The sequence below is a fragment of the Mobula hypostoma genome, chromosome 1 (genome assembly GCF_963921235.1).
Source record: "Mobula hypostoma chromosome 1, sMobHyp1.1, whole genome shotgun sequence".
In the NCBI taxonomy this organism is placed as follows: domain Eukaryota; kingdom Metazoa; phylum Chordata; class Chondrichthyes; order Myliobatiformes; family Myliobatidae; genus Mobula; species Mobula hypostoma.
The window spans coordinates 230,770,533-230,842,621 of record NC_086097.1 but is presented as its reverse complement, the minus strand read 5'-3'; the positions used below and the strand labels follow the sequence as shown (position 1 = coordinate 230,842,621).

At 41.3% G+C, this 72,089-nt stretch overlaps 1 protein-coding gene across 2 annotated transcripts; it reads left to right on the top strand.

The window, feature by feature from the left end:
• Nucleotides 1-12,538: 12,538 nt before the first annotated feature.
• On the top strand, nucleotides 12,539-44,212 carry tmem200ca (transmembrane protein 200C, genome duplicate a). 2 transcript variants are annotated; one of them, XM_063042176.1, is made up of 2 exons: nucleotides 12,539-13,033; nucleotides 41,988-44,212. In XM_063042176.1, exon 2 carries the CDS (start codon nucleotides 42,012-42,014, stop codon nucleotides 43,575-43,577), a length of 1,566 nt encoding a protein of 521 aa, XP_062898246.1. In that variant the 5' UTR covers nucleotides 12,539-13,033; nucleotides 41,988-42,011; the 3' UTR covers nucleotides 43,578-44,212. The 2 variants fall into 2 exon arrangements, with proteins under 2 accessions (XP_062898246.1, XP_062898255.1); XM_063042185.1 differs by having other exon boundaries at nucleotides 12,539-13,205.
• The last annotated feature ends 27,877 nt before the right edge of the window (nucleotides 44,213-72,089 follow it).

Here is a 72,089-nt window from a genome sequence, read left to right as displayed (position 1 = left end):
ACGGGTCCCCCTTGTTAAAGTCACAGTCGGTGACTTGTGAAGGATTTTGGAGGACGTCGAGAAGATCGACGGCAACAGCTCACCTGAAGACTCAACTCTCTCTCTCTCCATCGCTATTCAACTAAATTCCACGAACTGAACTGAACTGAACTTTATTCAACATCATAAGACTGTATCTTTTTACCCCTAGACTTAAAGAAACTCGGTTTTTCAGACATATTTTTCCACATTTACTGATTTACTTACAAACAGTACTTATATATATAATTCTTGCTAACCTGTTTGATTTATCTTCACTTAGTTTACTGTATTGCATAGTTATTAATAAATATTATTAATATATAGCATTACTAGACTCCAAAGTGTTTTCCATCTCTTCTGGTTCTTTATTCCCGTCACGGGGTACGTGACACTAGTCACACAGTCATGGGTGTAGAGAGAATAGAGCAGTGGGCTAAGCACACATCCACATGGTGTGCCAGTGCTGATTGTCAGCAGGATGCAGATGTCATTTCCAATCCGCACAGATTGTGGTCTTCTGGTTAGGAAGTCGAGGATCCAGTTGCAGAGGGAGGTACAGAGGCCTAGATTCTGTAGCTTTTCAATCAGGAATGATGGTGTTAAATGCTGAGCTATAGGCAATAATGAGCATCCTGACACGGGTATCTGTATTGTCCAGGTGAACCAAGGCTGCTTGGTGAGCCTCTGTGGTCGCATCTGCTGTAGACCTATTGTGGTGATAGGCAAATTGCAGTGGGTCCACATCCTTCCTGAGACAGGTCTTGACTCTAGCCATGACCAACCTCTCAAAGCATTTCATCACTGCACTATACTCACGGAGGCAGCTCACACTGCTCTTCTTGGGCACTTTTGAAGCAGGTAGGAATTTCCAACTGTAGCAGTGAGAGATTGAAAACGTATTTGAATACCCCTGCCAGTTGGTTGGCACAGGTTTTCAGAGAATTACCGGGTACTCCATTGGATTCTGTCGCCTTGCAAAGATTCACCCTCTTGAAAAGACAGCCTGACGTAACAAGTAAGGTGGATAAAAGAGAGGCAGTGGGTGTCATTTACTTGGATTTTCTGAAGACATTTAACAAAAGTGCCTCACATGAGGCTGCTTAACAAGATAAAATCCATTGGTGTTACAGGAAATATACTGACATGAATAAAGGAATAGCTGACAGGCAGGAGACAGCGAGTGGGAATAAAGGGGGCCTTTTCTGGTTGGTTGCCAGTGGTGTTCCACAGGGGGTCAGTACAGGGACCGCTGCTTTTCACATTGTCAATGTTTTAGATAGTGGAACTGATGGCTTTGTGGCGAAGTTTGCGGATGATACAAAGATAGGTGGAGGGGTAGGTGGTGCTGAGGAAGTAATGCAATTGCAGCAGGACTTGGACAAATTGGAAGAATGGGCAAAAAAGTGGCAGATGGAATACAGTGTTGGGAAATGTATGATAATGCATTGTGGTAAAAGGAACAATAGTGCAGACTATTATCTAAATGGGAAGAAAATTCAAACATCAGAGATGCAAAGGTAATTCGTCAGGGTCTTGGTCCGAAACGTCAACTGTACTTCTTCCTAGAGATGCTGCCTGGCCTGCTGCGTTCACCAGCAACTTTGATGTGTGTTGCTTGAATTTCCAGCATCTGCAGATTTCCTCCTGTTTGCGAGGTTAATTCACAGGTGAAGGAGGCAAATACTATGTTGCCATTTATTTCAAGGAGAATGGAATATAAAAACAAGGAGATAGTTCTGAAGCTTTATAAGCCACTAGTCAGGCTACACTTGGAGTATTCTCCACAGTTTTGGGTCCCTTATCTCAGAAAGAATGTATTGTCAGTGGAGAGAGTCCAGAGGAGGTTCACGGGATGATTCCAGGAATGAAGAGGTTAACATATGAGGAGCGTTTGGCAGCTTTGCCAAGAATATGTGGGAATCTCATTGAAACCTACCGAATGTTGAAAGGATTAAATAAGGTGGATGTGAAGAGGATGTTCCTTCTGGTGGGGGTATCCAGAACTAGAGGGCACAGCGTCAAAATTGAGGGGAAACCATTTAGAACAGAAGTAATGAGGGATTTTTTTAGCCAAAGAATTGAATTGAATTGACTTTATTTCTCACATTCTTCACACATGAGGAGTAAAAATCTTTACGTTACATCTCCATCTAAATGTGCAATGTGCAATCATAGTAATTTATAAAACTTTATAATAAATAGAACAGTCAATGTAATATAAAGTACACTCAAGTCAGTGTGAGTTCATCAGTCTGATGGCCTGGTGGAAGAAGCTGTCCCAGAGCCTTTGGTCCTGCCTTTTTTGCTGCGGTACTGCTTCCCGGATGGTAGCAGCTGAAATAGATTGTGGTTGGGATGACTTGGGTCCCTAATGATCTTACAGGCCCTTTTTACACACCTGTCCTTGTAGACGTCCTGAATCATGGGAAGTTCACAACCACAGATGCGCTGGGCTGTCCGCACCACTCTCTGCAGAGTCCTGTGATTAACGGAGGTACAGTTCCCATACCGTGGTAAACCATATATATGTTGTAACTGGGTTAACTGTCTGGACACGCCCCTCTGCTGACTGCCCCTGTGGCTCCTCCCACAGATTCCCGAATAAAGGTGATTCCGCCTTGCCTCTCCCCCTCAGTCTGGGGGCAGACATTCAGCATGGATGTCGTATTGTACAGCGAATAAAAGCCTTTCAGTATTTTACCTAATTTCAGTCTTTTGGAGTTATTGAAGGTGCTTCACATACCAGACATTGATGCAGCCAGTTAGGATGCTCTCAATTGTGCCCCTGTAGAAAGTTCTTAGGATTTGGGGGCCTATACCAAATTTCCTCAACAGTCTGAGGTGAAAGAGGCGCTGTTGTGCCTTTTTCCACCACACAGCTGGTCTGTACAGGCCACATGAGGTCCTTGGAGATGTGGATGCCGAGGAACTTGAAGCTGTTTACCCTTTCAACCCCAGATCCAGGGGTGAATCTGTGGAATGCTCTGTCACACACTGCAGTGGAGGCCAAGTCCATGGGTATATTTAAAGCGGAAGTTGATAGATTCCTGATTGGTCGACGCATCAAGAGATATGTTGAGAGGGCAAGTGTATGGGGTTGAATGGGATCCAGGATCAGCCATGATGAAATGGTGAAGCAGTCTTGATGGGATGAATGGCCTAATTTTGCTCCTAAGTCTTATGGTCTTATAGACTTCGGCTGCCAAAACAGAGATCACAGGGTCATCAAATGCTGCATGGATCGTCATAGCTGTGGTTTTATTCTTCCTTTCACAGCGAGCATAAAAGGCATTGAGTTTATCTGGTAGTGAAGCTTCGCTGCCATCCATGATGTTGGGTTTTGCTTTGTAGGAAGTAATGGCCTGCAAACCCTGACAGAGTTGACGTACATCCAATGTTGCCTCTAGCCTCTCCTGGAATTGTTCCTTGGCTCTTGAAATAGCACTCCGCAAGTCATACCTGGTTGTCTTATATAGATCTGGATCAGAAGGCTTAAATGCCATAGATCTAGCCCTTAGCAGACTACAAACTTCCTGCTTCATCCACAGCTTTTGGTTTGGGAATGCACAGTAAGTTTTCATAGGCACACACTCGTCCACACAGGTTTTCATGAAGTTGGTGACAGCTGTGGCATACTCATCCTGCCTCAAAGATGACTCCCTGAACCTAGTACAGTGCATCAACTCAAAGCAGTCCTGTAAGCACTCTTGTGCCTCCCTGTTCCATACCTTCTTGGTCCTAACTACTGGTCCTGCAGTCTTCAGTCTCTGCCTATACTGAGGGAGTAGAAGTACAGCCAGGTGATCAGTCTTACTAAAGTGTGGGTGTGCGATAGCACAGTAAGCACTCTTAAACTTGGTGTAACACTGTGTTACTTCCTCTGGTACTACAGATGATTTGTTGATAATAATTATTTAGAGATTTTAATCAAGCTGGCTTGGTTAAAATCCTCCAAAATGATGGGCGATATCAGGATGTGCTATTTCATGCCCGTTGATTACATTGCTCAGTTAAGCCTAGGGCTTGTTTGACATTAGCCTAAGGTGGAATGTACACCACTATCAAAATGATGGCTGAAATCTCCTGCGGCAGGTAAAAAGGCTGGCATTTAATTGCAAGGTATTCCAGTCTGGTGAGCAATGTATCAGCCGACACATTAGTGCACCACAAGGAGTTGATCATGAGGCATACACCTCTGCATTTGAGATACTCAGCCGACCTACCTTGACGATATAAACACAGAATGAGATGCAAAGAGGCTTCTATAGTAATATAGACTAGCTAGGTAGCTGGACAATAACAAGTCAAACTCAACAATGTTTCAAAACATTAAGTTATCCACTTAGATTGAATCAGAAATGATTAACATTTTTAAATACTGAGAGGTCACATTAAAAGGAATCCAAGTGTCATTGTATAAAGCCACTAAAAGCTAATATGCAGATACAGCAGGCAGTTTGGAAGACAAATGGTTATTACTTAATGCCTTATGATTTTTGAGTACAGCAATAAAGATTTTTCACCATAATTACTCACTCTTCCTTCAGTTAGTCCTGACGAAGGGTCTCGGCCTGAAACGTTGACTGCGCCTCTTCCTATAGATGCTGCCTGGCCTGCTGCGTTCACCAGCAACTTTGATGTGTGTTGCTTGAATTTCCAGCATCTGCAGAATTCCTGTTGTTCACCATAATTACATTGTGTCTTGGTTAGAGCACACCTTAAGTATTGCACACAGTTTTGATCAACTTACCTAAAAGAAGGATAAACTTGCTATCAAGGGAGTAGAGTGAATATTCACCAAACTGCTTTTACAAAGGCATGCATGTCATTTGGGGAGGAAAGGGCCCTCGTTTCTAGAAATTAGAATGAGAATTGACCTGATTGAAACAAATAGACTGGTTGAAGAGTCAAAAACGGGGTTGATAGTCTCAAAAAAAAAGGGATAAGCCATTTAAAGCTGAATTGAGTATTCCTTTCTTCACCCAAAGAGTGGTGAATCTATGGAATTTACCTCTCAGGATGGCTCAATCAATGATTCTGTTCAAAACAGAGATTGATAGGCTTCTAGGTATTAAATGAATCAAAGGATTAGGATAATGGTGGAAAAGGCAGGCAAATGGATTAGCTATGACCTTGTTGAATACTGCAGCAGCTTGAGGGGGCCACACGGCGTATGTAATTGTGACAAGGGTAAATTTCTTTAGTTCATTTTCCTCACCTATCCCATCCAATGTGGGTAAATTAGTAGAAAATAATCACAAATCTGAACTAAAATTTCCAGTATGGCAGTTGTGGAATTTTAAGTCAGCCAATAATCTGGAATTTAAAACAAACTAGTCTGGGTGTTTACAAAACTGCCTGACATTTGTTTATAATGAACATCTGGTTCATTGATTCTCCACAGAGAAAGAAAGCTGCTTTTTGTGGCTGAAGGGGCCAGCAAAATAAATTACAGTCTTCTGAAATGGCCCAAATCACTTCATTAAAAGAGAAAATAGCACAATCCACTAATACCATTCCAGGTTCACTAATTTCTCAGTTTCTTTAATTTCCGGTATGACACTTCCCTCTGTTACTCCCTCCCAATTTGTTTTCCATATTGATCTTGCCCCTTTATCCCTTCTCTTTCTTCTCCTCTTCCTCTTAACCTGCTCATCACCCACACCTTCCCCTCCACTCTTCCCCTTTCTTCCATGGTCTACTGTCCACTCCGATCAGATTCTACCTTCACCTATCGCCTCCCAGTTTCTCATATCATTCCCATCTCCCCTACCCCTCACCAACTATCTACCTTCTCCCTCCAACCTGGATTCACCTATCATCCAATTCCTCCCCCCACTTTTTTCTTCTGGCTTCTACCCTCTTTCTTTCCCGTCCTAATAAAGGTCTCAGCCTGAAATGCCAACTTTTCATTTCCTTCCATGGACTATGCCTACCTATTGGTTTTTCTATAGCATTTTGTGTGTTTTGCATGAGATTTCCAGCATCTGCAGTCTCCTTTATGCCAACATCAGCCTGGGCACTGAATTAGAATCGTAAAGTCAGCCAGCAAAATTAACCTCACCCAGTCCTCTTCATGAATATTTGGGATTGGTATCTAATTGGGAGACCATCTCAAAGACTACTAATCCTGTCGTACTCACAGTATTGGCTGCAGTGACTTCACCACTTTGGTGCCAGGCCCCAAGATGTCTCATGACATCAGCACCAACTTGATCCAGTGTTCCAGCTCCTGATTACCACCTATTATCTTCCTTCAGCTAGTAAAATGTCTGAAAGGAGCAAGGGCATAGATTCTGGGTTGAAGATTTTGATGTGTTACACCAAAGGTAGCTTAGAAGTAATGCTGCTGACCAGGCTGGCCAAGACCTGAAGGACATAATTATCATACTGGGTCTGTAACATGTAGTGAGCAAACCTACAACATTTATCAGTGACAGCAACAGTATTAATGACCACTGCACTGTCCTTATGGAGGCTGTGCTGTTTCATATTGAGGACACCTTTAAGTTATATAACACAGACCAAGAAAACAAATCTAGTAGGCTTAAAGGAGCATTCAGAGGTAATGTGAACCATTAGAAACAGTAGATATATACTTCACTGCAACATGTGTTGAATCGACAGGTTGCATTCAGCACCAGAAGTCAGTTGTTGGTGACGCAGAGCGAAGTTTAGAATGAGCTCTAGTGCTTTTCAGCTCTTTTTTGGCAGGCTGCAACCAATGTAGAAGGTCATTCGTTGGTGTTGCAGTGCAAGGTTTAAAAAAAATTCCCAGTGCTTTTGATTCTTTTTCCACAGGCTGCTGCCAGCACAGGGCCATAAGAGGAAAGGAAGTGTAAGCAGAGTTGCCCCTGTGTGAGTGGGGCAGCACTAGAGTGGCCTGGCTGTCTGGCTTTGGCTCAAGGCTGAAAAGGCTCAGACAAGCACAGGTGGAGATTCTAACTAATGTTAGTACATAGTCAGTGCACAAAGAATGGGTCAGAAGGTAGTGGTATGCTCTTTGTGTGACATGCAGATACTCTGGGAGACCACTGATACCTACATCTGCATGAAGTGCATCAAGCTGCAGAGAGACCATGTTAAGGAAATGGAGATGCACCTCGATGATTGCTGGTTCAAATGGGAAAATGAGGAGGTGATAGATAGGCGATACAGGGAGGTAATCACCCCTAAGTTGTAGAAGACAGGTAACTGGGTAAGTGTTGGTAGAGGGAAAAGGAAGGCAGCCAATGCAGAATACCGCTGTGGCTGGGGTGGACAACCTACAGGGGAAAGCTGCAGTGACCGGGTCTCTGGCACCGAGTTTGACTCTGTGGCTCAGAAGGGAAGGAGGGAGAAGAGCAGTGCTGTAATGCTAGGGAATTCCATAACTTGAGGAGTAGAAAACAGATTCTGTGGATGTAAAAGAGACACCCAGATAGTACATTGACTCACAGGTACAGAATGTCAGAATCAGGGATGTCAGAATCAGAACCAGAATCAGGTTTAATATCATTGATATACCTCATGAAATGTGTTGTCTTTGTGGCAGCAGTACAATGCAATACATAGTGATAGAGAAAAAAACTGAATTACAGTAAGTGTAAGGAGTAAAGGGAATTACAGAGGCCTGAGAAAGGATCTGGCCAAAGTTGACTAGAAGGGACACTAGCAGGGATGTCAGCAAACGGTAAGGGGATATTTGGAAGGCAAATGGAAAGAAAAATACCAAAGATGAAGTAGTATTCTAATGGGAGGTTGAGGCAACTGTGGCTGACAAGGGAAGTTAAAGCAGCATAAAAGCTAAAGAGAGGGCATATAATATAGCAAAAAATAGAGGGAAGGTAGGGGATTGGGAGGCTTTTAAAAAACCAACAGAAGGCAACGTAAAATGCCATAATGAGAAGAAATTAGATTAGATTAGATTATGAAGACACGCAGTCCTCTTTTATTGTCATTTAGTAATGCATGCATTAAGAAATGATACAGTATTTCCTCCGGTGAGATATCACAAAACACAGGACAGACCAAGACTGAAAAAAAACTAACAAAACCACATAATTATAACATATAGTTGCAACAGTGTGACAATACCATAACTTGATGAAGAAGTCCATGAGCACAGTAAAAGTTCAAAGTCTCTCAAATGTCCCACATCTCACGCAAACGGAGAGAAGGAAGAAAAACTTTCCCTGTCATACCCGACCACGGTCCGACTCTGAATCATCTGAAAACTTCAAGCTCTGATCAGCTCTCCAACACCGAGTACTGAGCGCCATCTCTATCTGAACGGTTCGACCTCCTTCTCGGTCGCCAACAGCAGGCAAAGCCGGGGATTTTGAGGCCTTCCCTCCGAAAGATTCCTGACCGCACAGTAACAACAGCAGCGAACGAGTGTTTCAGAAATTTTTCCAGATGTTCCTCTGTGCTTTCACGTCACTTCTCCATCAAATCAGAATTGTCCACAGCCCCTATTTAACAGATACGATATCATTTTTCATCAGAGGGCTGATGGTAAGATAGCCAATAATATAAAAGACGATACAAGAAGTTTTTTCAGATAAATAAAGAGTAAAAAAGAGATGAGAGTGGATCCGCTGGGAAATGGCACTGGACAGGTAGTAATAGGTTCAAATAAATGGCGAACAAACTGAATAAGTATTTTGCATCAGTCTTCACCTTGGAAGACGTTAGCAGAATGCCAGAAATGCAAGAGTGCAGGGCACAGAAGTGAATGTCGTTGCTATTACTAAGGAAAAGATGCAGAAAGGTCTGAAGGTAGATAAATCACCTGGACCAGATGGACTACAGGTTTCTGAAAGAAGTAGCTAAAGCGATTGTGTAGGCATTAGTAATGATCTTTGAAGAATCACTTGATTCTGGAATAGTTCCTGAGGACTGGAAAATTACAAATGGCATTCCACTCTTTAAGAAGGGAGGGAGGAAGGAGAAAGGAAATTGTGGACCTATTAGCCTGACTTCAATGGTTGGAAAGATGTTGCAGCCCATTATTAAGGATGAGGTTTTGGATTACTTGGAGGCACATGATAAAATAGGCTGAAGTCAGCATAGTTTTCTAAATGGGAAATATTGCCTGACAAATCTGTTGGAATTCTTTGAGGAACTAATAAGCAGGATAGACAAAGGAGAATCAGTTGATGTTGTGCACTTGGATTTTCAGAAGCCTTTGATAAGTGCTGCACATAAGGCTACTTTACAAGATAATAAGAGCCTATGATATAACAAATGTACGAGCATGGATAGAAGACTGGCTGACTAGCAAGAGGCAAAGAGTGGAAACAAGGGGGACCTTTTCTGGTTGGCTGCTAATGACTAGTGATGTGCCACAGGGCTCTGTGTTGGTACAGCTTCTTTGCATATTATATGTCAATGAACTTGATGAAGAAATTGATGGTTTTGTGACCAAGTTTGCAGCCAATACGAAGATAGGTGGAGGCGCAGGCGGTGTTAAGAAAGCAGGGTGTCTACAGAAGGACTTAGACAGATTGGGGGAATGGACAAAGAAGTGGCAGATGAAATACAGTGTACTGACACCAAGATGCTTAGCTCTATTCGGGACAAAGCGGTATGCTCTATTTTTGACCAACAACATCATTTGCTGTAGTGTGCAGCATGCCTAAGATATACTGCTAGATTCCCTGATTAGCAACTCCTACAAGATAGGACTTAAGAACTCCAAAAGGATTAAAGCAATTCAAGAAAGTAGTTCATCAAAACCTTCTCCAGGGGATTGATAATAGACAACAAAGCTGGACAGTCAGTGATGCCCATAATCTGAAAACTGAATAAACTAAAAAACCGGATTTCTGAAGAATTAGAGACAAATTAAGGCAAGAAGTTTGCTGTCATGAATTTACAACATATCTACTGATGATTTCTCCTTTTTCACTAAACTTCACAACCATGTATTAGTCTTGGCTCAGAGGTTTGTCAATGCAGAATGTACATTGTAGACAGTTGACACTATCAGGTGAGATATCAATCACAATCTCTACTAAAAGACCATACAAGGATTACCTGCTCCATGTTCATGGCCTGTTGTAATGAATTATTCTGACCCCAATACTGAAATTTCAACATTTCACCATTGTAGACCATCGACTAAAGTCAGCTATTCAAAAGAAAATAAATCCCAGCATTACTTTGTAAGGACAACAAAGGATGTACAAAATATGGTTCTGTCAAAGTCAACTGCAACTCAAATACAGATATGACACAGCTTGCAATATTTTCCTTGAAAAACCTGTGTCACATTTCTTCAATAGAAACATAGAAACATAGAAAATAGGTGCAGGAGTAGGCCATTCGGCCCTTTAAGCCTGCACCGCCATTTATTATGATCATGGCTGATCATCCAACTCAGAACCCCACCCCAGTCTTCCCTCCATACCCCCTGATCCCCGTAGCCACAAGGGCCATATCTAACTCCCTCTTAAATATAGCCAATGAACTGGCCTCAACTGTTTCCTGTGGCAGAGTATTCCACAGATTCACCACTCTCTGTGTGAAGAAGTTTTTCTTAATCTCGATCCTAAAAGGCTTCCCCTTTATCCTCAAACTGTGACCCCTTGTTCTGGACTTCCCCAACATCGGGAACAATCTTCCTGCATCTAGCCTGTCCAATCCCTTTAGGATTTTATACGTTTCAATCAGATCCCCCCTCAATCTTCTAAATTCCAACGAGTACAAGCCCAGTTCATCCAGTCTTTCTTCATATGAAAGTCCTGCCATCCCAGGAATCAATCTGGTGAACCTTCTTTGTACTCCCTCTATGGCAAGGATGTCTTTCCTCAGATTAGGGGACCAAAACTGCACACAATACTCCAGGTGTGGTCTCACCAAGGCCTTGTACAACTGCAGCAGTACCTCCCTGCTCCTGTACTCGAATCCTCTCGCTATAAATGCCAGCATACCATTCGCCTTTTTCACTGCCTGCTGTACCTGCATGCCCACTTTCAATGACTGGTGTATAATGACACCCAGGTCTCATTGCACCTCCCCTTTTCCTAATCGGCCACCATTCAGATAATAATCTGTTTTCCTATTTTTGCCACCAAAGTGGATAACCTCACATTTATCCACATTAAATTGCATCTGCCATGAATTTGCCCACTCACCCAACCTATCCAAGTCACTCTGCATCCTCTTAGCATCCTCCTCACAGCTAACACTGCCACCCAGCTTCGTGTCATCCGCAAACTTGGAGATGCTGCATTTAATTCCCTCATCCAAGTCATTAATATATATTGTAAACAACTGGGGTCCCAGCACTGAGCCTTGCGGTACCCCACTAGTCACCGCCTGCCATTCTGAAAAGGTCCCGTTTATTCCCACTCTTTGCTTCCTGTCTGCTAACCAGTGTGCTTTCAGTTGTTGTGATCAAGATGACTAACCAAAACCACATTTTCTCCCCACTGCATGTTATTGACGAGCTTTTTGAAGTACATTCTGAAATAAGCTTTGTATACAAAATAAATGCAAAAATTCTTGCCACTATCAATAAGTTTGTATGTTCTCCCCATGACTACCTGTGGGTGGGGGTCCCTCTTGGTGCTCCGATTTCCTCCTACAGTCCAAAGACATGACAATTGGTCGGTTAATTAATCGTTGTAAATTGTCTTGTTATTAGGTTAGGGTTAAATGGGGTGGGGGTTGCTGGGCTGCGAGGCTTGAAGGGCTTATTCCATACTGTATCTCTTTCTTTTTCTTTTTAAATCTTTTTATCCATACTGTATCTCAACAAACAAATAAATAGATTGGCAATAACAAAAATACTGGTATTTTTCAAATATTAGAGCAAAACAATAAAACACTAATAAACTCTTTCATATATTAAAAGATGCTTCAAAGCTTAGTTCCTAAATGACCTTGTTATTCAGTTTATATACACAAAGACACTTGAACACATTATGAAGATGACTCAATGATTTGACAGCACGACTTGGATAAAGAGACGATTCCGCTGGGAACCCTATATAATGGTTAAAGAGAAAAAAGTTTTAAAATTTGCCGATGTCATCAATGGAATAAACAGATAAGAAAATAATTTAATGCATTCGGGTGTCTTATACTTTTCTGAATGAGTGTTTTTTAAACGCAGTAAAAAGGTTATGAGCTGAGCACATTCCCGTATCCAGCATGGCGAAGAATCAAATACAAATCTCGTGGTAACAGCTATCCACGGAGTTGGTCTTCATAAAATCCAAGGGTGAGTATGTGACATATTACAAAAATAGATATTAGTCTAAACGTGGTTATATTTTGATGACAAAGTGGATTAGGTAGGCATGGAAATTCTTAACAAGTTTTCTCCCTTTTTACCAAGAAAAAAATGTAATTACGCCAAAGTAGTTTGTTATTTGAGAGTTTAAAACGCTGGGTGACAGCGTGGTGATAGGTACCAAACTCAGGTGTTTATGTTTTCTTCTTAAAATTACCGCAAAACGATGGGACCTTTTTCCTACAACTGTTATAACTCGTCGTCTTTATATGGTGTGTGGTGTATGCACCCATTGTAAAAGATAAAATACGAGACCGGCGGTGGGGACAGACAAACCCGAACGTCGGGGGGCGGGTGGAACTCGCTGTTGGAGGGGAGAGTTTCAGGCAGTGCCGCCATCCTGCAGCGGCTCGGAGGGAGCCTACTCCGTCTCCTAGCAACGGCGGAGTCTGGGCAGTCGCTGCCGGGAGGCCCTCCTGTCGAGGATAAACACCGGGCTTCATTCGGCGCTTCGGTCGGGATAACAAACGAGTTACATAAAACATGCTCGGATGCTATCATTGACCCGTCTTTCGACCGCAGCATGATGTGGAGGTGGTTGGTCTGGTCCGAGCCTCGCCTGAGTCGTAGCGGGTGGCTGGGTTTGGCCAAAGCCGGCGGAGGGAGCGCATGCGGCAGCGTGCTCCCCTAACGGGGCTCCACGGAAACCGGAGCCCGGAGACCCCCGAGCAAAGGCCAGCTTGCTGCGCCCTCCATTTTGAAGAGCCCCTTTGTCGGCAGCAACCTTGGGTAATGATGATGCTTTATTTCCCCTTATTCAAATCATTTATTCTCTTGATCTTAATGTAGTATTATCGTTACTGGGGAGGCAACCGGTGGACAATTTGCTTTGACGTTAAAAGTGATAATTGAAATTGGGCTTCTTAGTGTTCATCACCACGCCGGAATACTTCACTATAAAGTGAGTAACTTCAAGTCTTTCATCTTCAGAAATTACTTACTGCAGTAATACGCAGTAATTTGATTGTAAAAATCCACCCTTTTAAAGTTGTTTCTGTGTCCATGCGCTTTTAAATGAAAGACAAACAAGTTAAACAACACATTAAGGGCTGATGCCTCCAGTGATGCCTTTCAACTATAAAAAGACTTTAAATATAAAAGATATAAACATGCATAAAATCTACGTCCACAACTCTGATAAGTAATTTGTAGAAAATAAATACCAAAAGTTATCATTGCCCCTTAGATAATGTTATAGAAAAACATCTAAGTTGCGTTGACCTTGCGTAAATAAGACAGCTCCTTGCTATTAAACTAATAAGGAACAAATTGTTCATGTATCATAACAATTTTTATATCAGTGGTCTGAAACAATTCGTCTAGCATCACAGCATTGTGTAAAAGAAAGTTTAAAACACAAACGGATTATTTCAATTTAAGGTGTATATTTTTATATTCAAATAACTTGGGCCAATAAATTATTTCATTAACAAAACCATAAGCTGTAACGTTAATGACAAAATATTATTCTCAATGCAGTTCAAATATTGCTAATAAAAGAACATTATTTTTCTATCTGTAGTGTTCTTGTTCTCACAGTTATCCACACTGTGCATTGTATACCATATCTAACTATAATTGGTAGCTGTCCCTACCTAAAAATGCATAAATTGATATTCAAATAGAGGGGGAAAATGTCACTTCAATTTAGTTAGAAACAAATATTGATCCTTACAGATCATGATGGTGATTACTATCAAATTCCACCATCCATCTTGACTTCATAACTTTCTTTAAGGGGTAAAAAAAATCCTCAACTAATTTTCATTTTGCTGGCTGTGTACATATGGACAGCTTCTAAGGTAGATATACAGAAAGGTAGGCGAAGAACTATTACTACTTGTCCCTCGTAGAGAGAACATCTGGTTACCTAATTCAGTTTTTAATAAAATAAATGTCTTTTGAACTAGCCTTTTGATTTGATATAATTGCTGATGCTTGGGAGCATGAAAAACAAGGGAAACATTTAAAGTTATAACACATAATAGAAAAAAATCAATGCATTTCTTGCAAGTGTCTTTTGTTTACCCATTTTTGTTTACATCTGTGCTCCCATCATCTTTTGCAAATATTAACATAACAGCTAATTCTCCTTTTAAATATAGTTTACGTAAATGTTAATTATCCTCTTCATTAAAACAAATTTAGAAATAACGATAAAAGCAAACATGAAACTTCCATTTTCCTTAAATGCTAAGTTAAGTATTTAAGCCTTGTTTTCATACCATCTGAAAAGGTTTTTTCAACTGCTCTGTTTCAATCATAAATCAAACACTGTTTCCAGTCTACAGAGAGCAAGCCTTTACATTTTTAACTGATGTAATAATTAAAACTATATAAACAATGAAAGCAAACTTTTAACAAAGCATTCTAAAAATGTGAATGTATACATTATCCATTTTAAGATTGTATTAAGCTACATACATAGGCAATCAAATAGTACTTTGCAATTTTTTGTAATTATTTCAAATGATCTCTGAAATAGGTAATTTGGAACAAATTATCTTCAAATAATTTAGGGAGAAAATTGTTTATATAGTTTTAATAATTACTTCAACAATACATTTGTATGACTTAGATGAGGTATGTTGCATTTTGCATATCTGTCAACTACATTTTCATAAGTCAGATATGCACTATTATTTTGAGTCTGTTATACTGTGAGATGTGGCATTTTCATGACTAAAATCTTACTTTGCTAATAACACTAACAAAATAGTTTGCATATATATTAAAAAATAATTAGAGAAGGGTGAATCCATAGTTATTTAGTTTTGTTTTTCAGTCTTTTTTATACTAACGTACTAATTTACATTTTTTATAATTTATTGAGTAGTAATTAACACAGTAGACTAGTCCCATTGGGAGATTCTGCAATTTGCATTAAAATGTAGTATAGTCAATGATTTATGATAGAGTTAAAAGTTTTTGTTGTTTTCATAAAAGAAGAGTGAAGACATTTTTCTTGACAAAGAAAAAGTAATCTAAATGTAGAATATGTGAATTAAAAGTTGATGTTAGAAATACTCTACAGGTCAAGCAGTATCTATGAAGAAAGAAGCAGTTTATGTTTCCATGAAAATTATTTTTAAGAGTTTTTTTCCTTCTAAGGAAATGATAACATTAGATAATTTTTTTTTGTTGGGAGAAAGAGAAGAGTCCACCTAGATTCCAATTTTAATCTTGAGAGACACAGACGTCACTTTTGCAGTGGAGTTTTATCCAATGCTGGGGGATGTGAGCAGAAACTGGTTATTGCCTTCTTTTTCTCTGAAAAAGGATGTTCTCAGCTATTTTAGCCAGGGCATATTGTCATGTTGTAGATCACTTTGCGAAGGATGTAAACATACAGCCTCCTTTGTGTTGAGAATTGAACGGAGATCATTAGATTTGTTCCACTAATTTTAAGTGTCAAATGCTTCTGATTAGTCAAAAATGAGATACTGTACTGATTTTTTTTGTGTTTTTAAACACAATGGAGATTTCAGGATGTTTGTAAGATCCTGTATTTTGTGAGAATGCATTTCAAATAAAACTTGTGGCTTTCAAATGAAGTACATATATTTGACATTTTGTTTATAATTTCACAATCTTAATTCACATCATGTGGATTTTCTTAATTCTGACATTAAAATCAGGCTCATATATAACAGTTCAAGAGCTATCTATAAAAAGAAAATAACGCAAATGAGAAGATCGGAAAATGTATCTGTGCCATTCCTGATCTCTCCTATGCATTATCATTTCTGGTTCTTTAATGTATTTTTGTTGTAACAATAGCAGATTATTAACAATGCTAATAACAGAATTATGTGTAAATGGTATCTGAAAGTGCAGACACAAATTATTTTGCTATCAATGGGATTTTTTGGAATTGCTCTTTAATTGTTTAAAAAAATATCAAAATGTTAATTATAAATCTGCAGCTACAAATCTGCTCAAACCCTTTCATGTTAAAGCCTCAAATCCAAAGTTTAAATTTCAAGAAGGGGCTTCATTAACTGGGGTTGTGCTGCTTTGAATTTAGAAGACTGAGAATTATTTAATCAAAATTTGTGAGAGATTGGCAACCTGAAAAAGAGAGATGAAGAAACTGCTTTTGCCCATTGAGGAGACTATATCTAGACACGAAAAGAGGGAAGTTAGCAGAAATTTTAAAATGCCAAGGGGGTAGAAGTTTGGAACTCTCTTTACATTTGGCAACTGATGCCAGATAAGCTTTTAATTTAAAACGTTGAGACACATTAGCTAACTCAGGCTAAGGCAGCCATCTATCATTGGATCATACATAACCCATGATCTCATGTAATGGCTCATGGGATTAAGTGCTCTAATCTAGTTCCTATTTCATCTCATGTAGTTTGGTGTCAGATGCTGTTTGCTAACATTCTTGTGATGATTTAGTAGGTTAAAAGCACTACACAAATGCTGTTTGTTTTGCTGTGGACCACAAATATACTTGCCAAAATCAAGTAATGGATGTCGGTGCATAGAAACATAGAAAGTAGGTGCAGGAGTAGGCCATTCGGCCCTTTGAGCCTGCACCGCCATTCAGTATGATCATGGCTGATCATCCAACTCAGAACCCTGTACCTGCCTTCTCTCCATACCCCCGATCCCTTTAGCCACAAGGGCCATATCTAACTCCCTCTTAAATATCGCCAATGAACTGGCCTCAACTGTTTCCTGTGGCAGAGAATTCCACAGATTCACCACTCTCTGTGTGAAGAAGCTTTTCCTAATCTCGGTCCTAAAAGGCTTTCCCGTTATCTGTTCCCCTTTAACTGTGACCCCTTGTTCTGGACTTCCCCAACATCGGGAACAATTTTCCTGCATCTAGCCTGTCCAATCCCTTTAGAATTTTATACGTTTCAATAAGATCCCCCCTCAATCTTCTAAATTCCAGTGAGTATAAGCCTAGTCAATCCAGTCTTTCATCATATGAAAGTCCTGCCATCCCAGGAATCAATCTGGTGAACCTTCTTTGTACTCCCTCTATGGCAAGAATGTCTTTCCTCAGATTAGGGGACCAAAACTGCACACGATACTCCAGGTGTGGTCTCACCAAGGCCTTGTACAACTGCAGTAGTACCTCCCTGCTCCTGTACTCGAATCCTCTTGTTATGAATGCCAGCATACCATTCGCCTTTTTCACTGCCTGCTGTACCTGCATGCCCACTTTCAATGACTGGTGTACAATGACACCCAGGTCTCGTTGCACCTCCCCTTTTCCTAATCGGCCACTATTCAAATAATAATCTGTTTCCTGTTCTTGCCGCCAAAGTGGATAACCTCACATTTATCCACATTAAATTGCATCTGCCATGAATTTGCCCACTCACCTAACCTATCCAAGTCACCCTGCATCCTCTTAGCATCCTCCTCACAGCTAACACTGCCGCCTAGCTTTGTGTCATCCGCAAACTTGGAGATGCTGCATTTAATTCCCTCGTGTAAGTCATTAATATATATTGTAAACAACATGATTGTAGTGATTCCCTAAATAGCAAGTTCATGTAGTTTGCACCTTAGTTTGAAAAGTTTCAATTTTCCTTTGTTAATTTGTTTCTAGCTTTTATCAATATTGAAACTTAACAATTCTAAAAACTATGCTACAAGACATAAATAATCTTCCAGAAATAGTAAGGGACAGAGGGTCCAGTGAGATGGAGGAACTGAGCGAAATACATGTTAGTAGGGAAGTGGTGTTAGGTAAATTGAAGGGATTGAAGGCAGATAAATCCCCAGGGCCAGATGGTCTGCATCCCAGAGTGCTTAAGGAAGTGGCCCAAGAAATAGTGGATGCATTAGTGATAATTTTTTAAAACTCGTTAGATTCTGGACTAGTTCCTGAGGATTGGAGGGTGGCTAATGTAACCCCACTTTTTAAAAAAGGAGGGAGAGAGAAACCGGGGAATTATAGGCCGGTTAGCCTAACGTCGGTGGTGGGGAAACTGCTGGAGTCAGTTATCAAGGATGTGATAACAGCACATTTGGAAAGCGGTGAAATGATCGGACAAAGTCAGCATGGATTTGTGAAAGGAAAATCATGTCTGACGAATCTCATAGAATTTTTTGAGGATGTAACCAGTAGAGTGGATAGGGGAGAACCAGTGGATGTGGTATATTTGGATTTTCAAAAGGCTTTTGACAAGGTCCCACATAGGAGATTAGTGTGCAAACTTAAAGCACACGGTATTGGGGGTAAGGTATTGGTGTGGGTGGAGAATTGGTTAGCAGACAGGAAGCAAAGAGTGGGAATAAACGGGGGAATTAAATGGAGGATGCTCAAAAATAGGTAAAGGGATTGAAGATTGTTCCCGATGTTGGGGAGGTCTAGAACGAGGGGTCACAGTTTGAGGATAGAGGGGAAGCCTTTTAGGACCGAGGTTAGGAAAAACTTCTTCACACAGAGAGTGGTGAATCTGTGGAATTCTCTGCCACAGCAAACTGTTGAGGCCAGTTCATTAGCTATGTTTAAAAGGAAGTTAGATATGGCCCTTGTGGCTACAGGGGTCAGGGGGTATGGAGGGAAGGCTGGGTTCTGAGTTGGATGATCAGCCATGATCATAATAAATGGCGGTGCAGGCTCGAAGGGCCGAATGGCCTACTCCTGCACCTATTTTCTATGTTTCTATGTTTCTAAGACAATCCTAAGGACAGAATTTTGTTGAAATCAGGACTTCACATCACACTAAGGTAACAACTACAACCCCATTTCCAGAAAAGTTGGGATATTTTCCAAAATGCAATAAAAACAAAAATCTGTGATATGTTGATTCATGTGAACCTTTATTTAACTGACAAAAGTACAAAGAAAAGATTTTCAATAGTTTTACTGACCAACTTAATTGTATTTTGTAAACATACGCAAATTTAGAATTTGATGGCTGCAACACACTCAACAATAGTTGGGACGGAGTTAAAATAATATTGAAAAGTGCACAGAATATTCATGTAACACCGGTTTGGAAGACTTCACATTAAGCAGGCTAATTGGTAGCAGGTGAGGTATCATGACTGGGTATAAAAGTAGCGTCCATCAAAGGCTCAGTCTTTGCAAGCAAGGATGGGTCATGGCTCACCCCTTTGTGCCAAACTTCACGAGAGAATTGTTAGTCAGTTCAACAGCAACATTTCTCAACCCAAGATTGCAGAGAATTTAGGTCTTTCAACATCTACAGTACATAATATTGTGAAAAGATTCAGAGAATTCAGAGACATCTCAGTGCGTAAAGGGCAAGGTCAGAAACCACTGTTGAATGCGTGTGATCTTCGAGCCCTCAGGTGGCACTGCCTAAGAAACCGTCATGCTACTGTGACAATTATAGCCACCTGAGCTCGGGAGTACTTCGGAAAACCATTGTCACTCAACACAGTCCGTCGCTGCATCCAGAAATGCAACTTGAAACTGTATTACACAAGGAGGAAGCCATACATCAATTCTATGCAGAAACGCCGGCGAGTTCTCTGGGCCCGAGCTCATCTCAGATGGACTGAAAGACTGTGGAACCATGTGCTGTGGTCAGATTTCAGCTAGTTTTCGGAAAAAAACGGGCGTCGAGTTCTCTGTGCCAAAGATGAAAACGCATCCAGATTGTTATCAACGAAAGGTGCAAAAGCCAGCATCTGTGATGGTATGGGGGTGCATCAGTGCCCACGGCATGGGTGAGTTGCATGTATGTGAAGGTACCATTGGCTCTGAGGTGTATATTAGGATTTTAGAGAGACATATGTTGCTATCAAGGTGACATCTCTTCCCGGGACATCCATGCTTATTTCAGCAGGACAATGCCAGTCCACATTCTGCACGGGCTACGACAGCGTGGCTTTGTAGACACAGAGTGTGTGTGTGCTTGACTGGCCAGCTGCCAGTCCAGATCTATCTCCTACTGAAAATGTATGGCGCATCATGAAGAGGAGAATCAGACAATGGAGACCACGGACTGTTGAGCAGCTGAAGTTTTATATCAAGCAAGAATGAACAAAATTTCCAATTGCAAATCTACTACAATAAGTATCCTCGTTCCAAAATGATTAAAAAGTGTTATTAAAAGGAAAGGTGATGTAACACAATGGTAAACATGTCTCTGTCCCAACTTTTGTTGAGTGTGTTGCAGCCATCAAATTCTAAATTTGTGTATGTTTACAAAATACTATTAAGTTGGTCAGTAAAACTATTGAAAATCTTTTCTTTGTACTTTTGTCAGTTAAATAAAGGTTTACGTGAATTAACATATCACAGATTTTTGTTTTTTTTGCATTTTGGAAAATATCCCAACTTTTCTGGAAATGGGGTTTGTACTTTATGTGTGGCACATACACTTCTATTGATTCCTCTGCTTAGTAGCTCTTGCTCTTGTGCTCATTGACAATGTTACACTTCATGCTATTTTGTATGCTATCTTTTTGATATTACTTGTACAAGAAGATTTGTTCTTAAATCTATAACTAGATCAATTTTGAAAGAGCATACTGTACAGAACAGGCATAATCTAAATGATATGTAAGGTCCTGAATTGATCCACTGAATCATTAATGAATTGTGTTCATACTATTCAATGTAATAAAGCAGAATCTTTAATAAATGGCAAATATTTAACTGCAATATTTTAATGGCTCTGTTAACAAATGATAGGTCTAGCACAACAGATGGATCTTCTAAGTTCAGGAAGTCCGATACGATACAGAACCTGTTTGGAGGGAGATAATAAGATATAGTGAAGCTACTCTTAGGATTGCTGTGCAGCCCCCTTTGATCTCTATGCCTCTCCTCCCTTTAGTTTCTCCTTCTCTCTTACCACATACCCAAGGCATCCTTGGATGGGAATCTCCATGGATGAGAGGGAGAGGGAGACCACTGAATGGTGCACTTTGAAGAACTTAGCTGAAACTTTGGCCTTGATGCATGCCATTTCATTTCATTCACAAGGCAACAAAAGGATGGAAAACACATTTACCTGCCAAATAACAAAACTCTGTCTGCTTCCTCAAGCACCCTCTTCCCAGGAATGGAGGTTTACTAAATCCCATAGGGACTGCCTAAAAGTCAGAAACTGGTGTATTGTCATTGACGTAAGTTGTAAAATTTGTTGTTTTAGGGTGCAGTGCATTTCAGGCATAACAAATTGCTATAAGTTACAATAAACATACATAAATAGTTCAGAAAGAGGACTCGCGAGGTAGTGTTCAGAAATCAGTGGCACATGGGAAAAAGATGTTCCTATAACATTGAGTATGGGTCTTCAGGCTCCTTACCATCTCGCTGATGTCCTTACCATCTCGCTGATGATCATAATGAAAAGGGGGCATGTCCCAGATGGTGAAAGTCCTTAATGATGAATGCCACCTTTGGAAGATGACCTCGATGGTGGGGAGACTTGTGCTCATAATAGAATTGGCTGGGTCTACAACCCTCAGAAGCCTTGATCTTATACATTATTGCCTCCATACCAGACGGTGAGGCAGCTAGTCAGAAGGCTCTGCACGGTACATCTGCATAAATTTGTTAGTCTTGGGTGACATACCAGTTGTAAAACTCCTAATGAGAGATAGTCATGACAGAGCTAGTAAAAGACCATATTTGGTGTTTGAAGCTTAATGGAGGTGCCAGATTGTACACCATCATGATAAATTTTAGTGTGCACACCAAAATAAAATCAGCAAGATTTGGAACCAAAACCTCTTCCTCTATAGGCACATATGCAGTGAAGGACACAAGACTACATCCCACCATTGAGTGGCATAGGATGTTAGACAATAGGTGCAGGAGTAGGCCATTCAGTCCTTCGAGCCAGCACCACTACTCACTGTGATCATGGCTGATCATCTACAATCAGTACCCTTTTCCTGCCTTCTCCCCATATCCCTTCACTCTGCTATCTTTAAGAAGCTCTATCTAACTCTTTTGTGAAAGAATCCAGAGAATTGGCCTCCACTGCCTTCTGAGGCAGAGCATTCCACAGAACCACAACCCTCTGTGTGAAAAAGTTTTTCCTCAACTCCATTCTAAATTGTCTACCCCTTATTCTTAAACTGTTAAAGCTTTAAAATGCTTGTACCTACTTGCTACAATATAACTCAGTGGTTTGAAAGGAACAATGAAAACAAAAATGTCTTATACAATCATAATATACAAGGAAATTTTCATTCTTGCATCATGAAACTATAATTAGAACATTTTTCTGTTCATTTGACATTATGTCATGAATTTTATATATTTCAATAGGTACTGAAAATCTTGGATCCTTGTATTTTATGCATTGTAGATGACAAATTTGTTGTGGATGTTCATTCAATGTGCACATTCACGTGTTTATAGTTCAGTCTTACTGGTGGTTGTTTTGGTAAACATGTTAGCATGTGCACTGCTTTTGCCTACCAGATGCATTTCATGAGACAATCCAATGGCAACTTTCACCAATAGAGTCAATTTGGAAGGCAACATTCCAACTATCACCTTCCCTTAATATGAGTTCGGGATTGTTTGGTTTCCACATTACTCCCTACCATCCCACCATACTTCCACCTGTGTTATTAGTTGATTCTCAGCCACTTACACGGCAGTTGCCCTTGACTTCTACTGGCTGATGGTATGATGATTGGGTGATTTCTAGTTCTTAATATCGACTTGGATCTTGAGGGTGCTTCATGGCCTAAGAAACAAGATTCTGGCTAGAAGGCTTCAGAATACCAGATATTGCCACATAGTAGCAATAGGGATACAGCCGAACCAGGCAGATGAGTAGAGGACATGCAAAGATAACGAAGCTTCTTTTTTTTCCATTTTCTTTTTTTTAATTTTATTTTTATTTGGATAAGATATTTGCAAGTATTATACAGACTTCTTTTAACATGTATAACCTTTTCCATTTTTTATATATGTATAAATCTATAATTATTTATACATTCGCAAGTACACATTGAGGTGATATAAAAAGTAATTAGGGGCTTAAATAGATAATTATGTGCAGTTGTTTTTCCATTCTATTAGACTAAGAAATGATAGTTGTTAAAAAAAAATAGTAATAAGTGGTTGAATAATAATTTCCATTTATCTCTTCTGGTCCATTTCTTTCTGGTCCAAAATATTGTATGTAGCCCTATGTAACTTCCATCGTAGATGTTTATATCTTAACTCGTTCATGTTTGCTCCTACCCACCAACATACTTCTCCAATCCCTATGTACTTACTTCATTTTATCATTGTTTTTTCCTTTACAAAATCTTTTCCTTTACTTGTGTTAATTCCCCGTTTTTCAAAAAAGAACAGTAAACATTGGAATCAAGGGTGCTTACGTTAACACTATTACTATGTTGATGAGAAAAGCAGTATAAACCATTAGGGGAGTCATCTAAAGTCTGCTCACTTTGGAGTTATGAATTCAATCCATTTATTCCAAATTTGATAAAATTTTACAAAGATAACTAAGCTTCAAGAACAGTGGGAAGAGGAAGCCATGCCTTCCAGAGAGTTCGGGGAGAAATTGCCTACTTGAACCCTGGCACAGGAAAGTGCTGAACTTCAGAAAGAATGTCCACATATGGCACCTGCATCCAGAACTGTAAGATCACAGAAGGAAGAGCATTGCATTGCCAATAGCTGTTATGGTGACCATGGCCAGTAACTTTAGGCTAGCCTATAGTTGGAGATGCTTAAAACAACTTGTGGTTTCCTGGTCACTGTTTTATAAATCAATACTCAGTTGGAAAAAGAGATGACTTTGTTCTTCGAATGCAGCTGTTTTGTAAGGAATGGAAGGAGCACACAACTTTTGGACAATTAAAGGTTATTGGTTGATGCATGTAGCTTTGCAATTATGCATGCAATTGTAGACCCTTGCACCACAAGATAGGCTGCAGTTTTCACAAAGTAGATCTCATCTGGATAACAAAATTACATGCAGAGAAAGAAATTTCGCATGGTTATAGATTTAAAATTTAAGCATCTTCTTCCTCCTCATTATTTTACTCTTCTACCATAATTAATAAGTTGCAGTTCTAATGAAAAAATAAGAAATGCTTGCTAGCTATATTTGCACTGTTATGAATCATTTCAGACCATAGGATGGGGATTGTATGTGAGAAGGAGGATTATTAGGCCATCTATCATTTAAGCTTCAACACTGGCTAACTGCTGAACACTGTTTATCTGCTGCCAGTAAAAACATACAATCCTGAGAATCTGTCAAACTTTCATTGTTTATAATGATTCAAGTTTGCTGCTTTTTAAGGTCCAGCTTTGTCAGCATTTCAGCAGTTCCCATGCAGCTTTAATTCTGGTCCAAAACAAGGATAATTTTTTTTTTTATTTTTCTAGGCATCTTGAATATGATTAAGAAAAATTGATAATGGAATTCAACACATTCACCAGTTGATTAGTGCTTATGAAGGCTTGTTGCTTCTGTCAGTGCTGTGCCCTATTGCTTTGTCATCAATCTCTACACACTTTCAAGATACAAGGTTGTTTAATGTAATTTCCAGTACACAAGGAGAACAAAATAATGGTTATTCCGGATCTGAACTCAAGATAAAGAACACAATAATAATAAAAACACAATAAATATAAATACGTAAGATAGTTTATATATATTGTGTCCATAAAGTGAGACTAGCTTGTACAGAAGCCTACTGACGAGAAATAGTAAAGTAGTGGTGGTGTTAGTGGGTGGAGGTATTGATAAGCTTTGCTGCTTGGGGAAAGTAACTGTTTTTGAGTCTGATAGTCCTGCTGTGGATGTTATGTAGCTCATCCCTGATGGGAGTGGACAAACAGTCCATGAGCAGAATGGGTGGGATCTTTCATGATGTTACTGGGCCTTTTCTGGCACCTCTCTGTATATATGCCCTTGATGGTGGGAAGGCTGGTGCTGGTGATGCACTGGGCAATCTTGACTACCCATTGTAGAGCATTCAAGTCCACTGAAGTGTAGTTTTTGTACAAAGCAATGATGCGGCTTATCAGGATGCTCTCGATGGTGCATCTGTAGAATGACGTGAGTGTGGATGTGCAAAATCAATCTCTCTTCAGCCTCCTCAGATAGTAGAGGTACTGGTGAACTTTCTTGACTGTGTAGGATGTGTTCTGGGACTATGAGAGGTTGTGTGTGATGTGCACTCCCAGGATTTTGAAAGTGTTTTCAGTTTCCACTGCTGTGCTGTTGATGTAAAGTGGGGGGGGAGGGAAAGTGGTGTGAGTCCTCCTGAAGTCCCAATAGAAGAATCTAGTGCTGTGCTGTGTCCAGAGAGCTGTCTTGTGGAGATCAGAGATGGGGCAGGAAAAGGTCCAGGAACACATGTTGACTTTTGGGAAAGACCAGAAATAAGGCACGGGGTTGTGAATGACTCAATCTTTAAGCGGCAAGGAAGGCTGAAGCATTGAGATGGATGCAAAGGGTGTCGGCGATGGCTATGTGCGAGATGGTCAGCAGCTGGATCGGTGTGTTTGGTCCCGGGTGGGCAGCGCTCGGCTCTGATCAGCATTAGGACCCAAATAGGGTGAATGCGAGGGGTCTCAGTGACCCAAGTGAATGCGAAGGGTGTCAGCAATAGCTGTGTGCGAGATGGTCAGCAGCTGGATCGGTGCGTTTGGTCCTGGGTGGGCAGCGCTCGGCCCTGATCGGCATTAGGACCCAAATAGGGTGAATGCGAAGGGTCTCAGTGACCCAAGTGAATGCGAAGGGTGTCGGTGATGGCTATGTGCGAGATGGTCAGTAGCTGGATCGGTGCGTTTGGCCCCGGGTGGACCCTGATCGGCGTTAGGACCCAAGTAGGGTGAATGCGAAGGGTGTCAGTGATGGCTATGTGCGAGATGGTCAGTAGCTGGATCGGTGCGTTTGGCCCCGGGTGGACCCTGATCGGCGTTAGGACCCAAGTAGGGTGAATGCGAAGGGTGTCAGTGATGGCTATGTGCGAGATGGTCAGTAGCTGGATCGGTGCGTTTGGCCCCGGGTGGACCCTGATCAGCGTTAGGACCCAAGTAGGGTGAATGCGAAGGGTGTCAGCGATGGCTGTGTGTGAGATGGTCAGCAGCTAGATTGGTGCGTTTGGCCCCGGGTGGACCCTGATCGGCGTAAGGACCCAAGTAGGCGGTCACTCTTTACAGAAGGACTGAGTTCATTCAGCTGCTTTCCTCATATACGGTGAAAAGACATTCCCATATTTTGAGATGTATATGATTATAGAACTGTACTTTATATTGGTTTCTTTAAGATTTTTGGTGTTTTCTTTCCCGTGGTCGATTGGCACATGGGTGATCTGTTAATTTTTTGTAGGGGGTGTTGGGGGTTTGGTCCTACTGTTGCCATTTTTTTCTGTGAGTGACATGGGTCAGGGATTGTTATGTCTAGAAGATTATTGATTTTGTGGTTGTTTTTTTGCTGCAGGTGAGGGGTGTATTTTGGGGTCTGTGAGTTTTGTTTCTTTTTCATGTCGGGGGGAGTTGGGGAGTGAAGTTGATGTCTTTCATCAACACCCATTGTCTTTCTGTATTTAATAGCTATCTGGAGTAAACAAGTATCAAAGTTGTGTTATACATAAATACTTCTACAATAAAATGAACCTTTGAAGTTGATAACCACCTACTAGTCACCAGCAATGTGTATCTCTGCCTTTACACAGTCAGTTTCTGCCGATTGCTATTCAAAGTTTGCTATCCTCAAGTAGCACTTACAGTACATCCACAGTGATGAAGTTTTTTGAGAGGTTGGTGATAAAACGTATCAACTCCTGCCTGAGAAACAACTTGGATCCACTCCAATTTGCCTACGGATGCCACAGGTCCACAGCAGATGCCACCTCAATGGCTCTTCACTCAACTCTGGAACATCTGGACAGCAATGATGCATACAACAGGGTGCTCTCTATCAACTAAAGCTTAGCATTCAATACCGTCAGACACTTTTGACTAATCAATAAGCTTTAAGATCTTAGCCTCAATATCTCTTTGTGCAATTGGATCCTTGATTTCCTCACTGGTAGACCCCAGTCAGTTCTAATTAACAACATCTCCACAATCTCCATCAGCACAGGTGCACCATAAGGCTGTGTGCTTAGCCCCCTGCTCTACTCGCTTTATACTTATGACTGTGTAGCTTAGCACAGCTCTAACGCCATTTTCAAGTTTGCTGATAACTTCACTGTCATTGGCTGAATCAAAGGTGGTGGCAAATCAGCAGAAACGGGGGAAATTGAAAATACTGGCTGAGTGGTGCCGCAAGAATAACAAGTAATGTTAACAAGACCAGGGAGCTGGTTATTAATTTCAGAAGGAGAAAAACAGAGGCCCATGAGCCAGTTCTTATCAGAGGATCAGAGGTGATGAGGATCAGCATTGTAAATTCCTCTGTGTTATCATTCCAGAGGATCTGTCCTGGACCCAGCGTGCAAGCGCAATTACAAAGAAAGCACTGCAGTACCTCTACTTCCTTAGGACTTTGCGAAGACATCGTGCTGAATCTAATACTTTAACAAACTTGTGAAGATGTGTGGTGGAAACTATATTGACTGGCTGTATCAAAGCTTGGTGGTATGAAAACCCCATTGCCCTTGAATGGAAATTCATACAAAAGGTAGTGGATGTTGCCGCCTCCTCACCGTTGAGCTCACCTACACGGAGTGTTATTGCAGGAAAGCAGCATCCATCATCAGCGACTCCCACCAACCAGGTTATGCTATTTTCTCACTGCTGCCATTAGGAAGAATGTACAGAAGCCACAGGCCTCACACCACCAGGTTCAGGAACAGTTACTACCACTCAAACTTCACTTTCCCCATCACTGAAATGTTCCCGCAACCTATGGACTCACTTTCAAGTACTCTTCATTTCATGTTATTTATTACTTATTTATTATTATTATTTCTTTTTCTATTTGCACAACAGTTGAACACCTAGTTTGGTGCGGTCTTTCATTGATCCTATGATGGTTATTATTCTACTATGGATTTATTGAGTATGACCACAAAAAAGAACCTCGTTGTATACTGTGACATATATGTACTTTGATAACTTTACTTTGAACTTTGAAAGTATGTACGATATACCATTAAGCTTCATCTTCTCTTTCAGGTTGATACTCAAGGGCCAGGTATATGCCTACAATCTCTAACTTGCCTCCAATGTCCCACTTTGTTACCCACACTTTAGCACTGATGTCTCTTGGTTTTCATCAGCATTGCTTTGTGTCTTTAGAGAATGGTAGATACTTGGTATATATGGAATATCACATTTTGGTTGTAAGTGTTTATGTTCTATATAATATGCTATAGTTACTTGAATTGTGCAGTTTGTTTTGACACTTCCTGGTGTTGGATGGAAAATGCATATGGTCATTTTTTTAATATACATTAGTGTAGATAACTGCATTTATTTTAAGCTGTTCAGTAAATTGTTTTTCAAACTGTTTCTGCTTATTGCTTTAATTTTATTGACCATTTCTTCTGATTGTTAATTATTAAGTGAAGGTATATTTTTTAATTATACTGTATACTGATTTAAAAGATCAAGAGTTTTTTCTTCTGGAAAAATATAGCATAAATGCTTACTATAATTCTTTTAATTTAAAGATGTATATATTGGAAAGACTGTTCAAATGGGGAAAAGTTGCACATTTTCTAACTCTGCCTTGGATGCAGTGAATCAGTTAGTAAAATCATAGGCATAAAATAGGAATTCAATAATCTATGGAGTAAATTTACACATGGGATGCAAAGAAATAAATGCAGCCATGAAATGAACTTTTAATTTAAGATTTGTTTTATGCAGAATGTGTTCCCTTGTGGTGAGATACCAAGGCACATGAAAATTTTGCACTGCTGCATCATAAAAAACTGCTGACTTCCATCTGAGTTTCAACCTTTTTGTATGCTCTAGTTTTCCCAGCATTGTTTTGGCAGGGCTAACTTCTTGTAAGTTTTCTGCCCTTTTCCTAATCTCACTTTAACCTTCATCTTTCAAATTAAATTTTGCTGTAATAATCATGGTGCCCACCCTATGATGGGCAGTTGTCTGCCTTGTTTAACTTTCTTTATGTATGCTGTGTTTCTCATCAGTCACATAAAACTGACTTCAGAATGTTTAAGCCTCAAGTCAAAAAAAAAATCTTTTGGTAATGAATTGTGGTTTTCATTCTTGTTGAGATTTCCAAAATGAATTCTGAAGACAGTTAATTGCAAACTTGTGTCATACAGCTAGCATTGACGGTTTACTTAGAATGCAGTTATCAGTTATCTAGTGGTGCCAAGTTAATCAGTGGAGACTACTCCACTGTAAATGTTCTTTGAAAATGAAATCTAATAATGTGGTACAGTATGTCATCAGTTGTATGTAATTTTAAGTGAAAACAGTTCCCTACAAAGTAGCTCATTTCTGTGGAAATACTGTTGGTAAAATCAATAATTTTAATCTTGTCAAGTAAAGAACAAGGAACCTATAGAGATTTTGGATCATTAAGCTAGAGAAAAACAAAATATCCATAGCTATCATAAATATATCAGAGAGAGGAAATGCAGAATAACAGCAATAACAGCTCCAGCAGAATAGCCACAGAAATAGTAATAACTAAAGAAAAGGGTAAAAAAAAGAGAAACAATTCTAGAGATTAAATATGTTGATGGTTTAAAAATTGAATAGTTATATTTGACAAATCACTAACTTAATTATTTTTGTAGTGCATTACAGCTGGAAGAATCCATGTGAACTAGGTAATGATTTTTTTTTCTGTTGCTGTATTTGTGATTTTAATAATTTGAGTCTCCAGTAGCTTATTTTTGACAAAAATAATTTGGACACAGGAGGGTGGTTTGTCCCTGTTAGCCAGGGCCTCGGGGACAAAATTGAATGAGGAAGTAACACCTCTGCAGTAGCAAGCAGACTGGAGGAGTCAGAACAAGTGGAGTACGGCAAAGATGAACTGCAAATTTCCAAGAGATTTCACTGAGGCAAGTGGGAATATAAATTTGAGACTGTAAGAGGAACCCAAACAGCTGTTTAAGAAAAACAAGCTGGAAGAAGACTGCGGACATAGGCATTGTTTCTGTAGGCCTTGAGGTACACATTCTTTAATTTACAGAAATATTTCAGTAATTCAACACAAAGCCTGCCAGTGCTTAAGATATATTGAAGAAAAGTCTGAGTGGAGGGTGATGTTTTGAATTTCAGGTAGCTACTTTGAGAACCACATTTTGTTATCTTTAAATTTCAGTTATGTTTTTTTTAAAACAGTAATTAACGTATCATAGTTTTTTCTTAATTATCTTTTTAAAAACTGGATCATCCTTTAATTGTTACATTTTATCTTTATTGAATCTTAAGTATCCAGTCTTGAGCACATTTAGCTCAATATGCACATTGTAATGCTGACTTGGATAGCTCCCATACATCATTTTATTTAAATTCCTCTCTGAATTAGTAATTCTGATTTAACAGTGGATGTGGCATCAAAGCATATTGCCAGTTCGTGGGTCCTCTGAGGATGTTATCACTGATTCACATGACTTTGAAGAAGATGAGGCTGGCAGATTCCCTTCCCTGCTGAACATTAGCCTAGACATTTGACACTGGGTATGGGTATATTGTGGTAATATTTGGATAAACTTTTCCCAACACTTTTTTTTGTTTCATACTCTCAGAGAGATTACAGGACAAAGCCAATATAATGGCATAGCTTTTATGAGATGAAGAGTTTCCATGGGAACGACTCATATGAACATTATAGAGGTTGACCAAGAGGAGTGATAGTGTTAACCTAAATTGGATTGGGATTAGAAGATAGGAGGGAAATTGTACTTGTCATATAATATGCAAATTACATCTCCAAAAACACTAAATTATTGGTCATTAATTTTTAATTCTAAAATTTCTGTAATAACGAGGGAATACATTTAAACAAAGCTTTTTAAATAAATCCAAAATATAACTGAAACGTGCAATATTTCTGAATGTTCATTTAAGTTGTCACTTGTCACATTTTTTAATTGTACTTTATGAAATAAAATTATTTTCCATTTAATGGTCTTCAGTATGTGCTTTGTTTTTTTTTAAATGGAAGGAGAACAGCACAGGAACAAGCCCTTCTGCCCACAATGTCCGTGCTGACCATGATGTAAAATTAAACTAATCCCATCTGCCTGCACATGATATATATCCCTCTTTTTCCTGCATATGCATATGTACATATCTAACTGCTTCTTAAACATTACTTCCACCATCACAACCCCACTCCTCCAAACCGCTATGGCAATATGTTCCAAGAATCTATTACTGTCTATGTAAAAGCTTTGCAAATCTTTAAACTTTTCCCCCTCTCACTTTAAATCTATGCTATAAAAGACAGCAGCAGAAATCGGTCATCTGGCCCATCAAGTCTGCTCCACCGTTCCTCCAAACCCATTCCTCTCCTCACCCCTAAAACCTTTGACATGTTTACTAATCAAGAACCTCTCCACATCCTCGTAAGTATACCTAATGACCTGGCCTCCACAGCCATTACTGGCAATGAATTCCACAGACTCACCACCTTCTGGCTAAAGAAGTTCCTCCTCATCTCTGTGCTAAAGGGATGTCCTTCTAGACTGAGGCTGTGCTCTCTGCTCCTAGACTCCCCCATTATAGAAAACATCCTACAGGCTTTTCAGTATTCAGTAGGATTCAATGAGATCCTCGCTTATTTTCTAAACTCCAGCGAGTACAGGCCCAGAGCCATCAAAAGCTCCTCATATGTTAACCCTTTCTTTCCTGGTATTATTCTTGTGAACCTCCTCTGGACGCTCTCCAGTGCCAGCATCTCCTTTTTTAGATAAGGGACTCAAAACTGTTTTATCCAGTATAAGATGGTGCTGGTGAATCTCAGCAACTTCTGGCTAGTGGCCAGTGAAACAAGGAAAACAACTAAATACTTTGTTAATCATTCTTTCTCTGGGAAATGATCATTGCAAACAATAGCCTGTAACTTTCCTTTGGCAATTTGATGTGGCAGAACTGAGGCAAGGCAGCATGCCCGTTGCCAGGCGCAAGGAAGACCCAAGTTTCAAATAATTTAAGCACTGGGCCAAATTGGAAAGATCAGGTGTAGGCGAAGTCAAGGTGGTGCAGTCCAGGCCCCAGATTGTATAGAAGTGACTGAACATGATGCTTGGAAAACGACTTGGGCGCTGGGCCAGAGTGAAAAGGTCGGGGTGCCGGGGTCCGAGGTGAGGGACGGGCTGGTTCAACTCGACGCTCTGCGCTGGACTAAGGGTCTGAGGATGGACTGTCTTTTCTCTGCACGTTAAGTGTTTGACTTTTTTTTTTAATGGGTTCCTTTGGGTTTCCTTGTTTCATGGCTGTTTGGAAATGAATCTCAAGGTTGTGTACTGTATACATACTCTGAGAATGAATGTGCTTTGAACTTTGCTTGAAAACTGTTCACAGTGCTCCCAAGTGCAGTCTGACCAATGCCTCAACATTACATCATTGCTTTTATATTTTCGTCCTCTCAAAATAAGTGCTGACATTACATTTGCCTTCCTTAACCTTTAGGGAATCCTGCACAAGGACTCTCAAGTCTCTTTGCACCTCCGATTTCTGGATTTCTCTCGTTTAGAAAATAGTCTGTGCCTTTATTCCTTCTACCAAAGTGCATGACCATACACTTCCTGCCACTGTATTCCATCTGCTACTTATTTGCTCATTCTCCCAATCTGTCTAATTCCTTCTGCAGACTTCCTGCTTCCTCAACACCAAGTGGCGCTCAACCTATCTTTGTATCGTACACAAACCTGGCCATAAATCCTTCAATTCCATCATCCAAATCATTGATATACAAAGAACATGAAAATAAGTGGCCCCAATACCGACCTCTGCAGAACAACATTAGTCACTGGGGACCAACCAGAAAAGGCCCCTTTATTCCCACACTTTGCTTCCTGCTAGTCAGCCAAACTTCTAGTATTTAACAATTCTATCTTATCTATACCTGTAATAAGGTTATTGATCTTATCAGGTCCCCTCTCAGCCTCCAACACTGCAGAGAAAATAATCCAAGATAATCTTCTCGATTTAGAACTCATGTTCTCTAATCCAGGCAAGATGGTGAACCTCTTGTTCACTCTTTCCAAAGATGCCATGTCCTTCTAGTAATACAGCAACCAGAACTGGAAGGCTTAGCCAAAATTTATTACAGCTCCATCATGACTTCCCAATATTTTATACGCCGTGCCCTTACCAATGAAGGCAAGCAGTGTATGCCTTCCTCACCATCCTGTCTGCTAGAATTGTCACTTTCAGGGAGATCATTTGGTTTGTCATTTCAAATAAAGCTCAGGACGAGATACAATTGAAATCTGATTGATTAGTTTAAGTTATCCTATCTCTGATGTTAAGGAAGTACTAGTTTCTCAAAATGGGAAGAGTAGACTTACTGTATCCCATTAATACTGGTAATGTACCAAGTTTCATTTTGAAAGAGTGTGTAAATACTCCAGTTCTTGAAATTTTATTTATACAAACTACACTGGAAAGTTTCTTTGATACCCTGCAGCTCACCTACCAAATTTAAGAGAGAACCGCAGAGAGGGATGTATAGAGATGCATTCAACTTTGCAATAGGCAGGCCCTGCCAGACAAATTTGATCTAGGTCCTTCCAACAGAGATCCATAGTTTCCTCACACCAATTTTCATAACAATCAGGCAAATTAGCAATTTATTTCACCAACAATCAATATATTAGATTTTAGTGCCTCAGCTGATGCTAATTATGCAAAATAGTTCACAACAACACACACAGAATGCTGGAGGAATTCAGCAGGCCTGGTAGCATCTACTGGAAAAGAGTGTAGTCGATGTTTCGAGCCAAGACCCTTCATCAGGGCTGGAGAAAAAAGATGAGGAGTCAGAGTTTGAAGGCGGCGGCGGCGGCGGGGGGGGGGGGAGAAGAGAAAGAAAGACAAGGTGATAGGTGAAACCTGGAGGGGGTGGTGGGGAAGGCGAAGTAAAGAGCTGTGAAGTCAGTTGATGAAAGGGATAAAGGGCTGGAGAAGGGGGAGTTTGATGGGAGAGGACAGAAGGCCATGGAAGAAAGTAAAGGGAGAGGAGCACCAGATGGAGGTGATGGGCAGGTAAGTAGCTAAGGTGAGAGAGGGAAAAGGGAATGGAGGATAGTGAAGTTGGTGGGGGGGACATTACCGGAATTTCAAAAACTTAATGTTCATGCCATCGGGTTGGAGGCTACCCAGATGGAATATAAGGTGTTGCTTCTCCAATCTGAGTGTGGCCCCATCGCAACAGTAGAGGAGGCCATGAACTGACATGTTGGAATGGGAAGTGTTATTAAAATGGGTGGCCTTTGGGAGATCCCATCTTTTCTGGCAGTCAGAGCGTAGGTGCTTGGTGAAGCAGTCTCTCAATCTACAGCAGGCCTCACTGATATAGAAACATAGAAAGTAGGTGCAGGAGTAGGCCATTCGGCCCTTCGAGCCTGCACCGCCATTTATTATGATCATGGCTGATCATCCAACTCAGAACCCCGCCCCAGCCTTCCCTCCATACCCCCTGACGCCTGTAGCCACAAGGGCCATATCTAACTCCCTCTTAAACATAGCCAATGAACTGGCCTCAACAGTTTCCTGTGGCAGAGAATTCCACAGATTCACCACTCTCTGTGTGAAGAAGATTTTACTAATCTCTGTCCTAAAAGGCTTCCCCTCTATCCTCAAACTGTGACCCCTCGTTCTGGACTTCCCCAACATCGGGAACAATCTTCCTGCATCTAGCCTGTCCAATCCCTTTAGGATCTTATACGTTTCAATCAGATCCCCCCTCAATCTTCTAAATTCCAACGAGTACAAGCCCAGTTCATCCAGTCTTTCGTCATATGAAAGTCCTGCCATCCCAGGAATCAATCTGGTGAACCTTCTTTGTACTCCCTCTATGGCAAGAATGTCTTTCCTCAGATTAGGGGACCAAAACTGCACACGATACTCCAGGTGTGGTCTCACCAAGGCCTTGTACAACTGCAATAGTACCTCCCTGCTCCTGTACTCGAATCCTCTTGTTATGAATGCCAGCATACCATTCACCTTTTTCACCGCCTGCTGTACCTGCATGCCCACTTTCAATGACTGGTGTATAATGACACCCAGGTCTCGTTGCACCTCCCCTTTTCCTAATTGGCCACCATTCAGATAATAATCTGTTTTCCTATTTTTGCCACCAAAGTGGATAACTTCACATTTATCCACATTAAATTGCATCTGCCATGAATTTGCCCACTCACCCAACCTATCCAAGTCACCCTGCATCCTCTTAGCATCCTCCTCACTGCTAACACTGCCACCCAGCTTCGTGTCATCCGCAAACTTGGAGATGCTGCATTTAATTCCCTCATCCAAGTCATTAATATATATACAGGAGGCCACACCAGGAGCATCAGATGCAGTGGATGATCCCAGCAGACTTGCAGGTGAAGTGTTGCCTCACCTGGAAGGACTGTTTCTGGCCCTGAATGGGAGTGAGGGAAGAGGTGTAGGGGCAGGTGTAGCGCTTGTTCTGTTTGCAACGATAAGTGCCAGGAAGGAGATCAGTGGGGAGGGGCGAATGGACAAGGGAGTCATGTAGGGACTGATCCCTGTGGAAAGCAGAAAGTGTGGGGGAGAGAAAGATGTGTTTGATGGTGGGATCCCATTGGAGATGGCGAAGTTACAGAGAACTATGTGCTGGACATGGAAGCTGGTAGGGTGGTAGGTGAGTACAAGAGGAACCCTATCTCTGGTGGGGTGGCGGGAGGATGGGGTGAGGGCAAACGTGCACAAAATGGAAGAGATGTGGTTGAGGGCAACGTTGATAGTGGAGGAAAGGAAACCCCTTTCTTTGAAGGAGGAGGACATCTCTTTTGTTCTGGATTGAAAAGATATGGTGGAGACAAAGAAACTGAGAGAAGGGGATGGCATTTTTACAAGTAACAGGGTGGGAAGAGGTATAGTCCAGGTAGCTTCACAACTACCTGGAGATAAGTTAGTAAAACAATAAAAATAAAAGTTAGACAAATCAAAGAGACTGACTTTTGATTAGAGAATGTTCAGAAATACTACATAGACGACAATGCAAAAGATGGTACATAAAGTGGAACAGATGGTGGCGCGACACAGCGCGCACGGCCTCTCTGGTGAAATGATATCGTATTTGTTAAATAAGGGCCGTGCACAATCCTAATTTGATGGAGACGGATGTGAGAAGCAGGGAGGAACATCTGGAGAAACTTGTGAAATGCCTGGTTCTCTGCCGCTACTACTGTGCGATCAAGAAACTCCGAAGGGAAGGCTCCAAATCCTCGGTTTTGCCTGTTGCTGGCAGCCGGGGCTCGGGTCGAAGCGCTCGGCAGAGATGGTGCTCTGTGTCGGAGGGCTGGTCGGAGGCTCGAAGTTTTCAGACAGACTGAGAGTTGGATTGTGGTCGGGTGCTTCCAGGATGCTGCATCGGCAAGTTTGCGCCGCTGGAAGCTCATGGCAGGGAGAGTTTTCTTCCTTCTACCATCTGCGTGAGATGTTGGGACTTTCGAGAGACTTTGAGACTTTTTTTTACCGTGCCCATGGTCTGTTCTTCTATCAAATTACGGTATTGCTTGCACTGTTGTAACTATATGTTATGATTATGTGGTTTTTGTCAGTTTTTCAGTCTTAGTCTAGCTTGTGTTTCTGTGATATCACACTGGAGGAACATTGTATCATTTCTTAATGCATGCATTACTAAATGACAATAAAAGAATACTGTGTGTCCTCCTAATCTAATCTAACAAAAAGGTGTACCTTTTTGTATGTGAATATGTTTTAAAGGTTTGAATATTTTCTTTTTGTCTAACTCTAAAAGTTTATAGATACTAATTACATCTGTATTGCACTTAATTTTAATGTATATGTTTGGAATAAGGAATAGATCTTTATTGCGCAACTGGAGTGAAAAGTATTTTAATATGTTCAGTAATTTAATACACTAGATAGTAAGCAGAATTTCACTAACTATTTATTATGAATAATTTGGAATAGCACTAAGTTTCAGTTAAGATGGCACTGGTGAACCTCAGCAATTTCTGGCAAAGGATCATTGCAAGTAAGAGTCTGTAATTTCCCTTTGGACTTCGAGGCAGTTGGATGTGGCAGAACTGAGGCAAGGCGGTGGGCCCATTGCTGAGAGCGTGTAAGAGCATGAAAGGTTGCGTATGGGCTGAATTGAAGCCGCAGGGCCTGGTCCCAGAGCATATTGACGCGACTGAATATAGTGTTCAGATGGGAGATTTACACGCCAAATCAAGGCAGTGAAGTCCGGCATATCCAAGCAGCAGAACTTGTTGTTCAGGCAGAGATTTAAGCGCTAGGCCAGATTGTAAACGTCAAGGTATCAGGACCCGAGGTAAGGTACAGGCTGGTTCATATCGCTGCTCCATGACATTTACCCGGCTCCGTACTGAACTATGGGACTCTCCTTGCAGACTTCAGTTCAGAAACGCTGTTTCTTGCAGTTACTGTTTGGATTTTTTTTCATTGCGCACTGAGTGTTCGACAGTGTTTTTTTAATGGGTTATTTTATTCTTTTACTCTTTTTTTTAGGCATGATGTGGTTTTTATTTTCTGCACCAACAGCACAATACAGGTCCTTCAGCCCACAAAGCTATGCCAACATGTCCTTACCTTAGAAATTACTTAGGGTTACCAATAGTTCTCTATTTTTCTGAGCTCCATGTACCTGTCCAGGAGTCTCTTAAAAGCCCTATCATATGCGCCTCCACCACCTTTGCTGGCAGCCCATTCCACACACTCACCACACTCTGCATTTTTTTAAAAAAACTTACCCCAGACATCTTCTCTGTACCTTCTTCCAAGCACCTTAAAACTGTGCCCTCTCATGTTAGCCATTTCAGCCCTAGGAAAAAGCCTCTGACTATCCACACAATCAATGACTCTCATCATCCTACATCTCTATCAGGTCACCTCTCATCTGCTGTTGCTCCAAGGAGAAAGGGCCGAGTTCACTCAACCTATTCTGATAAGGCATGTTCCCCAATCCTGACAACATCCTTGTAAATCTTTTCTGCATCCTTTCTATGGTTTCCACATCCTTCCTGTAGTGAGGTGACCAGAACTGAGCACAGTACTACAAGTGGGTCTGACCATGGCCCTATATAGCTGCAACATTACCTCTCGGCTCCTAAACTCAATCCCACGATTGTTGAAGGCCAATGCATCATACGCTTTCTTAACCACAAAGTTGACCTGCGCAGCAGCTTTGAGTGTCCTATAGATTCAGACCCCAAGATCCCTCTGATCCTCCACACTGCCAAGAGTCTTACCATTAATACTATATTCTGTCATCACATTTGACCTACCAAAATGAACAACTTTACATTTATCTGGGTTAATCTCCATCTGCCACTTCTCAGCTCAGTTTTGTATCCTATCAATGTCCTGTTGTAACCTCTGACAGCCCTCCACACTATCCGAAACACCTCTAATCTTTGTGTCATCAGCAAATTTACTAACCCATCCCTCCACTTCCTCAACCAGGTCATTTATAAAAATGATGAAGAGTAGGGGTCCCAGAACAGATCCCTGAGGCACACCACTGGTGACCAGTCTCCATGCAGAATATGACCCATCCACAACCACTCTTTGCCTTCTGTGGGCAAGCCTGTTCTAGATCCACAAAGCAATGTCCCCTTGGATCCCATGCCTCCTTACTTTCTCAATAAGTCTTGCACGGGGTACCTTATCAAACACTTTGCTGAAACCCATATACACTACATCTGCTGCTCTACCTTCATCAATGTGTTTAGTCACATCCTCAATCAGGCTTCGAGGCACGACCTGCCTTTGACAAAGCCATGCTGACTATTCCTAATCATATTATGCCTCTCCGAATGTTCATAAATCCTGCCTCTCAGGATCTTCTCCATCAACTTACCAATCACTGAGGTAAGACTCACTGGTCTATAATTTCCTGGGTTATCTCTACTCCCTTTCTTGAATAATGGAACAACATCCACAACCCTCCAATCCTCCAGAACCTCTCCCATCCAGATTGATGATGCAAGGATCATCGCCAGAATCTCAGCAATCTCCGTCGCCTCCCACAGTAGGCTGGGATACATCTCGTCCAGTCCCAGTGACTTATCCAACTTGATGCTTTCAAAAAGCTCCAGCACATCCTCGCTCTTAATATCTACATGCCCAAGCTTTTCAGTCATCCCTGCAATTGCCAAGATCCTTTTCCGTAGCGAATACTGAAGCAACATACTCATTAAGTACCTCTACTATCTCCTCCATACACACTTTTCCACTGTCACACTTGATTGGTCCTATTCTCTCACATCTTATCCTCTTGCTCTTCACATACTTGTAGAAGGCCTTGGGATTTTCTTTAATCGTGCTCACCAAGGCCTTCTCATGGCCCCTTCAGGCTCTCCTAATTTCTTTTTTAAGTTCCTTCCTGTTAGCCTTATAACCTTCTAGATATCTATCATTACCTAGTTTTTTGAATCTTTTGTAAGCTCTTCTTTTCTTCTTGACTAGATTTACAGCAGCCTTTGTACACCACGGTCCTGTACCCTACCATCCTTTCTTTGTCTCATTGGAATGTACCTATGCAGAACTCCATGCAAATATCCCCTGAACATTTGCCACACTTCTTCCAGATATTTCCCTGAGAACATCTGTTCCCAATTTATGCTTCCAAGTTCTTGTCTGATAGCCTCATATTTTCCTTTACTCCAGTTAAACGCTCTCCTAACTTGTCTGTTCCTATCTCTCTCCAATGCTATGGTAAAGGAGATAGAATTGTGATCACAGTTAGATAGACAGTTTATATATATGTTTAACTATTTCCTATGTTGCATTATCCTAGTCTGTCCTTTCTGGGACATTGGGAGAATAAACTTGCTTTTGAAACAGTTGCAGTTATTTATTATGCTGTCAGTTGCTATGTGTTCTCTTACGCATTTGGTACAAGGATTTCATTATTGTCCTTGCCACCAACTTTTAAGTTCCTTTGATTTATACTTTCTATTTTGGAAAAAGTAGAAATGGATAACTAAAACAGCACCAAGCACATAACTAAGATATCTCTTTCGGTGCCATAAATTATTTCAATAGAACTAACCGGGCTCGACAAGAAGCTCAGAGACCTCGGCCTTGACCCTGCCCTTTGCAGCTGGATCCTGGACTTCCTGTCAGATCACTAGCAGGTTGTAAGAGTGGGCTCCCTCACCTCCACCCCTCTGGCTGTCAATACAGGAACCCCTCAGGGCTGTGTACTGAGTCCCCTCCTTTACTCCCTGTATACTCATGACTGTATTGCCACCCAGAGCTCCAATCTGCAAATTAAATTTGCTGACAATACCACATTGATTGGCCTTATCTGAAACAATAACAGGGTGGCCTACAGGGAAGAAGTCATCTCTCTGACACAGTGGTGTCAAGAAAACAACCACTCCCTCAGTGTCGCAAAAACAAACGGGCTGGTTGTGGATTACAGGAGGAATGTAGATGGACTAACCCCTATTGATATCAGTGGATCTGGGGTTGAGAGGGTACTTCAAGTTCCTCGGCATCCACGTCACCAAGGACCTCACGTGGCCTGTACAAACCAGTTATGTGGTGAAAAAGGCACAACAGCACCTCTTTCACGTCAGACGGTTGAGGAAGTTTAGTATGGTCCCCGAATGCTAAGAACTTTCTACAGGGGCACAATTGAGAGTATCCTGACTGGCTGCATCACTGCCTGGTATGGGAACTGTACCTCCCTTAACCGCAGGACTCCGCAGAGAGTGGTGTGGACAGCCCAGCTGTAGTTATGAACTTCCCATGATTCAGGACATTTACAAGGACAGGTGTGTAAAAAGGGCACGTAGGATCATTGGGGACTTGACACCCCAACCACAATCTATTCCAGCTGTTGCCATCGGGGAAGCGGTACCACAGCATAAAAGCCAGGACCAACAGGCCATCAGACTGATGAACTCACGCTGATTTGAGTGCACTGTACATTACACCGAATGTTCTATTTATTATAAATTACAATGATTGCACATTTAGATGGAGATCTAACGTAAAGAGTTTTACTCATGTATGTGAAAGATACAAGAAATAAAATCAATTGAATTCAATTCTACCATTGCCTCCTGATATTTTTGCCTTAAAATCCACATTGAAAGCAGTGGCATCAGATTCTACACCTTTCAAAGAGCAATTTCCCAGGGAGAGTCCAGTGAATGCTGACATATTAGTAAGTCCTAGGCTTTATTGTTGGCTAGCACATATGCAAGTCCAGGACTTACTGCCATCTGGATGTTTGATGCTGGTAGTTTTGCACAATAAAATCTGGCACACTATGCCTCTGCTGGATTAGTGATCAAGAGCTCTTGTCCCTTTTTTTAAAAAAATCATTGCAAGATATCAGTGCTTTTCAAATGGAAATTAAATTGATTTTTTTCTATTCCTTTAGAAACCTCTCCAAAGTCTGCTGGTCTGCTCAGACACCCCTAAGATATTGCATAGATTGACCAAATAATGTGCTTCAGTCACTATCAGTTCCTAAAACTTGTTTTTATTGCTCAAGATTGTTGAAGATCACCAACTGTGAGTTAAGTTTCATCTCTTTTTTTAATAAACATGTCAGTTCTTATTTCCTTAAATTGTATTTTTTGTGTTTATTTACTGCAGATATAGCTGTTAAGTGGATTTATCATGATAGCAACAGGAGGGCTTCTTCGAATATCAGCCAGGAGACAAGATTCTTCTCGATCCCGTAATCATATTAATAAACGGAAAAAGAAGGTGAAAAAGAAATGCAAAAATGACATTGTGGTGGTCAAAGGCAAATTAAAGCTGTTTTCCATTTCGGGATTAATCGCTGCATTTGGAATCCTGGTTCTGTTGGTAGGAATTGCAATGGCAATGATGGGCTATTGGCCTAAGGACAATGACATTTTTGAGACTGTTGCAGTTCAGTCTTACAATACCACTAATAATACAACATTGGAGACAACAACAATTGAGGTTATCTCTAAATTTTTAGCAAGCTACTTGCATTCTGAAAAGCTGAAAGTTTTAGGACCCCTCATCATGGGAATTGGTATATTTTTATTTATCTGTGCCAATGCAGTTCTTCATGAAAACAGAGACAAGAAAACTAAGGTAATTAATTTAAGAGACATCTATTCTACAGTAATAGATGCACACAATTTGAGAACAAAGGATTCTGGACCATTTAATGGTTTTGTCAACTATGTGCAGTCCAAAAGCATGGATAATCTGAAATCTCCTGATTCTTTTTGTGCAGCAATGTTAGCCAAAAGTAGCTGGCAGAATCCCATTGGCAATACTGTAAAGCCTTTGGATCCAAAAGAAAGTGCTGTTAAAAAGTTCTGTGATTCTGGAACAAATTTACAGCAACAAATTTCCAAAGACAGAAAGACATTATCAGATACTGTGTACAGTATTTGCAGAGACAGAATGAAGATGAATGATCAGACACAAATGCCCAAAATGTGTGGCACTAGGTCAATTGTTCCTTCTTCTATAAACGCATTCACTCTGCCTGTCATCAAACTCAATAACTGTGTTCTAGAGGAGGGCAGTACAAGGATTGGAAAAGTTGGGAACAAAACACAACCTTCAGCAAAAAGTGATGAAACTCAACAACAATTAGAGAATGTTTCCTCTGATCAGATTGGTACTACTAAATGCATTTCAGCAGCTGTACCCACAAGCAGTGATCATCTGGAAGATAATACCCAGGACACAGAGACTTCAAATACCTCATGGTTAAATCATAACCAATTCACATCCAACAAAAGCTCTCCAAATTCCTCTTCTGAAGTGAGCCAGGTTTCTCCAGCTCCTTTCCAGAGAGAATCAGGATCCAACCTTTCCCTCCCTAGTTTGCCAACGCACCCTAAACTTCAGAACCTTGATGAACATCCTTCTACTTCCACAACGCTGAGTGAAGGAATAGATCCAAACTGCTCAGATACAGATTGTGCCAATGATAAGGGATACACAATTTTGGGTGACAGTGGTTCCTTTGAGTCCGCTCACTTGCTACCAGAAGCCATAAACCAGTCTAATGACTGTACAGAGAACTCTAATAAAGACATCATTGAAGAAAACATAAAAGCGGGTGATGAACCAAGTGCGGACAAACCTCAGCAATGTGTTGAAAGACAGTACACAAAGAAAGAAAAATTATTAATGATTTCTGGTTCACATTGTACCCTAAGAATAAACAATGATGAATTTGATAATATTTAGTAATAACATATTAATAGATAGTTGGATCAGTTATAGAAAATACAATGAGACTGGTAGCAAAGAATATCACTTACCTGTAGTTACTGATTACTGAATGTCAGTCAAGTTCCAAAGACTCATAGTTATTTGTTCTGGAGCTAACCCATCCAGTTTCTTTAGTTGCTTCCAATTGTAAATACCTCAGCCATTAGCTGACAATTGTTCATCTCAGTTAAATGCTTCATAGGAGGTTTTACTACAATTAGTTATTTGTAAACAGTTTATCAACATTGAAAATGTCATTTTAGGATTATGTGTTTACAGTTTTGAACTATCAGTATAAGCAGATTAACTTGTACTGAATCCATTGATAAATTGAAGGAAATACAAAGATTCCTTGTACAAGCACATAATGCACTAAACTACATAAATATTGTATTGAAAATTCTTCAGTGTGTCATTTAAGTTGCATCTGAGAACCAATTTCTTTTGTAGTAATTAAGAGGTCTAATCAAATAGTTATTATTTATGTTAACCTGAAATCTGTACAAGGCCTTGTTCTAACTTTCCTAAATCTATAACCTGTCATTTGGTTCTTAGAATGATCTTTTATCATTTGCATCCTCCCATACAGAAGATTAATCATTGGCTGTTTCAAGAGGCATTATCTGTTTTCAATTGAATATGGGGTTGCTGGTCTGTTGTATATTGTATTATTGCACATGCTCCCCTGAAAGTACAAAGCGAAACAGCAAGCTTTAGGATACAGAAAAGTAAGGTAAGCTTTGCCTGCAGGGAAAGTATTATAAAATATTATACACAAAAATACAAAACAGAATTTGGAAGGTAACTCATTTATTGAGAAACCATATAGAGCTTTTTAAAGGAATGATGCTTTAATATACTGTAATTGTCACTTAAAAATAACTTCAAAATAACAGATGTCTTGAGAGAAAGTGTTTAAAAAAAAATTGCTGAATACTTCTGACAAAAAAATAGATATATTTGGTCTGAATTTTTAAATTTGGGCTTCGAGGACTACTTCAGGTCAGTGGAAGACTGCAGAGTTAAATTGTTGTCAATACTTACGTGCACATGATACATTTGTATGCAGTTTGTCGTGCATGCATATTGAAGCAAATAATTTATCACTCATGTAAAATTCTACCACATGGTCAAAGTTCATGAGAATATGGAAGTAAGTCATATTCATATTCTGAGGGTGGAGACATCAGTCTAGAGGCCCTATCTTGCCCTGCATCTGCCAAAGAATCGAGGGCATCCATTGTTTTTATAGGTGTGTTTAAACTTACCATTGTTACTGGTGATCCTTGCTTGGGCTGGCCATTGGTACAAATTGAATAATGATGAGTAACAATTTTCATTCCTCTGGGTTTTATCCTGGAATGTTTTATTATCAGTAATTTAGAGGATATAATTAATTAGGCAATTTTTGCCAATAAGCATTGGTAAATTGCAATTTATACAGTTAAGATTGCTACCCAGTATATTGTGTAATGCAATTGAAATCAGTAACCCAAGGCAGATCTATTTTATCCGTTACATTAGCGGAATTGGGTTTTATGTGTTTCACTGATTAGTTATTAAAATTAGTGAAATGGATGTAAAATAATTATTGGATTTTGCAATTATTGTTAGGAAATGTAACACAAAATTAAACTTGTTCTTGAGAAGCCGGTCATTATCCATACATGTAATTGGGGAAATTGAAGTCTCCAGTAAGCATTAAGCAGACAACCTATTTCACACCAACTTTGCTATTGATATGAATAGCAAGCAGATTTGCATACAAAATTCGCTGGGAATTAGTCATTAGATGCCTAAAGCTATTTTTGCCAAAGGTTACTGTCTTGGAATATACCACCAGTGCTCATGGTGAATTGGGCACACTGTAACTTCTTTTTTTCAGACATCGCATGAAGTGGTTATTTACTCATGGTTGTGTTTGTCATTTCACTTCATTGATAAATCATATTTAAGAAAGGTCAAGTAGAATTTTTCTAATTGCCTTTTATGTTTCCTAGATTAGAAGACTTTTAGTTAGAGAGATTGGATAAGATAGACCTTGGCATTGGCACATCTCCGTCAATTAGCTGGCATAGAATATAAGAGAGCAGGGAAGTTACAATATAGCAGTTCGAAATACTGGTTTGGCCACAAGTGGAATACAGTGTGCTGTTCTGGCTGCATACTGAAAGATATAATTGCACTGGGTTGGGGACAGAGAATTAGGGTGCCAGGGTAGCACAACACTATTACAGCTTGGAGCATCAGAGTTCAGAGTTCACTTCCAGTGTCGCCTGTGCTCTGGTTTTCCACAGGTGCTCAGATTTTCTCCCCAAAGTCCAAAGACTTACTCCGGTAGGTTAATTGGTCCCATGATCAGGCTAGAGTTAAATTGGGGTTGTCGGGATTGTTAGGGTGGTGCACCTCAAAGGGCCCACTCAGTGCTGTACTACTAAATAAATAAAACCTCAATGATGCCAGGACTGGAGAACTTTAGTTAAGAGGGGAAATTACATAGGCTGGGTTTGTTTTCTCTGGAGCAAAGGAAACTGAGGGGTGGCCTGATAGTGATATATAATGTGAGGCAGAGAGAGAGTAGATAGTCAGAATCTTTTTTTTTACCCTCTTGATAATGGGAATCAAAAAATGAGGGTAGAAGTTTAAAGGGAGAGGAAGGAGTCTAAGGAGAAAGGTTTGCTGTTTTGAGATCTTGAGCTTGCAGTCAGAGGAGATGATTGAATCAGATACCAGTCACTACATTTAAGAGACACTTGGACAAAACCTGAAATAGGCAAAGCATTAAAGATGCAGAAAAATACAGTTACTGTAGATGGACAAAATAGGTCAGGTGGATGTGGGAGACTGAAGGATCCTTTGCTGTACTCTACAAGTCTGTTATGAATCTGTTTTTACTCATCTGCAATAACTTTTGCTGAAATTTTGTACAAAGGCTAGAGCCCAAGAAGGCTCCAGAGTGGCATACAGAGTGCCATTTCATTGGATGGAAAGAATCAACACTGGAAGCAAAATGATAAATCTAGCTTTGGATTAGTGTATCACCTAATTTACAGCATACTATTTTTCTATTTTCTACAGATTTAAGGCCTTTCTTATCTGAATCTTTTCTCAAAATCTAAAGAGCAGCTAAGGTTAAGGTTTTTTTTGTATTTGATAGTACACAAGATGCCCTTACTTGTGCCATTGCTATTTTAAACTAGATTTCAAAAGCTTTGATGTATAATGGAGTGTCTTTATCCTGAAATTATTTTGGCTTCCACAGATACCACTCGACTGACTGAGTTGTTCCAACATTTCTGTTTGATGTTCCAGCACCTGCAGTTTAACTTCTCGATTTTTTATGCTCCAATACATCCATGATTTATGCCACAATCAGAATTTCTCAACAGCGAGAACAGGAGACAAAAGTAACCCTTTGAAAGAAAAATATCAGGAATCAGTTTGTAGAGACTATTAGCTCAGGTTTTCTATGAAAAAGCCATTTTCATTTCAATTAATTGGTTAAGTAAAACTAAACATTTTCAGCAACATTAATCCCTACCCTTACAGAATATTAGCCAGAAGACTTGCAAAGAATCAGATTCTACTACAGATGGATTCTTAACATTTAATGTTACGAGCAACAGACAAAGTACTAGAGGAACTCAGCAGGTCAAGCAGCATCTATACAGTCAACGTTTTGGGATGAGACCCTTCATCAGATCTTGATAAGGCATCTTCATTTTCTTTATTTTGACAGTGTTATTAAGGCGGCATATGGTGTTTTGGCATTCATCAACTGTGGGATTGAGTTCAAGAGCCATGAGGTAAAGTTACAGCTATACAAGACCTTGGTCAGACCCTATTTGGAGTACTGTGTTCAGTTTTGATCACCTCACTAAAGGAAGGATGTGGATACTATAGAGAGAATGCAGAGGAGATTTACAAGGATGTTGCCTGGATTGGAGAGCGTAAATTGTGAGAATAGGTTGAGTGAACTTGGTCTTTTCTCCTTGGAATGACGGAGGATGAGAGGTGACCTGATAGAGGTGTATAAGATGATGAGAGGCATTGATCGTGTGGATAGTCAGAGGCTTTTTCCCTGGGCTGAAATGGCTGCCACAAGGGGACATAATTTTAAGGTGCTTGGTAGTAGGTTCCAAGGGGATGTCAGGGGTAAGTTTTTCACAGAGAGTGGTGGGGGTGTGGAATGCACTGCCAGAAGCACATACAATAGGGTCTTTTCAGAGCCTCTTAGATAGGTACATGGAACTTAGAAAAAGAGAGGGCTATGCGCTAGGGAAATTCTAGGCAATTTCTAGAGTAGGTTACATGATTGCCACAACATTGTGGGCCGAAGGGCCTGTAATGTGCTGTAGATTTCTATGTTCTATGTTCTACCTCAGCCCAAAATGTTCTTGCAGCATTTTGTGTGTATTGCTCTGATTTTCAACCTTTGCAGAATTTCGTGTTCAAAATTTGGCAAGTCTTGTACCAGGCCACAGGAGAGGAGAATAAAAACAACTATTCCAATACTCAAAACGCTAAACCTGGTTCGGAATAGAAGACCATCAAGATATGAGAATGTTGTGAAAGAGAAATTGTATGAAACTTTTATTTTCAAAGTCTCCACTTCATTTATCTTCTGGAAAAAAAAATCTTTAAACCATAGGACATAGGAGCAGAATTAGGCCATTTAGCCCATTGAATCCACTGTGCCATTTCATAATGGTAGATTCCAGATCCCATTCAACCCCATACACCTGCTCTCTTGCCATATCCCTTGATGCCCTGAGCAATCAGGAATCTATCAACTTCCATCTTACGTATACCCACAGACTTGGCCTCCATCACAGTCTGTGGCAGAGCATTCCACAACTTCACCATTCTTTGGCTAAGTTCCTCCTACTTTCTGTTCTAAAAGGCTGCCCCTCAGTTTTGAGACTGCCCTCTAGTTCTGGATACCCCTTACCAGAGGAAACATCCTCTCCACAATCACCTTACCTAGCCCTTTCAACAGTTGGTACGTTTCAATGAGATCCCCACACATTCTTCTAAATTCCAGTGTGTACAGACCCAAAGCTGCCAGATGCTCCTTCATTCCCACAATCATTCTCATGAACCTCCTCTGGACTCTTCTCTCCAATGACAATACATCCTTTCTGAGATAACTGGACAATACTCCAAGTGCAGTTTGACTAGTGTCTTGTAAATCTTCAGCATTATCTCCTTGTGTTTATATTCTATTCCCCTTGAAATAAATGCCAATATTGCATTTGCCTTCTTAACCACAGATTCAACTTTCTGGGAGTCTTGCATGAGGGTTCCTAAGTCCCTTTGCACCTCTGATATTTGAATTTTCTCCCCATTTAGATAATAGTCTGCACAATTGTTCCTTTTACCACAATGCATTATCATACATTTCTCAACACTCTATCTGTACTTTTGCCCAGTATTCCAATTTGTCTAAGTTCTGCTGCAATCGCATTGCTTTCTCAGCACTACCTACCTCACCATCTGTCTTCATATCATCTTCAAACTTTGCCACAAAGCCATCAATTACACTATCTAAATCATTGACAATGTGAAAAGTAGTGGTCCCAATACTGACCCCTGAGGAACATCACTAGTCACTGGCAGCCAATCAGAAAAGGCCCCCTTTATTCCCACTCGCTGCCTTCTGCCTGTCAGCCATTCCTCTATCCATGCCAGTGTCTTTCCTCAAACACCAAAGTACTTTAGCTTGTTAAGCAGCTTCGTGCGAGGCATCTTATCAAATGCCTTCTGAAAATCTATCTAAATGCCATCCACTGCATAGCCTTTGTCCATTTTGCTTGCTACTTCTTCAAAGTATTCCCAACGTATTTGTCATGTAAGATTTCCCTTTACAGAAATTATGCTGACTTTGACTTATTTTATCATTAGTTTCCAAGTACCTTGAAACCTAGTCCTTGATAATGGACTCCAACACTTTCCTAACCACTTGAGGTTAGGCTAAGTGACCTATAATTTACTTTCTTCTGCCCTTCTCCCTTCTTAAAGAGTGGAGTGACATTTGCAATTTTCCAGCCCCCCAGGACGATGCTAGAAGCAAGTGATTCTTGAAAGCTCATGACTAATGCATCTGTTATCTCTTCAGTTTTCTGGGATGTAGTCCATCTGGTCCAGGTGACTTATCCACTATAAGACTTTTCAGTTTGCCAGGCACTTTTTCCTTTGTAATAGCAATGGCACTCACTCCTGCTCCTGGACACGCACTGACCTCTGTCATACTGCTGGTGTCTTCCATAGTAAAGACTAAAGCAAAGTACTTAAGTTCATTTGTCATTTCTTTTCTCCCCTCCCCCACCCCCATTACTACCTCACCAATATAATTTTCCAGTGGTCCAGTATCAATTCTCACCTCCCTTTTATTCTTTATATAACTGAAAAAAACTTTTAGTATCCTGTTTTATATTATTGGCTAGTTTGCCCTTGTATTTCATCTTTTCCCTTCTTATAGTTTTTTAGTTGCCTTTTCTTGGATTTTAAGAACTTCCCAATCATCCAACTCCCACTCACTTTTACTACATTATATGCCCTTTCCTTGGCTTTTATGCAGTCTTTAACTGTTGCCTAGCCCTGCCATTTGAGAACAACTTCTTCTGGGGGACATACCTATCCTGCACATTGTGAACTATTCCTAGAAACTTCAGCCACTTCTGTTCTTCCCAACCAGTATCCCCCTCCTATCCACCTGGCAAGCTCCTCTCTCATACCTCTGTAATTCCCTTTATTCCATTGCGATACTGATACATGTGACTTGTGCTTCTCCCTCTCAAACTGCAGTATGAATTCAATCATATTATGTTCATGGTCTCCTAAAGGTTCCTTTACGTTAAGCTCCCTAATAAGTTCTGGGTTATTGCACAATGCCCAAACTAAGACAGCCTTTCCCTGAATAGGCACAAGCACAAACTGCCCTAAAAAGTCATCTCGTAGGCATTCAACAAATTCTTTCTTGCCTGATTTTGCCAAACCCCTTGCATATTTAATTTCCCTATCACAATTGTAACATTACCCTTACTGCATGTCCTTCCCAGCTTCCTTTGCAATCTGAACGCCACTTCTTGGAGGCCTATATATGATTGCCATAATGTGTTTTTTTTAAACTTGCTCTAGGGTAGAGATTATGGTGAGTAGAGATTAGCACTTTCAATTACCCTAATCTCTACTCACTGCAGTTGTTTTTGGAGACTACTTGCGATGTGGCACATTGTGCATAATGAAAGCAAATTGAACAGAATGTATTTACTGTTGATGTAATTCTTAAAGAGGTAGATTATAAACTTCCATTTGAAGGAACTATATTTTAGATTTTTTTCTATCAGATGTTTAAATAATTGTCACAATTTACATTCATTTCTTTTTTCTTAACTGTTCCAGTTTCTCTTATGTCTTTTCCTTTTCCTCCCCAACTGTAAAGATGACAGCCCTTTCTCTCAGTTTATGCTAATGCTATGTCTGTTCTTGGGATTAAGAACATCAAAGGTGTCCTCATTGTTTCAAGAAACGAGGCTTCCTCCTCTCCTCAATGTGATTGATGGAGCCCTCACCCATATCCTCTTCATTTCCCACACTTCTGTTCTCATCCTGCCTCCCCACAGACAGAACAGGAATAAAGTTTCTTTGGTCCTTGACTTTCACCCCACCATCTTCTGCATCCAGTGCATTATTCTGTGATGTTTCTGCCAGCTACAGTGTTATCCCACCACCAGTCACATCTTCCCCTTCATACACTTTCTGCTTTCCACAAGGATCCTAGTTCATTCACCCCTCACCACATATCCCTTCTTTCCTTGGGCACTTTCCTAAATTTCCTTTTGCCAGGTCTGCTCAGGGACCGATGCAGCACTTTCAGAAGGGAGAAAAATTTGTGTGTACATCCTCCCAGCTCGCCTTTCTGTGTTCCGGATGTGGCCTCCTTTACATCCACGAGACAGAAGCACAGTTTAGTCTGCTCAGTGGATATTTGGATCTTCTGGTTGCTAGCCATCTTGATTCCCCATCACATTCCCACAACATCCTGTCTGTCCTCTACCTCCCCCACTGCCAATACTGAAGTCAAATACAAACAATTGTATTTGTCCTAATCTAGCCAAATCTTTTCACACATAACTCCCTGTGATCTGTATTTTACCCCTCCTATCAGATCTACCCTCTATCTCTCCCTTTGGTTCCTCTCATCACTTCCCTTTCTTCCACAATTTGCAACCCTCCATCCCTACCTCTGCCTGTTCTCCTCAATTGTACTGCCAATGTGGATCCACCTCTTCTCATGTGGATCTACTTATTGCTTGCCAGCTAATGTCTCATCCCTCTCCCATCTCTTGTATTTTTCAGTCGGATGAAAGTTACCAACCTGAACTGTTGACTGCTTATTTCCCTCCACAGAAGCCTAGCCCACTGTTCCTCCAGCAACATCTCATCTTGCTTAATTCCAGCATCATTTATCTGCTCCCCAGTATATATTTCTCACCTTCCCACCCCCACACCAACGCTCACCTTCCCCCACCACTTGCATTCCAGTGTGTGTTCTTCTGTTTGTACTGATGTTTACTGGTGTTTCTAGGTAATCTTCATTGCGTCTAAGGAGACCATAAGACATAGGAATAGAATTAGGCAATTTGGTCCATCAGATATGCTCTGCCATTCCATAATGACTGATTTATAATCCTCCTCTACTTCATTCTCCTGCCTTCTCCCCTAATGTTTGATGCCCTTTGCTTTAAATATACTCAATGACTTGGCCTGCATAGCTGTCTGTGGTAATGAATTCCATAGATTCAGCACTACCTGGCTAAAGAAATTCATTATCACTATTCTAAAGGGATGTTCCTCTACTCTGAGGGTCTGCCCTTAGTCCTAGATTCCCCCACTACAGGAAATATCCCCTCCAAATGCACCATCTACTCCTTTCAGTATTTGATAGGTTTCAATGAAATCACCCCTCATTCTTCTAAACTCCCTTGAATACAGGCCCAGATCTATAAATGCTACATCTTGGCAGGAATGATATAGGTGAAGAGGTCCTGAAGAGAGAATATAGGGAATTATGTGGAAAGCTGAAAAGCAGGATCTCCAGGGTAGTAATCTCTGGATTGCTGCCTGTGTCGTGCGCCTGTAAAAGTAAGAATAGGATGATTTAGCAGGTGAATAAGTGGCTAAGGAACTGGTGTGGGGTTCAGATTTCTGTATCATTGTAATTATTCCGGGAGAGGGTTTAAACTAATTTGGCAAGATGATGGGAACCAGTTGGCTGACAAACAGAAGCAGTGGGCTGATGATAGAGCAAAATTGCAGTGAATGGGATGACCTGAAAAGTAAAAGAGGGAGAAAATCAAAAAGAGTGATGAACGCTGGTGTTGAATTTGAATGCGTACTTACATTGAAGAAGGTCCAAAGGAGGTTCACGAGAAAAATTCTGGGATTGAAAGGCTTGTCAGATGAGCAGCATTTGATGGCCCTGGGCCTGTACTCACTGGAATTCAAAAGAATGAGGAGGGATATCATTGAAACCTATCAAATGTTGAAAGGCCTTGACTGTATATTTAGGGAGGATGTTTCCTATGGTGATGGAGTCGAAGACTGGAGGACACAGTCTCAGAATAGAGGGACATCTATTTAGAATGAAGACGAGAAGGAATTTCTTTAGCCAGAAAGTGGAGAACTTGTGGAGTTCGTTGCCACAGGGGGCTGTGGAGACCAAGTTACTGGGTATAGTTATTTTTACACAGAGAGTAGTGAGTGCATGGGATGGGCTGCAGGCAGAAATGATAGGGTTTTTTTTAGGGACTCCTGGATAGGTACATGAAGCTTAGAAAAATAGAGGGCTATGGATAACCCTCGGTAATTTCTACAGTAAGTACATGTTCAGCACAGCTTTGTCGTCTGAAGGGCCTGTATTGTGCTGTAGGTTTTCTTTGTTTCTATATTTAAGGTAGAGGTTGATAGACTCTTGATCAGTCAGGACGTGAAGGGATACGGGGAGATGTTGGAGACGGGCCGAGAGGGAAATGGATCAGCCATGATGAAATGGTAGAGCAGACTCTATGGGCCAAATGGTCTAATTTTGCTCTGTATCTTATGGTCTTATTTGATCAGGGCTCAAACCCATTCTCCTGCCTTCAGGTAATCTTTCATGCTCTGAATAATCAAGAATCTATCAACCTCCCCCTTAAATACACATTGGCCTCCACGGCTGCCTGTGGCAATGAATTCCACAGATTCATCACCTTGTGGCTAAAGAAATTACTCCTCTTTTCTGTTCTAAATGGACATCCCTCTATTCTGAGGCTTTGCCCTCTGGTCCTAGATTCACCCACTATGGGAAACACCCTCCCATATCACTTTATCTAGGCCTTTCAATATTTGATAGGTTTCAATGAGATCCCCCTCATTCTTCTAAATTCCTCATACGACAAGCATTTCATTCCTAGAATCATTTTTGTGAACCTCTTAAACCCTCTCCAATGTCAGCACATCCTTTCTTAGATGGGGGGACCAAAGCTACTCATAATACTACAGGTGAGGCCTCACCCATGCCTCATAAAGCCTCAGCATGACATCCCTGTTTTTATATTCTAGTCCTCTCAAAATGAATGCTAACATTGTATTTGCCTTCCTCACCACCAATCCAATTTGCAAGTTAACCTGCATGAGGCCTCCCAAGTTCCTTTGCACCTCGGATTTTTGAATTTTCTCCCCATTTAGAAAACTTTGTTAATATTTCTTCTACCAAAGTGCACGACATACACCTCTGATGTATTTTATCTGCCACTTCTTTGCCCATTCTACTAATCTGTCTTATTCCTTCTGTAACCTACCTTCCCCTCCACCCATCTTCATTTCAGCCGCAAACTTGGCCATAAAGCCATCAATTCTGTCATCTAAATCATTGACATAGAAAGTTTTTTTAAAAAAGTGGTCTCAATACCAACCACTGTGGAACACTGCTAGTCACTGGCAGCCAATCAGAAAAGGATCACTTTATTCCCACTCTTTGCCTCCTGCCAATCAGTGAATTCTTTATTCACGCTAGTATCTTTCTCGTAATACTACGGGCACTTAACCTGCTCAGCAGACTATATTCCTCTAACAATGAAATCCCTTTGTCACTATTGTACTCTTCTTCCCCTTCTATTCTCAGTCACAACCTCAGACTCAGTGCCAGAAACCCAATCACTACGACTTCCCTCTGGTAGGTCATCTCCCCACAGTATGCAATGTGGTATACTTATTGAGGGGAACAGCCACGTGGGCACTCCCTGTGACTGCTGAGAGAGAAAGGCAATGGCAGCCAGTGCAGTTTCCCGCCTCCCGCAACTTATGGGTGACTACCTCCTTGTACCTCCTTCTATCGCCTCCTCAGTTTCCCACATAAAAGAGCCCCTGCTGCCATTCTCACTGCTCTAACTATGTACTAATAGATGTTGAATGAAGAAGATCCTTGCCTCACCCAATTCTGTTCTTGCCGAAGTCTGAGAGCCAAACCCTCCCCACTCTAAATCTGGTCCACTCACACAGTGGCCACTCTGCTTTTAGAACATAGAATAGTACAGCACAGTACAGGCCCTTTGATCCACAATGTTGTGCCGACCCTTAAACCCTACCTCCCATATAACCCCCCACCTTAAATTCCTCCATATACCTGTCTAGCAGTCTCTTAAACTTCACTAGTGTATCTGCCTCCACCACTGACTCAGGCAGTGCATTCCACACACCAACCACTCTCTGAGTAAAAAAACTTTCCTCTAATATCCCCCTTGAACTTCCCACCCCTCACCTTAAAGCCATGTCCTCTTGTACTGAGCAGTGGTGCCCTGGGGAAGAGGTGCCAGCTGTCCACTCTATCTATTCCTCTTAATATCTTGTACTGTATACCTCTGTCATGTCTCCTCTCATCCTCCTTCCCTCCTCAGAGTAAAGCCCTAGCTCTCTTAATCTCTGATCATAATGCATACTCACTAAACCAGGCAGCATCCTAGTAAATCTCCTCTGTACCCTTTCCAATGCTTCCACATCCTTCCTATAGTGAGGCGACCAGAACTGGACGCAGTACTCCAAGTGTGGCCTAACCAGAGTTTTATAGAGCTGCATCATTACCCCGTGACTCTTAAACTCTATTCCTTGACTTATGAAAGTTAACACCCCATAAGCTTTCTTAACTACCCTATCTACCTGTGAGGCAACTTTCAGGGATCTGTGGACATGTACCCCCAGATCCCTCTGCTCCTCCACACTACCAAGTATCCTGCCATTTACTTTGTACTCTGCCTTGGAGTTTGTCCTTCCAAAGTGTACTACCTCACACTTCTCCGGGTTGAACTCCATCTGCCACTTCTCAGCCCACTTCTGCATCCTATCAATGTCTCTCTGCAATCTTTGAAAATCCTTTACACTATCTACAACACCACCAACCTTTGTGTCGTCTGCAAACTTGCCAACCCACCCTTCTACCCCAACATCCAGGTCGTTAATAAAAATCACGAAAAGTAGAGGTCCCAGAACCGATCCTTGTGGGATACCACTAGTCACAACCCTCCAATCCGAATGTACTCCCTCCACCACGACCCTCTGCCTTCTGCAGGTAAGCCAATTCTGAATCCACCTGACCAAACTTCCCTGGATCCCATGCCTTCTGACTTGATAAGTCTGCTGTGTGGAATCTTGTCAAATGCCTTACTAAAATCCATGTAGATCACATCCACTGCACTACCCTCATCTATATGCCTGGTCATCTCCTCAAAAAACTTTATCAGGCTTGTTAGACACGATCTGCCCTTCACAAAGCCATGCTGACTGTTCCTGATCAGACCATGATTCTATAAATGCCCATAGATCCTATCTCTAACAATCTTTTCCAACAGCTTTCCCACCACAGACATAAGGCACACTAGTCTATAATTACCTAGACTATCCCTACTATCTTTTTTGAACAAGTGAACAACATTCGCCTCCCTCCAATCCTCTGGTACCATTCCTGTGGACAACGAGGACATAAAGATCCTAGGCAGAGGCTCAGCAATCTCTTCCCTCGCCTCATGGAGCAGCTTGGGGAATATTCTGTCAGGCCCCGGGGACTTATCCATCCTAATGTATTTTAACAACTCCAACACCTCCTCTCCCTTAATATCAACATGCTCCAGAACATCAACCTCACTCATATTGTCCTCACCATCATCAAGTTCCCTCTCATTGGTGAATACCAAAGAGAAGTATTCATTGAGGACCTCGCTCACTTCCACAGCCTTCAGGCACATCTTCCCACCTTTGTCTCTAATTAGTCCTACTTTTTTTCCTGTCATCATTTTGTTCTTCACATAATTGAAGAATGCCTTGGGGTTTTCCTTTATCCTACTCGCCAAGGCCTTCTCATGCCCCCTTCTTGCTCTCCTCAGCCCCTTCTTAAGCTCCTTTCTTGTTACCCTATATTTCTCAATAGACCCATCTGATCCTTGCTTCCTAAACCTCATGTATGCTGCATTCTTCCACCGGACTAGGTTTTCCACCTCACTAGTCACCCATGGTTCCTTCACCCTACCATTCTGTATCTTCCTCACCGGGACAAATTTATCCCTAACATCCTGTAAGAGATCCCTAAACATTGAACACATGTCCATAGTACATTTCCCTGCAAAAACATCATCCCAATTCACACCTGCAAGTTCTAGACTTTTAGCCTCATAATTTGCCCTTCCCAATTAAAAATTTTCCTGTCCTCTCTGATTCTATCCTTTTCCATGATAATGTTAAAGGCCAGGGAGTGGTGGTCACTGTCCCACAGATGCTCACCCACCTGACCCGGTCACTACGAGTTTCTAACAAGTGGACAGTCACAAGGCTGCAGGACTGGATGGCATCCCAGGGCGAGTACTCAGGACGTGCACAGCACAACTGGCAGTTGTGTTTACTGATATTTTTAGTCTCTCCTTCTCCCAGTTATAGAGTGCTCTCCTGCTTCAAATTATCCACCATTGTCCCTGTAGCAAAAAAGACCAAGGTAACATGCCTGAATGACTGGCGTCCTGTCACACTCACCTCAATAATAAGTAAATGTTTTGAGGGCTGGTCGAGGATTATATCTGCAGCTTGCTACCACCCAAACTGGACACCCTACAATTCGCCTACTGACACAACCGATCAACAGATGACGCAATAGCCACTGCTCTACATACTGTCCTTACACGTCTGGAGAAGAAGGATGTTTATGTGAGAATGCTGTTCTTGGACTACAGTTCGGCATTCAACACCATAGTTCCATCCAGGCTCGACAAGAAGCTCAGAGACCCTTGACCTTGACCCTGTCTTATGCAGCTGGATCCTGGATTTCCTGTCAGATCGCCAGTAGGTTGTAAGAGTGGGCTCCTTCACCTCCGACCCTCTGACTCTCAATACAGGAGCCCCACAGGGCTGTTGTACTGAGTCAACCTCCTTTACTCCCTGTATACTCCTAACTGTATCGCCACGCACAGCTCCAATCTGCTAATTAAATTTCCCGATGACATGACATTGATTGGCCTTATCGCAAACAATAATGAGGTGACCTACAGGGAAGAAATCATCTCTCTGACATAGTGGTGTCAAGAAAACAACCTCTCCCTCAATGTTGCGGAAACAAAGGAGCTGGTTGTGGATTACAGGAGGAATGGAGATAGGCTAACCCCTATTGACATCAATGGATCTCAGGGTTGAGAGGGTAAACAGCTTCAAGTTTCTCGGCATCCACATCATCGAGGACCTCACGTGGTTTGTACACACCAGCTGTGTGGTGAAAAAGGCACAACAGCACCTCTTTCACCTCAGACGGTTGAGGAAGTTTGGTATGGGCCCCCAAATCCTAAGAACTTTCTACAGGTGCACAATTGAGAGCATCCTGACTGGCTGCATCACTGCCTGGTATGAGAACTGTACCTCCCTTAACCGCAGGACGCTACAGAGAGTGGTGCAGACAGCCCAGCGCATCTGTAGTTGTGAACTTCTCATGCTTCAGGACATTTACACTCTATCCTCATTATATGCAGGGGATACGTTCCTCGAAGTTGACGCATAATGTGAATAATTATTCAAATAGAGAAAATAGGGATGTGTTCTTGAGGGCTTCCTAAATATGTTTTATCTGTAATTTATTCACATTTTCATACCAATACAACACAAAAGCAGTACCACAAGGCAACATTCGTATTATATTTCATCAATTTAAGGTAATATTCAATGTAATAAATGACAGAAAGTTAACATCCTAGGGTGTACAGTACAGTACTCACCAACAGTGGCAGGTGTGTTCGCTCCGGGAGATGAGTGGTTGTTGTGGTGTCGGGCAGCTTTACATGGATGAGGTGGATGGTTCTGTGTCGTCAGGATCAGCAAGGACAGCAAGGGGTGAAGGAAGACTCACAGATCTCTCAGTACTGCCGGCAGCAGGAGATTACACCGGTTTGAAGAAAGTGGTGAGGGTTGTTTGCTTGGCAGTATTTTGTTTTTCAGCATAAATTTGCATGTAGGGAAGAAGGCTTGACGGCAGGGAACGACTGAAATGCTGACTCCATTCTAAACTTGGGTCCATGTCCATCGCCATTTGTGTCAAGTGTTTCACAGCCTTAAAAAAACTCTGCCAGTTGCTTCAGAGTGGAAGACCTGACCTCTTTCCAGGATTCATCAATGTTGTTGATGCCATGTCCGATGTTAAAGGACTTCCACCATTCCCTCTCCATTGGTAAACTCCCGGGATTTTCAGAATCCTCTGTTGCTTGCGGCATCTGAGAGACAGTTCGCCATAAAAAAAATACGCCTTGAATGTGGATATCACACCTTGGTCGAGTGGTTGAATCAGCAATGTTGTGTTAGGCGGCAGGAAACGCACTGTTATGTCAGTATGAATGCTGTCCAAATGTTTAGGATGGGCTGGCACATTGTCAAGCAACGAAAGAACTTTAAAGGCAAGATTCTGTTGCCGGCAGTAGCGTTCAACCTCAACAGCAAAATGATTAGCAAACCAATCTTCAAAGATTTGACCAGTGACCCATGCTTTCTTGTTAGCTGCCCAGTGGACAGGAAGCATATTCTTACTCAAACCCTTAAGAGCACGGGGGTTTATTGAATGGTAAACTAAGAGAGGCTTCATCTTACAGACTCCTTCGGCATTGGAACACATAAGCAAAGTCATCTATCCTTTGCTGCCTTGAAACCTGATACAGTTTTTTCATCCTTACTTATGTAAGTGCGTTTCGGCATACGCTTCCAAAAAAGCCCGGTCCCGTCTGCATTAAACACTTGCTTTGGTGTGATGCCTAACTCAGCTATCATAGCCCCCAACTGCAAAGGGTAGTGGCCCAGAGCTGTGTTACCTTCACCTGACGCCTCCCTGTTTATAATTTCCAACTTGTTTTCCACGTGTTAAAGCGGTTCTCTGCCGCTTGGCTGATGGCCCAGGATTTGACATTGGACGCTAAGGAGGCATAGTTAAATATTTCAAGCACAAAGTCACTGCACCGTAGGTAAAAACACAAAAGTTTAAGAGCGCAAGATCACACATCCATATGTTGCCAAAACCAATGCGAGACTGGCGGGAGTGAGACTGTGAGACGTGCGCACATGACTTGTATTGGTGGGAAAACAGTGCTCCTTGCATAACTGTGAGTTTTGGACGCATATAACAAGAAGTTGGTAGAGATAGGTTCCTCGCATAACTGTGAATCCCTGTTGTCTGAAGACGCATATAACGAGGATAGGGTGTACAAGGACAGGTGTGTAAAAAGGGCCCGTAGGATCATTGTGGACCCAAGTCACCCAACCACAATCTATTTCAGCTGCTACCATCCGCGAAGCAGTACCGCAGCGAAAAAGGCAGGACCAAAGGCTCTGGGACAGCTTCTTCCACCAGGCCATCAGACAGATGAACTCACACTGATTTGAGTGTACTCTATATTACATTTACTGTTCTGTTTATTATAAATTACTATGATTGCACATGGCACATTTAGATGGAGACGTAACATAAAGATTTTTACTCCTCACGTATGTGAAGGATATAAGAAATAAAGTCAATTCAATTCATTTTGCCCTCACTAATGAGTCACTCTTTCATTGGGCCACTGAAAAACCATAAAAGCCTGTCAATACTCCTTATTTAAATCTCACTCCCAGACCTGTAAGTTGCCTCATCTCTCACTCCTGAATTGATTGGGCTGCCAGAAAAATTGATATTCTAGTCTAGGTATTTTATATTCTTGTCCTCTCGAAATGAATGCTGACATTACATTTACTTTCCTCACTATCGACTCAAAGTGCAAGTTAATCTTTAGGGAATCCTACACGATGGCTCCCAAGTCCTCTGGCACCTTTGATTTCTGAGTTTTCTCCCCATTTAAAAAAATAGTCTACTCCCTTATTCCTTCTATCAAAGTGCATTACCGCACGCTTTCCTGCAGTATATTCCATCTGCCATCCCTTTGCCCATTCTCCTAATCCAGCTAGGTCCTTCTGTAACCTACCTGTTTCCTCAACACTACCTGATCCTCCACCTGTCTTTGTATCATTCACAAATTTGGCCACAAAGTCATCAATTCCATCATCCAAATCATTAACATATAAAGTGAAAAGAAGCAGTCCCAGCACCAACCCCTGTAGAACAGCACTTGTCACCAGAAGCAACTAGAATTGGTCCCCCTTATTCCCACTCTTTGCCTCCGATCAGTCAGTTAACTTAATTCCACTTACCACTCACATTCCGATATGTCCATCCATGGCCTGATCCTCTGTCGTGATGAGGCCACACTTGGGTTGGAGGAACAAAACCTTTTATTCTGTTTGGGTAGCCTCCAACCTGATGGCATGAACATTGATTCCCAAACCTCCGATAATGTCCTCCACCCCCTTTCACTATTCCCCATATCCTTTTCCCTCTCTCACCTTATCTCCTTGCCCACCCATTGCCTTCCTCTGCTGCTCTTCCCCCCTTCGTTTCTTTTACCAATTAACTTCCCAGCTCTTTACTTCAGTTCCCCCCCCCCCAAGTTTCACCTACCTGGTGTTTCTCTCACCCCCTTCCCCCACCTTTTAAATCTACTCCTCAGCATTTTTTCTCCAGTCCTGTCAAAGGGTTTCAACCAAAACTTCAACTTTACTTTTTTCCCATATACAGTGGCACGCAATACTTTGGGCACCCCGGTCAAAATTTCTGTTACTGTGAATAGTTAAGTGAGTAGAAAATGAACTGATCTCCAAAAGTCATAAAGTTAAAGATGAAACATTCTTTTCAACATTTTAAGCAAGATTAGTGTATTATTTTTGTTTTGTACAATTTTAGAGTGGAAAAAAAGAAAGGAGCACCATGCAAAAGTTTGGGCACCCCAAGAGATTTGAGCACTCAGATAACTTTTACCAATAGCTTGTTAGGGCTATGGCTTGTTCACAATCATCGTTAGGAAAGGCCAGGTGATGCAAATTTCAAAGTTTTATAAATACCCTGACTCCTCAAACCTTGTTCCAACAATCAGCGGCCATGGGTTCCTCTAAGCAGCTGCCTAGCACTCTGAAAATTAAAATAAATGATAATGATAAATGATAAATAAAATAAAGCAGGAGAAGGCTATAAGAAGATAGCAAAGCGTTTTCAGGTAGCTGTTTCCTCAGTTCGTAATGTAATTAAGAAATGACAGTTAACAGGAATGGTGGAGGTCAAGTTGAGGTCTGGAAGACCAAGTAAACTTTCCGAGAGAACTGCTCATAGGATTGCTAGAAAGGCAAATCAAAACCCCCTTTTGACTGCAAAAGACCTTCAGGAAGATTTAGCAGACTCTAGAGTGGTGGTGCACTGTTCTACTGTGCAGTGACACCTGCACAAATATGACCTTCATGGAAGAGTCATCAGAAGAAAACCTTTCCTGCGACCTCACCACAAAATTCAGCGTCAGAAGTGTGCAAAGGAACATCTAAACAAGCCTGATGCATTTTGGAAACAAGTCCTGTGGACTGATGAAATTAAAATAGAACATTTTGGCCGCAATGAGCAAAGGTATGTTTGGAGAAAAAAGGGTGCAGAGTTTCATGAAAAGAACACCTCTCCAACTGTTAAGCACAGGGGTGGATCAATCATGCTTTGGGCTTGTGTTGCAGACAGTGGAACGGGGAACATTTTGCTGGTAGAAGGAAGAATGAATTAAATTAAATACCAGCAAATTCTAGAAGCAAACATCACACCGTCTGTAAAAAAGTTGAAGATGAGAAGAGAATAGCTTCTACAACAGGATAGTAATCCTAAACACAACTCAAAGTCCACAATGGACTATCTCAAGAGGCGCAAGCTGAAGCTTTTGCCATGGCTCTCACAGTCCCCCAACCTAAACATCATCGAAAATCTTTGGATAGACCTCAAAAGAGCAGTGCGTCCAAGACGGCCCAAGAATCTCACAGAACTAGAAGCCTTTTGCAAGGAAGAATGGGTGAAAATCCCCCAAACAAGAATTGAAAGACTTAGCTGGCTACAGAAAGCATTTACAAGCTGTGATACTTGCCAAAAAGGGTGTTACTAAGTACTGACCATACAGGGTGCCCAAACTTTTGCTTCGGGCCCTTTTCCTTTTTTGTCATTTGAAACCGTAAAAGATGGAAATAAAAAAGTGATCTTGCTTAAAATATTAAAGAAATGTGTCATCTTTAACTTTATGCCTTTTGGAAATCAGCTCATCTTTTACTTATTTAGCTATTCACAGTAACAGAAATTTTGACCAGGGGTGCCCAAACTTTTGCTTGCTACTGTATGCCATCTGGCCTGCCGAATTACTCCAGCATTTTGTGTGTGTGTTGCTAAGATTTCCAGCATCTGCAGATTTTCTCTTGTTTTTGAGCTAATTTTCTATCCATGTTAGTATGTTTCCCGTAATAGCATAGGCCCTTATCTTGTTTAGCAGCCTCATGTGTGGCACCTTGTCAGAAGCCTTGTGAAAATCCAAGTAAACTACATACACTGACTAGTGATTCTCGAAAGATCACTACTAATGCCTCCATAATCTCTCCAGCTATCTCTTTCAGAACCCTGGAGTGTAGTCCATGTGGTCCAGGTTTCCCAAGCATCCTCTCCTTAGTAATAGCAACAACACTCACTTCTACCCCCTGAGATTCAAATTTCTGGTACACTGTTGGTGTCTTCCACAGTGAAGACATGCAAGATACTTGCCAAGTTCATCTGCCATTGCTTTGACCTCTATTACCACCTCTCTGGCATCATTTTCCAGTGGTCCAATATCCACTCTTGTCTGCGTTTTATACTTTATATATCTCAAAAAACTTCATATCCTCTTATCATATTGGCTAGCTTACCTTCATATTTCATCTTTTCTTTCATTGCTTTTTAGTTGCCTTCTGTTGGTTTTTCAAAAGCTTCCTAACCCTCTATCTTCCCCACTACTTTTTTTGTTACTTTATATGCCCCTTTTGATTTATGCTATATTTGATTTCCTTTGTTAGTCACAGTTCCTTCCTCCACTCTTTAGAAACCTACTAATTCTTTGGGATGTAGCTATCCTGTGCCTCCCAAATTGCCCCCAGAAACTCAAGATATTGTCATGTTGTCATGCCCGCTAACGTCCCCTTCCAATCAACTTTGGCCATATCCTCTCTCATGCTTCCAACTTCCTTTATTTCACTAATACTAATACATCTGATAATACTTCTCCCTTTCAAATTGTAGGATAAATTCTGTCATATTACGATCACTCTCTCCTAAGGGTTCCTATATCTTAAGCTCCTTAATCAAATCTGGTTCATTACACAACACCCAATCCAAAATTATCTTTCCCCTAGTGGGTTGAACCACAAGCTGCTCCAAAAAGCCATCTCACAGGAATTCTGCAAATTCCTTTCTTGGCATCCAGCAAAAACCTAATCTACCTGCATATTGAAATCCTCTGTGAATATCATACATACATGCCTTTTCTATCTCCCATTGTAATTTGTACCTCACATCCTGATTACTATTCAAAGGCCTATATATAACTCATCAGTGTCTTTTCACACTTGCAGTTCCTTAACCCTACCCATGATTCTACATCTTCCAATCCTTTGTCACCTCTGTGGATTTGATTTCATTTTTTTTTACCAACAGAGCCACACCACCCTCTCTACTTGCTTGCCTTGCCTGCCCGTCCTTTTTTAACACAATGTGTATCCTTGATTGTTGAGTCCCCAACTATAATTTTATTTCAGATGCGACTCAGTGATGCCCACAAAGTCATACCTGCCAATCTCTAACTGTGCTACAAGGTCATCTAATTCTGTATACTATATACATTGAAATAACACACCTTCAGTCCTATATTCACCACCCTTTTCAATTTTGCCATGTTACGCTGCAACTCATCACACTAACTGCAATAGTGTCCTCTCATATCTGCCTGTCTTTCCTTATATTCTGACTACAAATTGCATTTATTTACATACCAACTGCCCCATTCTCAGCCCCATCACTCCATTTCCCATTCCCCTACCAAATTTGCTTAAATTTCTAATGTAATATGATCTAATGTTGCTACTCTTGTAAGATCCCACTTTTCAAAATGCCAGATCCCAGCAAGGTACACATAATATGCTTTGATTATCAATTGTGACAGTCAGGAATATTACACACTGAAGCACATTCAAGTTTCCTTAACTTTACAATTAGTGATGCCAATCCTACCCTAATCTTACCCTGGAAATGTTGGAGTTTTATAAATCTCTGGTTAGGTAATATTTGGAGCATTATATTCATTTATTTTCTCATTATAAGAAGGATGTATAAGCCTCAGAGCGGGTGCAGAGGTGATTTACCAAGATCCTGCTTGGAATGGAGAGCGTGGCTAATGAGGACAGTTTGGGTGAACTAGAGTTTTCTCTTTGGAGCAAAGAAGGATGCGAGGTGATTTGACAGAGATGTACAAGATGATTAGAACATTGATCAAGTGGGGGACAGGCAGAGACTTTTCCTTAGGGTATAAATGGCTGATATGATGGGGTATAATTTTTTAAGGCATTTGGAAGAAAGTACGGGATGGGAGGGATGTCAGAAGTGAAGTTTTACACGCTGAATGTTAGGTGCATGGAAAACACTGCAAGGTGTCGTGGTAGAAGCAGATAAGTCATGGACATTTAATAAATTCTTAGATAGACACATGGATGGAAGATAAATGGAGGGCTATGTGGGACATAACAATCAGATTGATCTTGGAGTAGGTTAAATAATTGTTAGAGTGTCATGGCTGAAGGGGCCTGTACTGCATTGTATGTTTTCAATCAATTTTCTTCTCCTCACCACCATCCCAATGGGATTCTACCACTTATTGGTGCACTACAAGCAAATTAAAGAGCCCAAGTAACCAATTAATCATCGTCACACGAGGAAATCTGCAGATGCTGGAAATTCAAGCAACACACACACACACACGAAATGCTGGTGGAACGCAGCAGGCCAGGTAGCATCTGTAGGAAGAGGTACAGTTGACATTACGGGCCAAGATCCTTGTCTGTCCTGATGAAGGGTCTCGGCCCAAAACATCGACTGTAACTCTTCCTATAGATGCTGCCTGGCCTGCTGCGTTCCACCAGCATTTTGTGTGAATTAATCATAGTACATTTTTGGGATGTGGGAGGAAATTGGAGTACAGTGCTAATTTTCTTATAAAGTATTCACCTCCCACCCTATTGAAGTTTTCATGTTTTATTGTTTTACAGCATTTAATCACAGTGGAATTAATTTGGCTTTTTTGACACTGATAAACAATAAAACACCTTTTCATGTCAAAGAGAAAACAGATCTCTACAAAGTGATCTAATTTAATTACAAATATAGTAGAAGAAGGAGAAGAAGAAAGCCCTTAACTCCGAGTAGAGTCATCGGGACACCGTCGTGACGGCGTTGTTTTAGCAGGCTTTCTTATTTTTACGAGGCCGAGTTGCTAGCTTGACACTCAACCCAGCACAGATGGAAAGCGTGCAAGGGTGCAAGACTATTTGGAGGAGGAAGTCTGAGAATTGGAGCAGGAGTGCGGAGGAAGCCATTTTGAATTTTTCGGATTTTTTTTTCCATCGGCGTTCAGAGAGGCGGGACTGCACAGGCGTGTGTTGTCGGGGAGTGAAGCACAGAAGATTTAAAAGGACAGAAATCTTGATTTGGGTTTAATTCAGAGAAGGAAGTCTAAGAATCGGAGCGGGAGTGCGGAGGAAGCCATTTTGAATTTTTCATTTTTTTTCCCCATCGGCGTTCAGAGAGGCAGGACTGCGCAGGCATGTGACGTCGGGCAGTGAAGCGCGGAAGATTTAAATGGAACAGAGCCTTATATAGCAGGCAGCGTCATTTGTGGTCTGCGGAGTGAGCAGGGAGCAGAGTGAAGGCTTAAGGGCTTTCGCTCAACGGGCTTAGGCGGAAATGGGTGAGGCGAAGAAGGTTTGGTATTTATTTTTTCCTGTTATTTGAGGAGAGGGGAAGTATGAGTGTGAGGGCAGCTTGTTGTTCTCGGTGCCGGATGTGGGAGGTCCTGGAGTCTCCAAGCCTCCTGGACGTCCACATCCGCGCCGAGATGCAGCTCCTAAGAGATGGCGTTAGGGAACTGGAGCTTCAGCTCGATGACTTCGTCTAGTCAGGGAGAGTGAGGAGTTGATAGAGAGGAGTTACAGGCAGGTGGTCACACCGGGGCCACGGGAGGCAGATGAGTGGGTCACGGTTAGGAGGGGGAATTGGAAGAGTCAGGTAATAGAGAGTACCCCAGTGGCTGTACCCCTTGAAAACAGGTACTCCTGTTTGAGTACTGTTGGGGGCGACAGCTTACCTGGGGGAAGCAACAGTGGCCATGCCTCCAGCACAGAGTCCGGCCCTGTAGCTCAGAAGGGTAGGGAAAGGAGGAGGAGGAGAGCAGTAGTAATAGAGGACTCGATAGTTAGGGGGTCAGACAGGTGATTCTGTGGACGCAGTCTGGAGACCCGGATGGTAGTTTGCCTCCCTGGTGCCAGGGTCTGAGATGTTTCTGATCGCGTCCAAGAGATCCTGAAGTGAGAGGGAGAGGAGCCAGAGGTCGTGGTACATATAGGTACCAATGACATAGGTAGGAACAGGGGAGAGGTCCTGAAAGAAGAATATAGGGAGTTAGGAAGGGAGTTGAGAAAAAGGACCGCAAAGGTAGTAATCTCGGGATTACTGCCTGTGCCACACAACAGTGAGAGTAGGAATGCAATGAGGTGGAGGATAAATGCGTGGTTGAGGGATTGGAGCGGGGGCAGGGATTCAAGTTTTTGGATCATTGGGACCTCTTCTGGCGCAGGCGTGACCTGTACAAAAAGGACGGGTTGCACTTGAATTCTAGGGGGACCAATATCCTGGTGGGGAGATTTGCGAGGGCTACTGAGGTGACTTTAAACGAGAATGGTTGAGGGGTGGGAATCAAATTGAAGAGACTAGGAGAGAGGAGGTTAGTTCACAAATAGAGAAAGCTAGTAGACAGTGTGTGAGGGAGGATAGGCGGGGACAGAGATCAGGAGCACTCAGACCGAAGATGTAGGAGACAAGGAAGAAAAAGATAACAAAGTTGTTTGCTCCATTAAGGATAAACAGAGAGTAGGAGGTGGAGAGTTTCTTAAATGCATCTATTTTAATGTTAGGAGCATTGTAAGAGAAAGGTGGATGAGCTTAGAGCGGGGATTGATACCTGGAAATATGATGTTGTAGCTATTAGTGAAATGTGGTTGCAGGAGGGGTGTGATTGGCAACTAAATATTCCTGGATTTCGTTGCTTCAGGTGTGATAGAATAGGAGGGGCAAGAGGGAGAGGTGTTGCATTGCTTGTCAGAGAAAATATTACAGCGGTGCTTTGGCAGGAGAGATTAGTGGATTTGTTTAGGGAAACTATTTGGGTGGAATTGAGGAATAGGAAAGGTGTTGTGATGCTTACAGGGGTGTATTATAGACCACCTAATGGGGATTGAGAACTGGAGGAGCAAATTTGTAAGGAGATAGCAGATATTTGTAGTAAGCACAAGGTTGTGATTGTGGGAGATTTTAATTTTCCACACATAGACTGGGAAGCCCATTCTGTAAAATGGCTGGTTGGTTTGGAGTTTGTCAAATGTGTGCAAGATAGTTTTTTGCAGCAATACATAGAGGTACCAACTAGAGAGGGGGCAGTGTTGGATCTCCTGTTAGGGAATGAGATAGGGCAGGTGATGGAGGTATGTGTTGGGGAGCACTTCGGGTCCAGTGATCACAATACCATTAGTTTCAATATAATTATGGAGAAGGATAGGACTGGACCTAGGGTTGAGATTTTTTATGGGAGAAAGGCTAACTTTGAGGAGATGCGAAAGGGTTTAGAAGGAGTGGATTGGGACAATTTGTTTTATGGGAAGGATGTAATAGAGAAATGGAGGTCATTTAAAGGTGAAATTTTGAGGGTACAGGATCTTTATGTTCCTGTTAGGTTGAAAGGGAAGGTTAAAAGTTTGAGAGAGCCATGGTTTTCAAGGGATATTGGAAACTTGGTTCGGAAAAAGAGAGGGATCTTCAATAAATATAGACAGCTTGGAGTTAATGAGGTGCTCAAGGAATATAAAGAATGTAAAAAGAATCTTAAGAAAGAAATTAGAAAAGCTAAAAGATGATACGAGGCTGCTTTGGCAACTAAGGTGAAAATAAATCTAAAGGGTTTCTACAGTTATATTAATAGCAAAATGATAGTGAGGGATAAAATTGGTCCCTTAGAGAATCAGATAGGATGGCTATGTGCGGAGCCAAAAGAGATGGGGGAGATTTTGAACAATTTCTTTTCTTCAGTATTCACTAAGGAGAAGGATGTTGAATTGTGTAAAGTAAAGGAAACAAGAAGGGTTGTTATGGAAAGTATGACGATTAAAGACGAGGAAGTACTGGCGCTTTTAAGGAATATAAAAGTGGATAAGTCTCTGGGTCCAGACAAGATATTCCCTAGGACCTTGAGGGAAGTTAGTGTGGAAATAGCAGGGGCTCTAACAGAAATATTTCAAATGTCATTAGAAATGGGGATGGTGCCGGAGGATTGGCATATTGCTCATGTTGTTCCATTGTTTAAAAAAGGTTCTAAGAATAAATCTAGCAATTATCAGCCTGTGAGTTTGACGTCAGTGGTGGGTAAATTGATGGGAAGTATTCTTAGAGATGGCATATATAATTATCTGGATAGACAGGGTCTGATTAGGAACAGTCAACATGGATTTGTGCGTGGAAGGTCATGTTTGACAAATCTTATTGAATTTTTTGATGAGGGTACTAAGAAAGTTGACGAAGGTAAAGTGGTGGATGTTGTCTATATGGACTTCAGTAAGGCCTTTGACAAGGTTCCACATGGAAGGTTAGTTAGGAAGGTTCAATCGTTAGGTCTTAATATCGAGGTAGTAAAATGGATTAAGCAGTGGCTGGATAGGAGACGCCAGAGAGTAGTGGTGGATAACTGTGTGTCAGATTGGAGGACGATGTGTAGTGGTGTGCCTCAGGGATCTGTACTGGGTCCAATGTTGTTTGTCATATATATTAATGATCTGGATGATGGGGTGGTAAATTGGATTAGTAAGTATGCAGATGATACTAAGATAGGTGGAGTTGTGGATAATGAAATAGGTTTTCAAAGCTTGCAGAGAGATTAAGGCCAGTTAAAAGAGTGGGCTGAAAGATGGCAGATGGAGTGGAGTTTAATGCAGAAAAATGTGAGGTGCTACATTTTGGTAGGACTAATCAAAATAGGACATACATGGTAAATGGTAGGGCATTGAAGAATGCTGTAGAACAGGGGGATCTAGGAATAGTGGTGCATAGTTCCCTGAAGGTGGAATCTCATGTGGATAGGGTGGTGAAGAAAGCTTTTGGTATGCTGGCCTTTATAAATCAGTGCATTGAGTATAGGAGTTAGGATGTAATGTTGAAATTGTATGAAGCATTGGTAAGGCCAAATTTGGAGTATTGTGTACAGTTCTGGTCACCGAATTATAGGAAAGATGTCAAGAAAATTGTGAGAGTACAGAGGAGGTTTACAAAAATGTTGCCTGGGTTTCATCTCCTAAGTTACAGAGGAAGGTTGAACAGGTTAGGTCTTTATTCTTTGGAGCGTAGGAGGTTGAGGGGGGACTTGATAGAGGTATTTAAAATTATGAGGGGGATTGATAGAGTTGACGTGGATAGGCTTTTTCCATTGATAGTGGGGGAGATTCAAACAAGAGGACATGAGTTAAGAGTTAAAGGGCAAAACTTTAGGGGTAACATGAGGGGGAACTTCTTTATTCAGAGAGTGGTGGCTGTGTGGAACAAGCTTCCAGCAGAAGTGGTTGAGGCAGGTTCGATGTTGTCGTTTAAAGTTAAATTGGATAGATATATGGACAGGAAAGGAATGGAGGGTTATGGGCTGAGTGCAGGTCGGTGGGACTAGGAGAGAGTAAGAGTTCGGCATGGACTAGAAGGGCCGAGATGGCCTGTTTCCATGCTGTAATTGTTATATGTTTATATGAATCCAAACTCGGGAGCCTTTGCTCCGAAGTCCGGCACTGCTGCCACTACACCACCAGCCAGCTAATCACAAATATAAAACAAAATAATTGATTACATAAGTATTTACCCCCTTCATATCAGTATTTAGTAGGTGCATCTTTGGCAGCAATTACAGGCTTGAGTCTGTGTGGATATGTCTCTATCAGCTTTCCACATTGGGACACTGCAATTTTTCCCCATTCTGCTTTACAAAATTGCTCAAGCTCTATCAGATTGTATGCGGATCAAGAGTAAACAGTCCTTTTCAACTCTAGCCACAAATACTCAGTTGGATTGAGGTCTGAACTCTGACTTGGCCACTCCAGGACATTAACTTTGTTGTTTTCAAGCCTTTCTTCTGTAGTTTTGTTTTGTGCTTGGGGTCATGGTCTTGCTGGAAAACAAATCTTCTTCCAAGTCGCAGTTCTCTTGCAAACTGCAGCTGCTTTTCTTCCAGGATTTCCCCGTATTTTGCTGCATTCATTTTACCCTCTACCTTCACAAGCCTTCCAAGGCCTGCTGCAGCGAAGCATCCCCACAGCATGATGCAGCCACCACATGCTTCACGGGAGGGATAGTGTGTTTTTGATGATGTGCCAAACATAGCTTAAGCAAAACATAGTTTTTAGTCTGATGGCCAAAAAGCTCAAATTTGGTTCATCAGACCATATACTCTTCTCCCAGCTGACTTCAGAGTCTCCCACATGCCTTCTGGCAAACTCTAGCCAAGATTTCATGAGTTTCTTTTCTTCCAACAGTGGCTTTCTCTTTGCCACTCTCCCACTCTGCAACTTGTGAAGCACCTGGCACAGTTGTTGTATGCGCAGTCTCTCCCATCTCAGTCACTGAAGCTTGTAACTCCTCCAGCATTGTCATAGGTCTCTTGAAGGCCTCCCTTACTAACCCCCTTCTTAGATGGTCACTCAGTTTTTGAGGATAGCCTGCTCTAGGCAGAC

Coding starts and splice junctions, on each gene's coding strand:
- tmem200ca (XM_063042176.1), top strand. CDS start 42,012: ATGATAGCAACAGGAGGGCTTCTTCGAATATCAGCCAGGAGACAAGAT.